Source organism: Pongo pygmaeus, chromosome 12, assembly GCF_028885625.2.
Source record: "Pongo pygmaeus isolate AG05252 chromosome 12, NHGRI_mPonPyg2-v2.0_pri, whole genome shotgun sequence".
In the NCBI taxonomy this organism is placed as follows: Eukaryota; Metazoa; Chordata; class Mammalia; order Primates; family Hominidae; genus Pongo; species Pongo pygmaeus.
Window position 1 is genome coordinate 124,033,688 of NC_072385.2, and position 67,057 is coordinate 124,100,744.

Below are 67,057 nucleotides of genomic sequence, written 5' to 3' on the forward strand. Positions count from 1 at the left end.
TCCCCCTCTGGGCCTCAGTTTCTCCATCTGGCCCATGTGGTGCAGTGCGACCGGCCCCTGCTCTGAAGGCGGGCAGCCCTGTGCCCCTGCTGTGGGTCTCTGGGAAGATTGCTCGGGCCTCAAGCTTCCTCAGGGCAGACACGAGGGGCCCACCTGTCACTGTTGTGTTGGGGACAGGTGTGCAGGAGGGGATGTCTGGGAGGCCGTGCCACGCTGCAGGGAGCAGAGAAGTGGCTGAGGTGGTGGTTGTGGGCAGTAATCAGGGGGCAGAGGTCAGAGTCTCTTGTGGGAGGGGTGTGGCCCACGGACACCATCCTGTTGGCCACCAGAGTAAGTGGGTCACTGAACCTCAGCCCTCATGATGAATGACATTCAGGGAAAGCTGGGAGCACTGGCATGGTGTGGGGCTGGGGCTTCTGAGGCCTGCAGGCCTCGGGCACACCGAAGGCTCTGGTCCCACACCTGGCCCTGCTCAGGGGCGCAAGGCCCCGTGCCTGCCCTCCAGTGTGGCCCTTTAAACCCAGAGCAAGGAGAGGGAATGGGGTGGGAGCCTGCCAGCGACATGTGACTCATGTAAACTTCAGGGGCCTGGAATCATCTGGAGGCCAGAGCTGGAAGTAGGGGAAAGGTCGCAGCATCGCACCAGCTGTGCGGCTGTGGCCAAGGCCAGTGGGAGAAAGGTGGCTGGTGGCCAGCTGGGCCAGACACCCATAGGCCAGCCCTGGCCTGGCCGCCAGCCACCTGGGCCGGCTACACAGACCTGCGGACAGGCCTGGTCGGCTTCTGGTCTCCATGGCAGGTGCAGGCCAGCGTGGGGAGGGAGGGCCGTGGAAAGAGGAGGCCCCATGGTGGTGCCTCCCTCTTCCTGCTTGGAAAGGCTCCTCCAGGCCCCAGCCCTTGCTGTCTCAACAGGAGGGCATTCTGGGGCCATGCCAGGGTGCAATGGCTGGGGGGGAGGAGTTGGCTCGACAGGGGTCTGGTGGCTGTGGGGCCTCCCCATGGGGGCCCTGCTAACCATCCAGCCCTCCTCACCCATGGGCAGGGGCTCATAGAGGAGAGAGGCAGAGGCAGGAAGGAGAGCAGCGGACTGTGCTCGTCCCTCAGCTAGGCCTGTCCCCTCTAGGCTGCGGCTGGGACCGCACAGCCCCCACCGAGCGCAGGTGCCGGGCGCTCCGCCAGGCTTCTAGGTTGTTTCCAGATTGCTGCTGAGTTTGTTTCAACAGCAGATGCGGAAGCCCGGCTCCTGCCACCGCATCCCAGTGCCCTTCCAAAGCCGCCTGCTGCGGACAGAAGCAGTTTCATACACAGAGGATTCCAGAACAACCAGAGGCGAGCCCTGGACAGGGAGAGCAGGAGGGGCTGTGGGCGTGGGCTTGGCTGGCAGTCCGTAGGTGTTCACCAGGGCAAGGGTGAGGGGGGCACTCTTGCCGGGGAGCTGTGCAGGCAGAGGTGGGCAAGGGCAGAGCTGTGTCCACAGGGACCCACTGGGAGCTGCCGTCTCACACAGAGACAGGGTCCTGCCAACTCTGGATACAGGCAGACTGGAACTGAGGAAGCCAGGAGAAGCAGACAGAGACAGCCGTTTTCAGGTAGAGAGAGATCCAGGTCATCTTTTCATGAAAAAACCCAGCTTCATTGAGATATAATTCATATACAATGAACTGCACCTACTTAAAGTATACCATTTGGTAGGTTTTCACGTCTACACTCCTGAAACTCCTCACATCAGATACTGAACATCTCCATCATCACCCTCAAAGGGTTCTTCGAGCCCCATTTTTTACTCCCTCTCTCCCGCCCCGCCCCCATCCCAGGCAGCCTCCCATCTTTCTGTCGCCATAGATCAGTTTGCATTTTCTGGAGTTGTAGATGAATGGGTCACGTGGAATGTGTTCTTTTGGTCCGGCTTCTTGAGTTCCGCAGTTATTTTGAGATTCGTGTCTCTGTGTGGTCGTGGTTTGTTCCTCTCTTGCTGAGTGGTATCCATTGTATTCTTCAGCTCCTGAGGGAGGCTTGAAAACCAAAAGCCACAATCACATCAACACCCAGCAGCCTGGAAGCCCCGGGAGTGGCAGATCGGGGTTGGAGCTCCTTCGAAGGCTTAATCCCGAGAACTGTTGTTTTTTCGCCGTCTGGTGGTTTCCTGGAGAACCCTACTTGCAAGCCCACCCTCATTTGACCTGCCTGGGAGCTCCTCCAGTAAGAAAAGCCTTTTTCTCAAGGGGATTTGTCAAAAATGATGTGGAAGACATTGCCTAATTTCATGGCTGAGGAGGCACATGGCCGTTGGAGCAGACACTGGGCTCACCAAAAGGCTTAGGAGGAAAAACGGCAGTGAAAAGTGCAGAGGTGCGTTCAGAGGCTCCAATGTGTTCCCGGGCTCCTAAGAGGCCATACATGTTCCCAGGCACCCGGGAGGCTGTGCCCATTCCTGGGCTGCGGAAGTGCTCAGGAAGGACCTGGGGCAGCTGAGATCTCACCTCTGGGTGACCTTGAGGCTCTGAGCAGCAGGAAGTGCAGGCTAGGGCAGAGAGGCCACTGGTCTGGCTGAGTGTTGAAGGTACCCCCATCACCCCACAGAGCCCTTGGCAAGGACTGGGAAGCTTTGGCGTCGAAGGCCATCTCTGTCCAGTCATTAACCACCCACCGCACTGCCAAGTGGAGTTTGTAGGGTCCACACACAACACAGAAAGCAGACTCCAGAATTAGTCCAGAGAAGTCACTAACCAAACAAAACTGCAGCCACAAAACCTGGGTAAAGGGAGAATCTGATTTCCACAGTAGCCACATTATGTTACCTAAAATGTCCAGTTATTAACAAAAACTTACCAGACATGCAAATAAACAAAAAATTATGGCCCATGTACAGGGGAGAAATTAACAGAAACTTCCTGAAATATCCCAGACTGGATTTATTAGACAGAGACGTTAAATCTGTTGTTTAAAATATGCTAAATAAACTAAAGGAAAGAATGTCGAAAGAATTAAAATATGAGGACGATGATCTCACTGCATAGCACCTCTGCTTCTGCAGGCCAGAGCCACCCCACCCTCCAAAAGTTGCCTGTAAACAGCTACCAGATTAGAAATCGGGCTGAGGAGGCACTAGGAGCCCCCTCACGTCCAAGGGAACTGGAATGAAAGTAGCAGTCAGCCTGGCCTCCGAGGAGGCGGTGGCTTCAGGCAGAGGGGCAGTCCTCGGGCACTGTTGAGCTGGGCACACCCTGCTTTGAGGATGGATCCAAAAGAACAAAAATGACAAAAAGCCGGGCGCAGTGGCTCACATTTGTAATCCCAGCCACTCAGAAGGCCGAGGCAGGAGGATTGCTTGAGGCTAAGAGTTTGAGAACAGCCTGAACAACGTAGTGAGAACCTGTCTCTCCAAAATAATAATAAGAAGAAGAAGAAGAAGAAGAAGAAGAAGCTAGGCTTGACCCTGTAGTCCTAGCTACTTGGGAGGTAGAGGCGGGAGATCTCCTGAGCTCAGGAGTTCATCAAGGCTGCTGTGAGCTATGGCCACGCCACTGTACTCCAGCCTGGGTGACAGAGCGAAAAAAAAAAAAGTGCGGGGAGTTGGGTATTGGGTATGGGATGGAAACTGGAAAGGGCACAGCCTTTGTACACCGTGCAGGGCTCTGGGGACAGTCGAGAGATTGCCACTCTGTCTGCTGCTGTGACGAGTCACTGCCCACAGCCCTGGGGATGATGATCCTGCCTGGTCAGCCCTGCCCTGTCTGCCTGAAGGTGCCGGAGCAGCCTGAGGGCGGGGTTCTCCTCTTCTTTGGTCTCTCCCTCAGGGGATGCTTCCAGAGGGGCTACTGGTCTCAGGAGCAGCCTGGCAGCCTGGCAGCCTCACCCTCAGCCTGCATGGCCCGCAGGACATTTGCTTTCTCTTATCAAGACCAGCCCTGTGAACAGAGCCAAGTGCTTCGTGTGGGCGCCTGGCAACTGAGCCACCCTGCTGGCTGCCACGCTCTCCCTGTGCTCCGTCTGCAGTGACAGGGGAGGGACTCCACCAACCCACACAGGCCCGACGGTGAGAGGTGACAACCTGCTAACAGCCCTCGCTCGCTCGGCGCCCACTCTGGCCGCTCGAGCAGCCCTTCAGCCCGCCGCTGAGCTATGAGGGCCCCTCTCTGGGGCTGGCCGAGGCCGGAGCCGGCTCCCTCTGCTCGCGGGGAAGTGTGAAAAGAGAGGCGCGGGCGGGATCCAGGGGTGCGCGCAGCGCTCGTGGGCCGGCGCGGGTTCCGGGTGGACGCGGGCCCCGGCACTCGGCGTGGCCAGCCGGCGCCTGTTGGGCTTGATTGGAGGCTGGGTCCAGTGCGTGGACTGCCGTTCCCTCTTCACGCGGTCGTTGGCCACGATGGCGGGTCTCTGTCTTTCTCGCTTCCCCTCTTTTCCTCTTGGTTGTCGGGGACGAGCTCCCTCTGGGCTGCCGGAGTGCCTGGGCTAGGTGCCGCAAAGTCCCCGGGGAGTGCCAGTGAGAGGTGAAGCGGGCTGGGCTGCTGGGACCGGTGGGGACTTGGAGAACTTTTCTGTCTAGCTAAAGGATTGTAAACACACCAATCAGCGCTCTGTGTCTAGCTAAAGGTTTGTAAATGCACCAATCAGCACTCTGTCAAAACGGACCAATCAGCTCTCTGTAAAATGGACGGATCAGCTCTCCGTAAAATGGACCAATCAGCTCTCCGTAAAATGGACCAATCAGCTCTCTGTAAAATGGACCAATCAGCAAGATGCGGGTGGAGCCAAATAAGGGAATAAAAGCAGGCCATCAGCAGCCCACAGGGGCAACCCGCTGGGGTCCTCTTCCCCACTGGGGTCCTCTTCCACACTGGGGCAGCTTTGTTCTTTTGCTCTTTGCAATAAGTCTTGCTGCTGCTCACTCTTTGGGTCTGCATTGCCTTTATGAACTGTAACACTGACCATGGAGGTCTGCAGCTTCACTCCTGAAGCCAGCAAGACCAGGAACCCACCGGGAGGAATGAACAACTCCAGACACGCCATCCTTCAGAGCTGTAACACTCACTGCGACGGTCTGCAGCTTCACTCCTGAAGTCAGTGAGACCACGAACCCACCAGAAGGAAGAAACTCCAGACACGTCTGAACATCTGAAGGAACAAACTCCGGACACATCATCTTTAAGAACTGTAACATTCACTGCGAGAGCCTGTGGCTTCATTCTTGAAGTCAGCGAGACCAAGAACCCACCAATTCTGGACACAACAGGACACAGACATGGGAGGGGAAGGCCAGAGGGAAACCTAGCTGGCTTGGGGTGGGAATTTGAATCCCTGAGCTCATCTTCTTCTTTCACCACTTTGTCCGGTGACATCAGGATCAACCAACCAACCAATGCCATTATATTTCTTAGTTTTCAAAAAAAGTTTGAAGTTCTCATCCACAGAATCACTTAGCTTCTTGCTTTTTACAAGTGGTTGATTAGGAGTATTCAATACAGATATTTTGTGTATCACTATGAACAGTTCACACCATGGACTAGTGGTGTTCTCTTTACTAATTGAAATGGTGTCATTAGCACCTTTAAATCTAATCCATTTAGAGAGCCAGTTCCGGAAACCTCAGAACCAGTTTGGAAAACTTCTGTTCTTCTGAAGCCATTTTTGGAGCCACATCTGTACTAGGTTCTCCAGGGAAACAGAACCAATATGTTTTATTTATTTACTATGGGGACTGGCTCATATGATTCTGGAGGCCTAGAAGTCCCTCTCAAGATCTGCTGTCAGCAAGCTGGAGAACCGGGAAAGCTGGTGGTGTCAGTCAGAGTCTGAAGGTCTGAGAACTGGGTGGGGAGTGGGATAGACTAAGGGGCCTTTAGTCTCTGGGTTGGTGTGGTCCCCACAGGTGAGCCTTTCGGGGAGAAGGGTGGAGAGGGGATCTGGAAGGGCCAATAGAAGATACTCAGCACTAGGAGACCTTTGGACTCAGACCAGAACTTACACCATTCATTCATTCAGTCGGTGAAAATGTATTGACCACTGTATCAACCAGGATTGCGACACGAAAACAGATGGCACACTCAAAAGAGGATAATTCAAGAAGGGCTTCTTTAAGGGACTATTTCCCAAGATGGGAATGGAGGGGAACCTACAGGGCTAGTGTCCTACCCTCCAGCAGGCAGCAGCTAATTCCTGAGGGGATAAGGACGTGGTTGCGAGGACATGGAGGGAAAGTTCTACAGAGGATGCACAGTGGGCTTCGGGAACACCCTGCTTGAGAGGCCTGTGAGAGGTGGGGAATCAATACCTGACCTCACTCTCCTTTCATCTCTCCCCAACCCACAGGGGTTGGTGTGGCCCCACAGGCAAACCTCCTGGGGAGAGGAGTGGAGAGAGGACCTGGAGGGCCAATAGAAGGTATGCACACAAGTATCTACAAGGTACCAGGCATTTTTTGAGCATTTGGGATTTGTCAGCAAACAAGTCAGACAAAAAACCTTGCTCTGGTGGAGGGAACATTCTAGCAAAGGAAGGCAAATGATAAGCAGTAAGTACAATAATCAAGTAAAATAGATACCAAGTTAGAGAGTGATAAATGCCATGGGAAAAAATACAGCAGGTGAAGGAGGATGGAGAGTAGGGGGTGGCGGGGAACAAAGAGCTGGAGCGGGTGGAGGGCCCACGCAGCACTTGTCCTTCACCCTGGAGGGGATCTGTTACATGCCTCAGATTGCTGGTCCCCTAGAAATGTTACTGAGGCAGCCTCTGCATTTTTGCAGGGATCGTTTTCTACCCTTTGACATTCGCGTAACCTCCTAACACTGTCTGGGGAAGATGCTGCCCCCTGCTCTCCAGGTCTTTCCTGCACTCTCAGCAATGGGATGGGCTGACTGATGCCCTGTGGGCTGGAAAGGTGACCACAGTTGCTGCAGACCAGACCCCCTCACATAGTGAATGCCGGGCTGAGGAATCCAGGAGAGCCCGAGGGGGGACACTGAAGGTGTATCGTTGGCCCTGCCAGCTGCAAGTGAACTGCTTCTGATGAATTTTAACAGGCAGAAGTATTTGCTCAGAATGGCAATCCTGACACTCAGCCTTCAACTCATCTTGTTAATAATACCATCAATATCCTATGAGGCTCATAAAACGAGTCTTTCTTCTTGGAAACATGACCAAGATTGGGCAAATGTCTCCAACATGACTTTCAGCAACAGAAAACTAAGAGTCAAAGGCGTTTTTTACCCGAATGCCCACATTTGCTCTCGACATCGCGTAACCTCAGCAGGCCTAACTCTGCAGGACCTTCAGCTATGGTGTAATTTGAGGTCAGTGGCTGGAGGACTGATCCTGTCTACATGATGAGTGAAGCAGAGAGCTACTGCAGGGTTCTGAGCAGAGTCCTAATTTATATTTTAGAAGAATCATCATGGCTCCTATATTAGGAATAAAACGAAGGGGCCCAGAGATGGAAACGATGAGTCCAGTTGGGTTACTGCAAAGATCCAGGCCGGAAATCCAGGCACAGTGGCACACACCTGAGTCCCAGACAATTCCACCTACTGGTCCTGCTCTGTGGCCTACTGGTCCAAGTCCAGCCCCGACTGATTTCTGGGCTTGTAATGTCTAAAAATGCTCCCTGCTGATGTTTTGCAAGTGACTGTGTTACTTGAAGCCAGTTCCTATGATAAGCTAGTCACTTTATCATTACAGAATCATTCACTGAGCATCGACTATGTAACCAGCATTGGGTTGGGTGCCAGAGATCCAAAGCTGACTAAGACACCAAAACCTGCTCTCCAGGAAACGAGAGGCTGCGAAGAGGGCCAGCAGGTGTCTGTCAGCACTTGGAGCCGTGAGACAGCAGGGAGTGGGTGCTGGGCTGAGGAATCAGAGGTAATGGCCCTGGGGAGGCCCGGGAAGAGACGAGTTTTGAGGCAAAGGTAAGTCCCGGGAAGCCAGGGAGTGAAGGAAACTCATGGTGTGAGGAAGGGCTCCCATGGAGAGGATGCGCCGGCTGGGTCGCCAGGCTTCCTGTGTGGAGCTGGACCCTGGAACCACTGAGTGAACGGGAACCCAGGCTGCAGGAGAGTCTCGACTTTGGCCCGAGGGTTACTGTGAAAAGCGCAGATGTCCCAGGAGCCCTATCAGGGAGTTTACCTCATTAATCTGATCATGTATCCATTAAAAATATATCCTAGTGTCTATCATATTTAGGCTCTGGATTACCCTGGAATATGTTCAGGATGCCTGTTTTAGAGATTCTGATGATTTAAATATTGGTAAATTTTTTAACTAAATATTTTCTGTTAGGCTTTTAAACACTAATACTACTAAGATTTTAGGTATGAAAGCATTTACCTTCAGCTTTAGTGGTTAAATTTTGGTACGAATTGGAAAATCATTCAGGGATCCCCGACTTAACAATTATGTGGATCATTTCAGGCATCAGTAAGGAAAAGTAAACATGAAGAAAACAACTTAAGCACACACATCAAGAAATAAGCAGAAAGTGCTAGCAATGAGATGCTTTTCAGCTCCCATGTTTTACTGAGCAATGCAAAGTCAAATTGAAAAACAGGAAATGACATATTACGAAATAGACATATAAAATTTAATCCCTTTGGTTTAAAATACATCTTCAATGATACAATTAAAAATAACACACAAGACAAAATCAATTTCATAAAAAATATAAAAGTTATATGACCCATATCCCATATCTTATCTTAGAAAACCAGCAATTTAGTTCCCATACTTCATTAGAATACTTTAACCTAAGACTGTAACTACCAGTCCATTTACACGAATGACCTAGTCTAGTTCCCTGAACCTAAAGATACCCGTGACTTTGTTATAAAATTACATATTTTAGCATTTTTATATACTTAAATGTGTACAAAATGTTCCCCTGCCACAGTAACGTATTTTTATGAATTCATGAATGTTTTCTAGAATTGTTAACATACAAGATAATCAAAGCACGAAGGCTCTGATGCGTGATAAAATAATCATTTCTCAAAACAGGAAGATGAGAACTGCATTTCGAGTTGTATCACTTGGTACGCAATACTTGCAATCTGTGTGCTGTAATTACAGTGTTTCTTCACTCTAAGTGCATCTGACTGATACTAGCATAACAAAAGACGTGATTGCAGTAGTGTTTTTCTTTTACTTCATTGGTTAAACAGTGCAGAAATCCAAATAACAACATTCTCAACAGGAAACAGAATCTCTGTCATTTGAAAAGGTTTTGCTATGCTACAGAATGACTGTGTTTGGAAAAACAGAAAAAGGTTTTTAGCGGGTTCCACTAAGCACAGTATTCTATCCGCTTGGTATACACGATCAACAATAACTTAACCTTTGTCTAGGGAAAGCCTTTAAGGTAGCTCTGACTGCATATCTTCACTATATGTACACAGACACCATATTTATATATTATATATTTATATAAGACATGTATGTACACATTTACAGACCTTCAAAAATATATTGCACTTATATACAATGCAGCTTTATCTTAACTGATTTCATACTGTAACCCATTAAAATTCTTCATGAGAAAGGCAGTTGATACGTCCAAGAAAGTTGCAAAGGAAGATTTCAGTAACATGCCCTGTTTAGTAAACATCTGGTGGAGAGTGAGAGGGTAAGGGAGAGAGGGCTCACCCCTGTACTCTTCAGGTGCGCTCCCGCTAACGTGAGGCAGTGGAGTTGTACTGAATTCAGGCAAGGGCACGAAATCCTTAAAGCCAAGCCTATCGCCTTTTCTGACTTCTGCTAGCGAGCAGGCCCACGACATTGTAGGCGCAAGGCAGATATCCCGATATTTTGATAAATAACGCAGCAGATGTCCTAAAGCTTCCCAGAGACTCTGTTAACTCTTGGAATAAAGTTTTCACTTTAAATCCTGTATATATCAGGAAATTCAAACATAACGGTATATGGATTTCTCTTTCATCTGAAAAACGCCAATGCAATAGATTAAATGCTACCACCAAGCCAGATGCAGCCCCGCCTCCCACCTGCAAGGAACCCCTTCCCTCGACATAGACCTGTGCTGGCGACATGGCTGACTGGGGTTACCTGCACTTGCCAAATCATAAGATCTAGAAACACCTGCACTGAACTCCTGGGGAGCTGTGGCCCGCGGGCCTTTAGATCTCAGTCAGGGTGAGCTTGTAAGACCCCCCGGCTTCTTCAATCTGCAGCTGGAAGGTGTCCTCATTGGAGTAATGCTTCACAATGTTGTCATCCATGTTCACCAGGATCCTGGATGGGGAGGGACAAGACAAACCAACTTCACTGCCACTTGGTTCTGGAGTCAGACCTAGATTTAACTGTTAGCTCTCCCACTTACTAGTTGCAGCATGTGAGGCAAATTATTCAAATCTCCTTAAGCCTCAACTTCCTCATCTATAAAATGGGGATAATAATAGTACCCATCTTATAGGATTGTTGAGAGAATTGAGTTAGGAGGCAATCAGGCGATATATTTATATCACAGCATTTGGAAGATGAAATATACTAGCTTATTTATGATTATTATTTCCAGCATGTATTTAATAGTAGTCACTTGGTAAATGGTACTTGGCTCATACCTGTGATCCCAGCACTTTGGGACACTGAGGCAGGAGAATCACTTGAGCCCAAGAGTTTGAGACCAGCCTGGATAATATAGCAAGATCCCATTTCCACAGAAAAATTTTAAAAACTAGCTGGACATGGTGGTACGTGCCTGTAGTCCCTGCTACTTGGGAAGCTGAGGTGAAAGGATGGCCTGAGCCCAGGAGTTCAAGGGTACAGTGAGCTCTGATTGCACCACTGTACTCCAGCCTGGGCAACAGAGTGAAACCATCTCTAAACGAATAAAGCAGAAGCACATCAATAACATTAACTTACATGATGTGAAGTCACAGCCCCCTGACAAATTACACACTCCAGCAAGTGAGCCTCAAAGTTTAAATGAACTATTATCAAACAAAAAATAAAGAATACAAAAACAAGAAAATAAACAAAAATAAATTAACTACTATTAAGTCCAACTCTTTCCACTAGAACCATCTAGAAATTTCCCATTAGAATTTAAAACTAAGCCAAAAAATTCTTATGCTAGCCACTGCTTATCCATGCCAAACATCATAGACAGACAAAAAAGAACTAAAAATACTAATTTCTGGACAAAGCAGCAACATGATATAACTTGGAAATAGGATCCTGGGCAGGAGGGTAGAGCAGGGCACGGGCTGCAGAGGCAGGAAATACCAACCACGGCCCCGAAAAGCCTCTTGAACTCTGAGCCTCAGCCGCCTGTCTATAAACTACGAACAAGTCCTGAGACCAGCTCAGAAAGAAGACGTGAAGACCAAGCGCAGCACCGTGGGACGTGCCCAACCCAGTGCCTGGCTCCAACGGGTTCGACACATGGAGGTGCTGCCCTGGCCATCCTCAGTGGCACTGGCCACACACCCTGGAGTGTGGAGCCATGGCACTGCTGCCAGGCATGTGGAGGGCAAAGAAGGTAACTTGGAGAAACAATACACAAAGATCTCCTCAAGGCAGATCAATTTTATCTAAGTAATTTCATATATAATTTAGAAAAGCCACATTCCAGCACCCAGGTTTCTTTGGCTGCTTCTGGACTGGGCACGATGCACACGTGTCACACTGGCACAGGGTGTGTGTCACTGGCACAAGGGGGTGTCACTAGCGTGCACGGTGTGGTACACTGGTGCTGGGGGGTGTCAACAGCACTGGGGGGTGCGTGACACTAGCACTGCGGGGGGCATCAGCACTTTCCGAGGTACACAGGAAGCAGTGGCTGCTTACCCCTTTTTACACTTCTTGAATATTTTCCCAATCTTGTCATGGGGAACATCATATTTGTCTGAGATCTAAAAGAGGAAAGAAAAATAATTATAAAACCCTGTATCAGGGCTTTAGAAACCAAACAACAAATATATATATATACACACACGCATAGTCACTCAACTTTTTGTTTTTCAAAAACGCAGACACAAAGACATGGAAAAGCCCCAGCTCGTGTGCTGGGGGCCTTCACCTCTCCTCAGCCCAGCTGCCCATCACCGTAATGAGCTTCTGGGGAGCTGTGGCTGTCTTCCTTTCGGGACATAGAAGCTATTTTTAATATTTTTAAAGAGAATGGGTGAATTGCTCCAAGGACAAACAGCTGATTCACTCTAGATCAAACGTTATACTTGTCATCCAGACCATCCTCAGGTTGGCATCACCAGCTTCACCTCAAGCCACAGAGCAAAGCTCAAGGTGGCGCTGAGAAACGGAGCCTCAGGTGGCAAACCTGCAGATCCTGCCAACCTTCCAAACACGTGTTTCAGACCAGACCCCAGCTCCGAGTTCTCACCACACAAACCCTTTTTCTTTCTGTACGAGTGGATGATAATACTTTGTGTTCTGACATGTAAGACCTGTCATGAGTTCCTTGTGAGTCATGAACAGTTATGTTGGCCCAGTAATTCTGCATCCTCTTCACTCTCCTCTTTCCCTGTAATCAGAATTTGCATTTTTTTTTTTTTTTTAGACGGAGTCTTGCTATGCCAGGCTGGAGTGCAGTGGTGGGATCTCAGCTCACTACAACCTCCACCTCCCTGATTCAATTGATTCTCCTACCTCAGCCTCCTGAGTAGCTGGGATTACAGGCGCCTGCCACCAAGCCTGGCCAATTTTTGTATTTTTAGTAGAGACAGGGTTTCTCCATGTTGGCCAGGCTGGTCTCGAACTCCTGACCTCAGGTGATCCTCCTGCCTCTGCCTTCCAAAGTGCTGGGACTGCAGGTGTGAGCCACCACGCCCGGCCAGTTTGCATGATTCTTCAGACATGATGAAGGGTCATCAAAAGGCAAGAAAAGAGAAACCCAGGGGACATCCCAGGAGGCAGGAAGCGACAGTGGGAATGGCGCTGCCTGTGCTGTGGGCAGGCAGGGATGCACTGAGTGACACCCGTGGACTTGGGGCGCCTGGCTGAGAGACCGCAGAGCAGCTCCCCAAACCCACGCCCCATCTCCCTGCTTTATTAATCTTCATTGCACTCATCAGTACCTGAAAAATGACCTCAACTTCTTTGCTTATTTTGGTGTCTGTGTCTTCCTAACTAGAAAATAAACTCCATTCGGCACTGTGTCACTGACGCTCGTAACTCCAGTGCCCGCCACAGTGCCTGGCATGAAGCCAGCCCTTTATCAAGATGTGTTAAATGAATTCAACACACTACAGTCATCAGAGGGAGCTGGGGGAGATGCTTTTAGCCCAATTATGGACACACTTTGAGCTTAAAGATCTCTACGGTCTCTAGGAGACAGGCTGGTAAATATCTGCACTCAGTGCTGATGACATGCGTTTTTCCAGAGCACAGCTGGAACGGGAAATTAACACAGCAGCCTTGCATGTCTCTCCTCTCTTACTGATATCCCCACAGGGAGCATGGGGTCAGTTTATTCCAGCCTCATGCTGGGATCCTTGTAAGATGGACTTACGGCCATCACTGGTTACATGTCTACTTTCTCTGCAATAGGCTGTAGTGAGGTCTTGATACAAGTTCAGTAATTTCCTAGGATTGGGAGTTTTAAAGGTAGACTGAGGAGCCACTGTTCTTATGTATGAAGTTTTTAAGATTGTACTTGATTAAAAATCACTTTTGTTAGCTTCTAAGTGGCTTGCTAAATGGCAATCTCCTTTTAACCACATATATAAAAATTAAACTATTTCATAGGCCATCACAGATGCATTCACTTCAGTGGAACAGGTATGACTGAGTGACTATGTGAGTTAAGACCCCTGGGTGAGGATAAAATGTGGGACGCACGACGACTCGAGAAAGGTGTCAGGGATTCCAGAAGGTCTGACAAAGGATTTGGATCATCTGATAAAGTGTTTCAATGAAATCCTATGTACTTGTCATTTCATTTTGTACAAGGGATTAGAGAGTTGATCCTACTTACGGCTTCCATCAAGCCCTTCAAAGATGGGGTTTTGAGCATTAGGGCATCAAAGACTTCTTCTGACTCCTTTCGAACGTAGAGCAGCACTAATCAATTCCCAACCAGGAATAAGGAAGGGAAAAGAGAGAAAAAAAGGATACAGTTCACATGAACAAAAGAGGAAAACAGACCACGGTACCAGCTAAAATGAAAACCACATTCACATCAAGGATGACAAGCATCGGCCAATATCAGTTCTGTCTTAAGGAACACAGGTTTCAACTTCTCTGAACTTTGCTCTAAGTCCTAGCTCAAGCTAGATGTCAGTCTGATGGAAGAATTCCCAAGCAAGTGAAACTGGAAAAAATGTGCTTGAACCATTTATGCTTTTGATAGATTCTGAACTCACTTCTGATTTAAAACTCCCACTAAGAAATGGAAACCAACACACCTCTCTTTGGTTCTTCTATCCGGGCCAGCTTGGCAGAAGGAGGGACAGCAAAGTCATCTTCTGTGCCGTACGGCCCCCTTTTCAAGACAGAGCTGCAGTGATCCAAAATATGCCATTAGTGATTCAACTTAACCAGCTGCATCAACATAAGGTGTTTTAGAGCCTGTCACGGAACTAGATTTAAAATGACTTTCATTCTTTATCTGGTCCAGCTTCCTTATTTGTGAATGAAAAATCAGGCTGAAGGAAGATCCTGACTCCAGGGCTCATGGATATTTACAGGCAGACATGGGACCACACTCAGGTTCCCTGCAGGTATCTGCACTCTCATTAGATAAAGCTGCCTTCTCGAAAATGAGGTGCTTTGGTTTTTTGTGTGTGTGTGTGTGAGACAGGGTCTCATTCTGTTGCTCAGGCTGGAGTGCAGTGGTGCAATCATGGATCACGGCTCACTGCAGCCTCAACCGCCCAGGCCCAGGCAATCCTTCCACCTCAGCCTCCCAAGTGGCGCACACCACCACACCCAACTAATTTTTTTATTTTTGTAGAGATGGGTTCTCCGTATGTTGCCCAGGATGTTCTCAAATTCCTGGGGTCAAGCGATCTTCCTACCTTGGCCTCCCAAAGTGCTGGAATTATCGGCGTGAGCCACCACACCTGGCTGTCGGGTGCTTCTTTTCAGGAAACACTCTATGGAGGAGGTAGGATCTGAGGTAACCTTGTACAGGCAGTGACAAAGGAGATGATGTTTCAAAACACTAAGGAAGTGTGAGCAGGAAAACGCAGGGCCAGCCTGGCTCAAATAGAATGGCCCACAGGAAGCCATATCTAGAAATTTTGGGAAGCTGACTCTACTGTGAGTGTCCTGATAGTTCAGCTCTAAGGAATTAAATTTTACATGGCAGAGAAGAGGGAATATTTGAAAGTTCTGTGAGACCGAGTGTGGTACCCAAAGTGTGCAGTCAAGACTGGAGGGGAACCCAGGACCTTCGAGCAGAAAAACCAGGGGAAGGAGGCTGGTATAATCCGAGCACAGGAGTCCACGGGTTTAAAATATGGTGGTGTCACGGAAGCCAAAAGGTAAGAACAGACGAAGGAGAGTCTGAGGAGAGAAAAACTCAGATCGAACGAACGCCTGGCTACCAGGGGCACCTGGCATGGAGGGTCCAGCAGGTGGTGTCACGGCAAGCAAGAGAAGAGGTAAATAACTGAAAGGGAAGGGAGGGAGTGCTGGATTTGGAGCAGAATGGCCACTTCAGGAGCAGGGGCTGAGCCTCCGAGACTCTGCCATCTCAGTTCCTAGCACACAGCAGCCGTCTAGTGAAAGTGCCTGCAGGACTCAAGCCTGAAACACTAAGAATCAAAGGGGCAGTGCAGGCCTCGCCTTCAAAGAGAGGCACGATGGGTAACGTGTGGGGCATGAATGTCCCCAGTATGACGGTTTAAGCCCTGTGAATGGATGGAAGATGAGGGAAGAGGGATGCTGACGAATGAACTTCCCATGGAAATCTTGGCTCTCTCCATCAGGATGCACCTTTCTGAGGGTAGATAACAGAAAGAGGGAGGCTGAGGCGGGAGGATTGCCTGAGACCAGGATCTCTACAATAATAATAATAATCATCATCATCATTAGATGGGTGTGGTGGCATGTGCCTGTAGTCCCACCTACTCAGGAGTCTGAGGCAGGAGGATCACTTGAGCCCAAAAGCTCAAGGCTGCAGTGAGCTGTGATTGCACCCCTGCACTCCTACATGGGCCTCAGAGCAAGACCCTGTCTCTAAAAGTAAAATGAAATAAAAACAAAAAGAATCTTTGCCTTGTTGAAAAAGTCCCAGAGCCATCAAGAAGGTTCTGATGGCCCAAAGAGGGGTAGTGTCAGCCCCCCTCCACTAGGCAGCATGAGTAGGGGGCTGCCCGGCACAGGAAGGCAGAGCCCAATTCTGGGACAACCTGAGCATCGAAGTAAATGACTAATGAATCACAGCTTATTGAATAAAACAGGAAACCATGAGTTCATACTGATAGCAATAAATGAATGAGTAAACTGAAAGTTTGATGGGGAATGAGATATTTACAAAGCTACAATGCACCTCCCCAGACAACACTTATTATAAAAGGAGCCACTTTGCAGTGGAGAAGCTGGCGGATACCAGCTTAATCATGTGACCAAAGAACACCACTAGTAACAGATAAACTGACATCAAGCGCCATCTGCTAGGACACACGGAGAACCCAGCCTGGCCTCTACGACATCCCTGCCAGGCCTGGAATCTAACCATGAGAGAGCAGCAGACACATGCCAACTGAGAAGAGTCTATAAAACAGCTGGTTGTAATCTTCAAAAATATTTGGTCAGAAAAGTTAAGGAGTGGCTTAGTTCTAGACTGAAGAAGATTAACAAACATGACAACCAACTACAATGTGTGATCCTGAACTGGATCCTTTTTTGCTATAAAGGACGTTATTGGTGCTCATGTAGCAATGTGAGTATTCTAATCTTGATTGTGACGCAGGAGGATGTCCTTGTTGGTGGGAAATAGATACCACGATATTCAGGAGTGATGGACCATCAGGTTGGCAACTTATCCTTGCTGGCTCAGGGAAAAATGAGTTCTTTGTACTGTACTTGCAGTTTTTCTACAAGTTTGAGATTGTTTCCATTATTAAAACAAAACAAAACAAAACATAAATCTTACCCTTCACCCTCCAATTCTTCAGAGGCAATGGGAAGGACCTAAGACCAAAGGAATAGATTGCTTTTCAAATGTATGCTCAAAATGTTTGACCATAAATGAATTATTCCTAAAATGGAAATAATTTTGAATTTGACCAATCTAATATAAAATCCTTTAGCCTTAGTTTTCAATAACAGATTCTTACAGATGTCTTGAACTCCTCTAACTCAGTGGTTGGGCCAAATCTGGTCTAAAGCCAGTTTATGTAAATAAAGTCTTTACTGAAACAAAGCCATGCTCATTCATTCACATGCTGCTTATGGCCACATGTGCACTAGTGCGGCGGGGCTGAGCAGCACAGTGGAGACCACGGGGTCCCAAAAGCTGAAAACCTTTACTGCCCAGTCCTTCACAAAAACAGTGTGCTAACCCCTGCTCACCTCCAGCTTCCCATTAGAAACTAAACGTACTGGCCACGGCCCCAAGAGCTCTGAGAAATCTTTAGTCCTTATAAATCTGTCCACAAAGTGCGTGAAAGACTGTCTTTTTGATATTTATTTGCACTCAGCATAAAACCATGCTTCATTCTACTGAAGTTCCTATCTCTTGTAAGCCTTTGCCACAAAACAGGCCGTGACTGTTTTTTAAAATTTAGCTTTAGTTGCCAAGACATGGCCATTGGTAACTACACGTGGCAAGGACGGCTCAGTAACTGGAACTGTGAGAAAAGCCTTTGGATGTTCTTATGTTATGAGAGCTCCTTAACCTAGGTATTCCCCCCGAGTTAAATTTAAAAAGATCACAGGCTCAAACTCCAAATTATGCTACTATTCTAGAATCTTTGAAATGAGCTAGGATATGTAGGTATGAAGAATGAACGAGTGAATGAATGAATACAAACAGAATAAAGCTGATGGGGTGCACTGCACCTTCAAATCAACGATGCTTACCATTTTTATTGCACGGGCATCATGTCACCCCAGCAGAATATTCCAAAGAGCTGACTAACTGGTCAAACCTCACTCAATTTTGGCTTCTATTTCCCATGAATAATGCCAAAGAATTGCCTTTTGCCATGCCTTCCTTCCTGGTAACCTCCCCTGGGATCCTGGTTACCTACATGAGTGCCCCGCTGCAGGCTGGCAAAGTGCACGTCAGGAATGAAGAGAACAGGCTGAGTATCGAGATCAATGAAGGGTTTGAAAACCGTGATATCCATTCGCTTGTGAGAGGGAAGCAGTGGCACTTTAACATCAGAAACTGAAAAGAAGAAAAAAAAATTAAAAAAGAGGAAGCCAAGGTCAAAGGACTACATACAGACTGGATGCAGGCCACGGAGTGCTCGCCTCTGCATAAGACACTCCAAGTGTAGCACTCTGTAAGATACGACAGGGCATGCTGCCTGCCTAAGAATCCCAGTTTATATGTAAAGGAATTTATTGTGTGTATTTCCACTAAAATCAACTGAATGTCTTATCAAATCAAAAGGGAAAAGGTATCTTCAAACACACACAGACACATATCCACAGAAGATCTGCGACAGAGGCAGAGCGTATTTAGTTTTCATTGGAAAGGCTAAAATTTATAATTGTGTAAACATAATTTGGAAGAAATTTCACCTCAGCTGTCCTCATTAAATAATTTACATTCCAACACTCATGGACCCATTGACTTCAGAACATATCAAGAAACTCGACAATGAGGTGAAGTGTAAGCATGCCCATCCAATTTTTAATTTAGTTAGTTAGAGACTCCATCTTCCCCAGTGATCTGGCCCTGAAGTACTCAGTAATGAGGTCTCCTAGTTAGTCAGCTGCTCTCTGAAGTGTCACTGGGAGTTTGCACTTTGATACCAGTAGGAGAATCCTGACTAAGGTGTTGCAGGGCAAATGTCTGCTGAGCCAGACAGACCATTCAAAAGAGCGTGCCAGAAGCCCATGTACTACAGATGGGACCCTACAGGCACAGAGCAGCACTTTCTTCATTTCAGATACAAGATTTTGTGAATATGAATACTGGTCACAATTAAGAAAAAAAAAGAAAACAAAGCTTTCCTGGTGAAATGTCCAAACAGAAGCCCTATAGATTCTGCAAATATTAAAATACTATACTTTAGATACAAAATATGATCCTACTTGGAGTTAAGACATCTTGAATTCTCAAGACCATTATTATCACTTTAAAAAATCTAGACAAGTCCCAATTTTAACAGTGATTCATGCAGAACGTGTTGTCATTTTTCAAGACTGGAAACAGGAGTCTGAACTAGAACTGACAGCCAAAAATGCTGAGGTCGGGAAAACCCGGGGATCTATCCTGTAGTCCCCAGGAAAACCCCCCGGCTGAGCTGGCATCTGCTGCTGATCTGAGGAAGAGGCAGTGCCACACTGCAGAACAGGAAGAACACCCACTATCTTCTGCGTGCAAACTCCAGCCACCATTCTCAACGGAAAAGGTCTGAAGCTTGCCAGGAACATTTCTACTTACAGGCACTCAACTGGGAGCTGGGGTCAGGACACTTGCCTTTTCTTTTGCTTTGCTTTCGTTCTTCATCCCTGATTTTCCGCTCAGCTCCCTGTAGGTTAAGAGAAGACAAGATATGATTCTGTTTTCCAATCTTCTTTAAAATATTTAACTCTTATCCTGACCAATGGAGGAAGAAACCTTTCTCCCTTCTCTGGACAGGAACTCCATTACTTACTATATTCATGAGGCTTATCATAGTAGTTTCTTCTAAAAAGATTAATCTTAAAATTATTTTTAATTCTATGAAATCACAGGGAACAACATTTATTTGAAAAACAAATAAAGCAAAATTCCGGCCAGGAGTGGTAGCTCATGCCTGTAATCTCAGCACTTTGGGAGGCCGAGGTGGGTGGATCATTTGAGGTCAGTTCGAGACCAGCCTGGCCAACATGGTGAAACCCCGTCTCTACTAAAAATACAAAAATTAGCCAGGCGTGGTAGCAGGTGCCTGTAGTCCCAGCTACTTGGGAGGCTGAGGCAGGAGAACTGCTTGAACCCCTGAGAGGTGGAGGTTTCAGTGAGCTGAGATCACACCACTGCACTCCAGCCTGGGTGACAAAGCGAAACTCTGTCTCAAAAAAAAAAGCAAAATTTCTCTTTATAATGGATGTGATCGTGTTAAATGAAAGCTGAGAAAATCTGTGAGTGTACCACATGCCTGCAAAGACACAAGGGTATTTTCCCTTTGTCCAGTAGGAAAATGAAAGAAAAAACCCAAGTTGGCCCTACTCTTGAGTATACTCTCCTATATGGCCAAGGTTATCACTGAAAGCTGTGACTCAGTCCAAGGGCCTAGCATCAACCATGTGGCAGATCTGACCAAGCAGAATTCACAAAGTGAAGATGGAACTAGAAATCTGCATCATTACTTAAAAGAGAAAAAGTGGGCTGGGCACTGGGCACGGTGGCTCACACTTGTAATCCCAGCACTTTGGGAGGCCAAGGTGGGTGGATCACTTGAAGCCAGGAGTTCACGACCAGCCTGGCCAACATGGGAAACCCTGTCTCCACTAAAAATACAAAAAATTTAGCCGGGCGTGGTGATGCATGCCTGTAATCCCAGCTACTCGGGAGGCTGAGGCAGGAGAATCAGTTGAACCCGGGAGGCGGAGATTGCAGTGAGCCGGGATCGCACCACTGTACTCCAGTCTGGGCGACAGAGTAAGACTCCCTCAAAGAAAAAAGAGAAAAAGTGTACTCAGAGTCCTAGAAAAAGACACTCATGTACTCTGTATATCAACTGCGCAAAGACCGATAGTACCATGCAGCTGAACCCACAACAACAATGTTCAAAAGAACCATATTAGTAACAAACACAACCCAAAATCAGGCACTGAAGCATATTTAAAAACACTACATTTAATCATTTTGCTTGACTTATTGGAATTAATTTCTGGATGGTACAGATTTCTTTACATAGTGCTCCAGTTAAGGATGAACTGGTAGCTTATTTTTCTGTTAAATAAATTTGCTGATAGCAAAAAGAGGCAATAAAAATCCCACTGATCTTAGCATTATTATATAATAAAGACCACATTTTAAAAACAGAATATAAAACCACCTTCTGCCTTTTCTAGAAGGTGATAGCATACTAACATAGTAAATATACAACCTGCTTATAAAAATTGCTATGTAACATTGACAAAACAGTCCCTCCTTGACACAGAAAAACAGGTAAATATCCCCAATCTCCTAGCCATTATAGTATGACCCAGTTGGTCTGGGTCTCTCTGTCCCTTCTAACAAGTCTAACCATAACTTCATTCTGATGATAAACACCACCCTCCTCCAAAAGGTGGAGGGTGCAGTCCTATTACAAAATAGGACTGTCCCTCCTTATTTATCTGTGTATCTATAAAGAATAAGGCACTTCTGCTTCTACATAACATGGAGTAACACAGATCAGATTTACCCTCCACCCTGAAACAACAACAAAAACCAGACGAAATGCAGAAACAAGAACGAGAAGGCCCTGACCAGCAGGCAACTAAAGAACAGTGATCCCTGGGAGACTGGAACCCGTGGCAGGTCCTCAAACCATGCTGGCTGCTGCCTTCAGAGTTCCCAGGCCATGGCATGGGAATTCTCGTGTATTCTCAATCCAGGTGCCCAGGGTTGAGGAGACAGAGCTGGAAGTCCACAGAGACCAAGGCAGCAGGAAAAAATACCAAAGAAGAAAGAGCTCCGAGATCTTCAGTGAGCCCCACTCCAGTACGTGGCCAGGTACCAACAGGTACACAGGTACCAGGAAGCTGCCCAAGGCTGGGGGTCAGGGTTGGGAACTGACATCCGAAAAGATTAGAGAAACAGTGCCCGAAACTCACACAGAGCCCGAAACAGTACCTGTTCCCACCATATGGGGTGGACTGGAAATCCTTGTCATGAGGATTATTACAAGGAAATAATATGACTGGAAAAACTTGTAATGAACAGGGCACTTGGTAGAATATTCAGAAAAATCCTGCTCAGGAGCACAGAATGACTAGCCTTACATTGAGCACAGCTCCAGATCTGCCTATCAAATCAACGAGCAAATGGTTTCCAAGCAACTTAACCAGATTTCAGGACAAAATTCAAGGAGATTCACAATAATACAAAAATGTCGAGCACCCAGGAAAGTGAAAATCACCAAAATGCCACACAAAGAGTAAACATCATCCAAAAAATCCAAAAAAGGCCTCAGGCTCATTCACTGTGCTCAGCCACTGCGCTTTGTGTACCTGATGCAAAAGCCAGGGTGACAGACCAGGCCTCTGACAGCAAACATACTTCCAGTTACCTAGCCCCTTCTAAAAATCTCAATAAAAGACAAGCTCCCTTAATAGGATGAAAAGAACTGCCCCCGTCCCCTGCCAAAAATAGGTCCAATATTTTTGAGTAGGAAAAACTCAAGATCTTGCTGTCTTAGTTCAATGGAACATCCACTCATCCACGGTTGCTCCCCAGTTCCGAGCCAGCACAAACTTTCCGTTCAAGACTCGACGCACCTTCCAGACTCTCCCTGCATCGAATCCAGCTCAGCCCCCTGGCTCTGCACTGGGCAAAAGTAAGCCTCTCTTCTCCAGATAAAAAAGAGCCACACCAGGGAAACCAGGTCATGCACAGATCCCTCTGGGCCCTGCACTTTCTCTTCTTGCCTCCTTGTGGCTGTAGAGAAGAATCCGCACCTCTCCTTCCCCATGCTTATTGAAGGGCCTTTGGGGAAGAGGGCTGTGAAGGCACAGCACTTTGTGATTCAGCCACTCGGACACAGCTAAAGAAGAGCTCCCGTGCAGGGGTGACTGCCTACACTTCCAGCAGCTGGGCTCAGAGGGTCCTGTGTGCACCTCCTTTACTTATCAGACATGCCCAACAAAACGTACTTATCAACCCTTCTAATCTTTCAGTTAAAACATAATTTTAAAAATCGCTACATAATGTGTCTTTGCAAGGCCAAAACAATAATTAAAAGCTATTTTAGGCCAGGCATGGTGGCTCACACCTGTAATCCCAGCACTTTGGGAAGCCAAGGTGGGCGGATCACATGAGGCCAGGAATTCAAGACCAGCCTGGCCAACCTGGTGAAACCCTATCTCTGTACAAAAATTAGCCAGGCGTGGTGGGTGTGCATCTGTAATCCTAGCTACTGGACAGGCTGAGGCACAAGAATCGTTTGAACCCGGGAGGCAGAGGCTGCAGTAAGCAGAGACTGCGCCACTGCACTCCAGCATGGGCAACAGCACCAGACTCTGTCTCAAAAAAAAAAAAAAAGCTGTTTTACATTTTGGGAAGCCAAGATGGGAGGATCACTTGAGGCCAGGAGTTCAAGACCAGCCTGGGCAACATGGCAGGACCCCATCTCCACAAAAAAATTTAAAAATTAGCTGGGTGTGATGGTATGTGCCTGTAGGCCCAACTACTCAGGAGACTGAGTTTGGGGGACCGCTTGAGCCCAGGAGGTTGAGGCTACAGTGAGCAGTGATTGCACCACTAAATTCCAGCCTGGATGACAGAGTGAGACCTCATCTCTGATAAAGGCTGGGCGCAGTGGCTCACAACTGTAATCCTAGCACTGTGGGAGGCTGAGGTGGGCAGATTACCTGAGCTCAGGAGTTGGAGACCAGCCTGAGCAACATGGTGAAACCCTGTCTCTACTAAAAATACAAAAAACTAGCTGGGCGTGGTGGTGTGCACCCGTAATCCCAACTACTGGGGAGGCTGAGGCACGAGAATTGCTTGAACCCAGGAGGCAGAGGTTGCAGTGAGCCGAGATTGCACCACTGCACTCCAGCCTGGGTGACAGAGCAAGACTCTGTCTCAAAAATAAATAAATAAATAAATTAATAAAAATAATTTTAAAAGTTATTCTGTATTAGCAGCTATATTCTCATTTTGACATTAAATATTAAAGAGACCCTGGTCTTTTTCCATGAGTGTGTCTCAAACACTTGTTCCAAGCATCCCTGCCGACCTTACCTTGTCACAGAAGACCTTGATCTGGCAGTAGGCCCGGTGCACAGGCTTGTTGCTGCGGTTGTTGTAACTATAGGTATCAATTTGAATGTTAAGAGGCAACCCCTTCACTCCCTTCTGGGAAGAGAAATCTGTGCTTAAGCAGTTCACAGAGATGAAAACCTGCAAAGGGAAGAGAAGGTTCCATAAGCAACAGGCACCAAGTCAAACCTAGCACAGCTCATGAAAATATTAACATCACTGAAATTACTCAAGTCTATTTTAAATGAGAAGCTCAGCATCTCATTTTTTAAAAAAGGGTTTTTAAAAAGAGGTGATCAGGGGTTTATTTTAAAACTGCTTTTGGTCATAGAAATAGCAGACCTTAAAGGGGAGGAAGTCAGCAGCTCTGAACCTCTGCTCATGTTCCCTTCCAGAATCCGTATTTAATATCAGCTACGACAGGGGAAGAGGCTGGTTAGCTTTCCTGATATCATTTTCCAAAGTTACCAGTAGCATAGCTCCCTCTGCAGCTGTTCTGTAACTTAGTAAAAAACTTCCTGGGAATCCACCTATATTTGCGTTGACACCACCTCTTAGGATAACCTGTAGTACTCTGTGTCCTCATATTTTAGAACTTATGACATCAGTGTTCCTCTAATCCACAATTTTTATAAGATTCCAATAAAGTTCTCTCTCAATCTTTGCCCATGCAGACTTAACAGTCCTCATTTCTTTCCAGTTTGTTCTTATTAATCTTTTGGTTATCAAATCACATTGGGCCCAGTCTTCAAGGGATGATTTGTAATTTACAATTATTTCCATACTCCTTTCTAGGTATGGAAATATCAGTGCAAGCGTCTTTTATTTAAACATAACTGGATTCTTTACATGCCCAGATTAAACCTAAGACAAAAGTGGTAACGTTTGTTAACAGGCTGAGAACTTAACGATCACTAAACACTCAGGAATGTGTTCCTCATTCAAGAAGTTCCGCACAGATGTGGTCAAAACTCCCTAGAATAACCCGGGAAGATGTTATGCTGGTGGGTGTATTTCCATGAGAGAAAAGAAGAATCCAATTCCTTAAGCAACAGTTCTACTATTCAATCATGAAATTACTTCAGAGAAACTGTCTAAACCAGACTTTGAGCTTCTCAACCCACAGTTTCAAAAGTCTGCTTTCCTATCAGTGCCCAAGCCACCACTTCCCACAGGAGCAATTTTTTTTTTTTTTCTTGAGACAGTCTAGCTCTGTCGCCCAGGCTGGAGTGTGGTGGTGTGATCTCAGCTCACTGCAACCTTTGCCTTCTGGATTCAAGCCATGCTCCCACCTCAGCCTTCCAACTAGCTGGCATCACAGGTGTGCACCACCACGCCCAGGTAATTTTTGTATTTTTTTTTTTTTAGAGACAGGGTTCCACTACGTTGCCCAGGCTGGTCTCGAACTCCTGAGCTCAAGTGATCCTACCATCTTGGCCTCCCAAAGTGCTGGGATTACAGGCAGGAGCTACCACACCCAGCCCACAAGAACAATATTTAAAGATGACTTCCAAGTGCAGTAGGTTAGCACCGGCTACACTCACTCCAGCTGCTAGCATGTGCCTGAGCGATGCACTAAGTCAGCGAGAACCCATCCAGGGGGATCCCCCACCTTCGAAATGGAAGGCAGAAGATGTCACACCCTTCTCTCCTCTCCTGGGCTCCAGTTATCTCCCAGCAAATTTTCTCAAAAGTTAAAATAAGCTGAGTCACATTATGAATATGACACCGGAAGCTGCTACTTAAGAGGAACTCAGTGTACAGCAAATAAACATGTGCCATTTCCCCACTATTTTTATCACTGTGGATTTTTAAAATGTTTTTGAGCTCCCTTTCAACTAGTTTTAGAATTTATTGCGGATGCATGTGCACCACATAGTGGACATTATTGGAATTACAGTTTTTAAAACTAAGACTGGCCCATTTCAGACCCAACCCGGTGAGCTGACAGGGGAAGATTCCTTCTAGCCCCTGGGTCAACAACCAAGAATGGGTCCACCACGAGCAGCACTGGGTGTCACTGGCTGAACTAGGGCAGATGGGGAGAAATTTAAGTTATAATGGGGTTGGGGGGCAGCTATAATAACTTTTTTTTTTTGAGATGGAGTTTTGCTCTTGTTGCCCAGGCTGGAGTGCAATGGCGCAATCTCGGCTCACTGCAACCCTGCAACCTCCGCCTCCTGGGTTGAAGTGATTCTCCTGCCCCAGCCTCCTGAGTAGCCGGGATTACAGGCTTGCACCACCACACCTGGCTAATTTTGTATTTTTAGTAGAGACAGGGTTTCACTATATTGGCCAGGCTGGTCTCGAACTCCTGACCTCATGATCCGCCCACCTCGGCCTCCCAAAGTGCTCAGATTACAGGTATGAGTCACCGCTCCCGGCCACATTTTTTTTTAAACACTTCAAGTACAATCTATAAATCCACAAATCAGAGGTAAGGAGAGTCTGTGGAATGCATTCAGGTTTAAAAAAAAAAAAAAAAGTCCATGCAAACAACTAAGCAAAATAACCAAACCACCATATATTTTTCAATTTACAACCAAATGGAAAATCCGAATTTTTTCTGTCATTCTAGGCCAAGTGGCTCAATTCCTAGTTCAAAAACAGCTGCCTGGGAAAGTTTGACTTTATCCTCACGATTCCAGGAAGTGATATTCCCTTTACAAGAAGATTTCACAGTAATCCAACCCAAAACCTAACCTCCCCTTGCTTCCCAGTTTCAAGTTTCTATTCAAAAAAGAAATGAGCAGGGACCAAATCCCAGGATCGGGGCAAACACGGAGCTTCGGCACAGCTTTGCCCATGCTAGTGTGCATTCGTGATGATTTGCAGTCTCTTACTGATATACATTTCTCTCTTATTCTAAAAAATCAATTCTTCCCAAACTTGGCAGTTTTCTAAATGTATTAAAGAAAGTTTACAATGGTCCTAATTCAGCATTAAAAAAAAAAAAATGCTACCTTGCCTAGATAAATACACAAACATCCCAGGAGAAAGTGACAGAGCTGTGAAACGTAAGCACTGCAGGCCAGGAACATGAGCGACAAGAACAGTGGGCCGAAGATGCCAAAGAGAAGATGGGGCCTGTGCTCACGATGCCCCTGCTCTTAGGAAAGGATCCCAGGTAAGAACACAGATGATCAAGGGGACATGCTGGTGTAGAGGGGACATGCGTGCTGGGTTTAACCCTCAACCAAAGTCTACAAGGGGAGCCACGTGCCCAGCAGAAGCAGCTTAGGTCTGAACATCGAAGCATCTCAGCTGGCCCCTAACTTGCGCTGCGACCCAGTGCATGGGTCCTTACCTGTCAAAGGGCAGGGTGAGTTCGTGGATCTCTAGATGACTACATCTGGACTTCTATGATTATATACTTATATTGACAAAGGATGAATCCTATATCCATACTGTTTTTACTGGTGACAATAATTTTGTGTAATACATTTACCTATCAACTTTTTATAAGTCATATTAGTTTAAAAATAACAAGTAAGTTGCCAGTTAAAGTCATCACAATAACTACTTATGTAAAACTTAAGCATCTCATACGGCAATGGCTCTCAAAGTGTCATGCCAGGAGCATCAGCACGAGGGAACTTGTTGGAAATGAAGATCCTGGTGTCCACCCCAGACTCACTGAATCCGAAAACTCAGGGAGAGTGGAGGGGGAGGTTAACAAGCTCTCCAGCTAATTCTATGCACACTAAAGTTTCAGAATCCTGTTTGTACAACAGTGCCTCACAACTCTGACTGAATTAGAATCGCCTGGCAGGACTTTAAAACATACGGATGTCGGATGTCCTGGCTACACCCCAGAGATTCTGATTTCATTGTCCTGGAGTGGGTTCGAGATGCTGGGACTGTTTTCGTGGTTCTCCCTACCAAATTCGAGTAATTCGAGTGATTGGCCAAGATAGAAACCACTGCAGCAACGTGATTAGTCTTCTAGCTGCTTATACACTGATCCACAAAAGGTCTACCTTGGCTCCAAAACTCTGAGATTATTAAAGCAAGTTCCAATACATGGTTTCCTTTCCTTAAAGAGTTAAGATATTTTTATATGTATTTATATGTATGCCAGCAGGTTTTTAACATTAAACAAAATTTTTACAGAGGCACAGCCCTATCAAATAAGAATATTCATGTAATCAACAGAAAGATCTGGATTCAAGCCATTTTGTTCAACCCTGCTATTCAATAAGGTCATGCAAATCCTCAAATACTCAAGAGTTCTGAAGATATTAACCAGAAAAAAAACAATTACACACGCATTAAACTCTCCCGCTTATTTTTATTACTCATGTTATGTTTGATTTCATAGGGATTTGCATTTGTGGATGAACTTGTGTGTTCAGCTGAAGGCTGAAGTTGTAACTCTGAACCACAGGACAAAGCATGATGTGATGTCTTCCTCACTAAATGGCAATCTCCCTGAGATGACCCTGTCTTAATCATCTCTATGTCTCACGCCTGGCTCATAACATATGCTTATCACATGCTTTTAATAAAAGGAGGAAAATGCATACTGGGTAGTAAATAAGTATAGCTAAGAATAAGTACAATGTAGATACATAATGTATCTTTTCACACCCTTATCTAAATCAGAAGCGACTATTTTTCTGTAAAGGGCCCGACATTATTTTCACATCCGTAGGTCATATGCAACTACTCAACTCTGCAGTAATAATGTAAAAGCAGCCACGGATATGAGTGTGTTGGCGTTTCGATAAAACTTGATTTATATAAGCAGGCAGCTAGCTGGCCCGCGCCTCAGAGCTGTCGTCTGCTGACCACTGATCTAAACCATCCTCTAAGCTGCTTGGACATTAATTTATCCTTACATCATCACGATGGAGTAAATAGGGAGGAGGTGTATTTCCCTGTTTGTAATTGAGTATTTCCACTTTCTGCATAAGCGACTTCCTGGCAAGACATCCAGTGTGTGCTGTGCCCATGTGTCACTCGCCTGTGGAAACACACTGTCCCTATCAGCGCAGCCCACACTCGTGGAGGGGACCAGGCAAGTTCTGAGGGAGAAGTGCAGCTTCCGGGGAGCTTTATGGTTGGGGGGCGGCCTTCTTTAGTCTGCAACTAAACAGTTTTATTTAATGTTAAAAACCTGCTGGCATACACATATGGCGAGTGTAGAAACACAAGCCAGAGCTCTCCCTTGGGTCCAGTGGGAGCAACAAGATGGGCACACTTTGTTCCTCCGTTTTAACACTTCCCATGGATTCTACCTAATGGGCAGCCCCGAGTGAGCAAGACCACAGGGCTATTCACCCAAATCCAGGTAAAACCAGGCTCGGACTGTTCGTATCCTGCAGACGAATTATCAGTGTGGTTACAGAAAACACTCCACTATCTTTACAGAGGATGGGAAAGAGGTAAAAAGTAAGATGAATGAGGACACATCCAACTCCTCCTCTATAAAACATACGGGAATGCACGCACACTTATAAAGCCCCGTTTCAGAATCGGAGTAGGCTGAATGATTTACAACCTTCCTTCTCTAGAAAGATGGGAAGATCTCTGACATAAAACTTTAAGAACTCAAAAGATGACTTTTTCTGTTTTCATACTTCCTTCCCACTTATTTTGAGGGAAAACGTTTGTATTCAAATAATTAGAACATTAATCTCAAAAGATGAGCAACTAATATTCCCACCCAAATTATCTGAAGAGAAAAAACTAACCACAAACATAAACTGCTGAACAGGCCAAGGTGCTCTACAAGATTCCTTTTTAAATGTCTAGCCCATTTTTCTAAGGACAGTTCCTCATTCCTGACCAAGAATTTATGCACTTAGAATGTTTCAAAATATTTAATTTTTTTTTTTTTTGGTTTTCAAACCTCAGTTTGAAAATGAGAGGAAAACAAAATAAAATGATTTACATGATCAGAGGATTAACTGATACAGACTTTTATTCTAAATGCTCACAAGCACAGAAACCAACAAGAAATCAGATCTTGAATGAATTTATAATGATTCTTCCAGGAAGCACTGTGGCAGCCACATAAGTGCTGTTCACACTTGGCTGCTTCTGCCAAGTTAGTCCTCAAAGAGAAAACAAGGAGGAAAAAGACAAAAAAAAAAAAAAAAAAAAAAAAAAAACCCAGTGTGCTCAAGACAGAGATCACCATCAGAGGTTCATTTCACAGCAGGTATAGGGAAAGTAACTGAGAATCAATTTTATAAAATCCCCAAGACACCCACTCCTTTCGAGCTTTTATCAACACCACAAACCAAGACACAATTCCAGTAAAGCTTGCTAACTGTCTAAAGAGAGTAGTCAGGAATGTGAACTTTAACAAGTGAATTTAATTTGTGGAAAGAAATTACAGAAATATTTTTAAATCTCCTAATTCACGGAAAAGAATGCACGAACAAAGCACTTGGAGTTCATCAGTTAAAAGTTACAAAAACATTAAGTGGTGAAGTTAGGAGCTAAGAGATGAAAATGTTTAATACATATCAGGGTATTTTTCATGAACTAGCAAAAAGGCTGTTACTCTTTAAAAATTACCACAATGACAGTAATACTCATTCTGTATTATCATTCACCTATAAGAAAATAATCCAACATCCAAATATTAGTCTTAATTTTTTTTTTCCACTGAGAAATTTAGGTAGAATTTTACATGGTTTTGTAACATTGCTGCTATAATGCTGAAAATAATTTCCATAAGACTCTCATAATATAGTTTGCTCAAATGAGTAGAATAAAACAATTTCAAAATTTGAGCACTGGCCAGGCGGTGGCTCACGCCTGTAGGTGGGAGGACTGCTTGAGTCCAGGAGTTTGAGACCACCCTGGGCAACATAACGAGACCCTGTCTCTAAAAAAGAAAATAACATAAATTAGCTGGGCGTGGTGGTGTGCACCTGTAGTCCCAGCTACTTGGGAGGCCGAGGCAGGAGTATGGCTTGAGCCTAGGAGGTAGAGGCTGCAGTGAGCTGTGTCATGCCACTGCACTCCAGCCTGGGCAACAGAGTGAGACCCTGTCTTTAGAGCAAAAAAAAAAAAAAATTGAACATTTAGATCCATTAAGACTAATATGAAGCAACTTTATGACAGTTTGGATAATGTCTTCTTTTTTTTTTTTTTTTTTTGAGAGAGAGTCTCGCCCAGGCTGGAATGCAGTGGTGCGATCTCAGCTCACTGCAACCTCCACCTCCCGGGTTCAAGCAATTCTCGTGCCTCAGCCTCCCGAGTAGCTAGGATTACAGGCGCGCACCACTGCATCTGGCTAATTTTTGAATTTTTTTTTTTTGAGAGGGAGTTTCGCACTTGTTGCCTAGGCTGGAGTGCAATGGTGCGATCTCAGCTCACTGCAATCTCTGCCTTCCGGGTTGAAGTGATTCTCCTGCCTCAGCCTCCCATGTAGCTGGGATTACAGGTGCCCATCACCACACCTGGCTAATCTTTGTATTTTTAGTAGAGATGGGGCTTCACCATGTTGGCCAGGCTGGTCTCAAACTCCTGACCTCAGGTGATCCACCTGCCTCGGCCTCCCAAAGTGCTGGGATTACAGGCATGAGCCACCATGCCCGGCTGGTTTCCTTTTTAAAGACCTGATTTTCAAACCAAAATAGAGTAAGTTCATAAGACCAAGTGAGATGTCACAGGTGCTCATCGAGGCAGCATCATCTCAGTGCTTGGGAAAATGAAAGAGCCTAGCTAGGAAAAACCACTAATAGCCTTCAATGGTTCTCTGCAGTTTGAAGGCAGGAATCCAAATTCTCAAGGCTTTCCAAAATCCAGCTCCAAATGCCCATTCTCATTCACATCTCCTTTACAGGCACCTCCAAACTTTGGGGATCTTCATTTTCTCTGCCCCTGAATTTTAAAATACCCTTTCCTCCATCGTCTACTGACATACATTTCCCTTATGGAGGATACACCCTTTCTCATCCCCATCCCATCTGCCCAAAGGGAATCCCTCACGCTCTCAAGCTGTGTCCACCGCACTCTATGTACAGCTCCCTTTTACCACTTACCAAGTTGGACTAAGTAGCTTTTTCCTTCCCTCAAACTCCCTGTGAGGAGAGATGATATGGTTTGGCTGTATCCCCACCCAAATCTCATCTTGAATTGTAGCTCCCGTAACTCCCACGTGTTGAGGGAGGGACCCTGTGGGAGATAACTGAATCACGGGGGCGATTTCCCACATACTGTTCTCGTGGTAGTGAATAAGTCCCATGAGATCTGATGGTTTTATAAGGGGTTTCCCCTTTTGCTTGGCTCTCATTCTCTCTTGCCTGCCGCCATGTAGGATGTGGCTTTCACCTTCTGCCATCGTTGTGAGGCCTCCCCAGCCACATGGAACTCTGAGTCCATTAAAACTCTTTTTATTTATAAATTACCCAGTGTCGGGTATGTCTTTATCAGCAGCATGAAAATGGACTAATACATCAGACTATGAGATTATTTAGGGAAATGGCCACTTCTCTGTACTCTCATCGCCTCGGTCAAGGTCACCACATGGATCAAAGACAGGAAGGACGAGGCGAGAACCTTAACATTCACCTCTGTTTAACTCCTGTCCCTGTAACACTGCAGTCAGTAAGTTCCCTAGGTCCCTTGAAGGCAGGGATGTTGTTCATTTTAAAAATCTCTTCCAGCTGGACGTGGTGGCTCATGCCTGTTAATCCCAGCACTTTGGGAGGCCGAGGCGGGCGGATCACTTGAGGCCAGGAATTTGAGACCAGCCTGGCCAACATGGTGAAACCCCGTCTCTAACAAAAATATAAAAACTTAGCTGAGTGAGGTGGCACATGCCTGTAATCCCAGTTACTTGGGAGGCTGAGGCACGAGAATTGCTTCATCCCCGGAGGCGGAGGTTGCAGTGAGCTGAGATCATGCCACTGCACTCCAGCCTGAGTGACAGAGCAAGACTTTGTCTGAAAAAAAAAAAAATTTCTTCCAGTGTTTATTATTATCTATTATTAAATGGTACTGAATTAAATACTAGTAATGAGAGACAGAAAAACGATGGGCATACAAAATTTACATACTGTCTCCAAATCTTATTTCAACAAGTTTCAAATCCTCATAAAACTTTAAATACCTAACAGTGCCCCCACCAAATAAACACAAACAATAAAAAGAGCTAATATAAAGTTACAGAAATTAAACATTTTCTTCCAACCTCTAGTAGAGGACCCCCTAAACAATAAAATGGCTACAAATCAGGCAATGAAATGAAAAAGAGACAGACTGCTTAACATTAGGCGACTGCCAAATATTAGTGTCACTTCAGAATCTCAATCATGTATTCCTAAACATTTTCAGTAGCTTACCACAGTCTATGTGAAAAAGACAACATTCCTTAGCATTCAAGCTATCTATGTGACTCCAATCCACCTTTCCAGCCATACTTTGTACCACCTGTAACAGTATTTCCCAAATGTGAATACTATACATATCCTCTTTAAAAGGCAAAAGTTGCTTCACCCCTAAAAATATACCCAGATCTGAGTCTGAGAAATGCCACTCTATTCAAATGACTGCAAAATGTCTGATTGCCCAGCACCCCAAGACCTCATGTGGCCTTTATCTGGCCTCAACCCCAAACCTAAGCACTCACCCTGGCACTGATGTCTCCTGGCAGCATTTGACTCTGGTGACATACAGGATATGCTTCTGACTAAAAAGTCTCATCACTGACTTGAAAACACATTACACAGCCTCAAAGCACCTCCAACCCCAAGACCCTTGGTCCACAGACCCCACAGATTGGAGACAAGCTCCTTGCGAGGGCACCCCAGGGCCTTCCTCTGCAGTCCCCACCGCTCCTGGCTCAGAAGACATCAAAGGTCACAGCTCATTCTGGGTTCTGCATGCCAGCCTGGTTCCCACTATCCTTTAGGAACCCCCACCACCACCCCCGCTTCGAGGGTCACCTGAGAAGCGTGACGAATCTTCCTATTCCAAGTGAGGTTCCCTTCCTTCATGTCACCTGCATCCCTGCGCTTACTAGAGTGGAATCCTCCCACTGAGTTCTGAGTTTTGGGTCATGGATTACTCATCTTTCCATTCCAAGAGCATCTTGGCAGTGCCTGGCCAATAAGAAATACATGTTTCCTGGACAAATGACCCACTTTCCTAAACTCCAGCCAAATAAAACTACATGATGCTGTGGTATTTGTGCTACTTTTATACCATTCTTTGACCCTCAAAAACACCTATGAAATTGGTACTATTTTGGACCCATTTTATAGATGAGGAAACCAAGACTTAGAGGTTAGGTAACTTGTCCAAATCTACAAGTTATTTGTGTTTATTATTTTTTGTTTTTTTGTTTTTTGAGATGGAGTTTTTGTTCTTGTTGCCCAGGCTGGAATGCAATGATGCAATCTCGGCTCACTGCAACCTCCAACTCCAGGGTTCAAGCGATTTTCCTGCCTCAGTCTCCCAAGTAGCTGAGATTACAGGCACGCATCACCACACTCAGCTAATTTTTTTTTTTTGTATTTACTAGAGACGGAGTTTCACCACGTTGGTCAGGCTGGTCTTGAACTCCTGGCCTCAGGTGATCCACCTGTCTCGGCCTCCCAAAGCGCTGGGATTACAGGCAAGAGCCACCGCGCCCAGCCTGTGTTTATATCTTTCTTTTAAGCTGACTTGAACTCCTAGGTCATCTGGGCAGAATCCAAAATGCCAAGCAGTATTTTACACATACTGAACAGTAAATATTTGCTGAATACTTAAGTTGACTATTTATATCCCCTGAATTATTTCAGAAAAGATTATAGTATTTAGAGACTGCCTGAGATACACTGAGATATACAAGGTAAGTGCCAGGGAAGAGATAAACCCACCTCACAGGCTATGACCTGGTTTTCTATTGTGTGTATTCACTTTTAGTTTTCAACTGCTATCTCTAGTGACTATCTTTCTGTTACAGAAGCTGCAGGTACCTAACAATTTTTATTTGATAAATACAGGTTTATCCCTTCATGATGCATTTACAGATGTGGTAATGTCCGTGACTTCAGACTCCTCTGTGACTTAGGGCTGCAGAAGACAAGTCTGCAGCTGTTGCTTCTGCACTACACAGGCCTTAGAAGGTGAAAGCACCTCCTCAGACTAAGCTGTTCCGGCTGCCCCTTTTCCACTTACATTCACAACAGCGACTCTATGAGGGGAAAGATAAGGAAAAAGAAATAAGACCCAATCAAACATCTTTTGCAAAAATACTCTGCAGCTCCAGCAAAGACTTTGGGGATTCCCTCAGCTGAAAGTCCATTTCCCTGGAAATCTTAAGATCATGTTTTTACTCTCACTTACAATATGAACCAGAATACTGAGTGTAATCTCCTCTGAGGTCAGGCTTTATGCTTCAGTCACTTTCTTATTCCTCTGCAGTGCTTACATAGAGAAGTGCAACGAGCAATTCGCTCAATGAATGAGTGTATAGTTCGGGAAGCTGACTCCCTGCAACATGATTTACTAAGCCAGTTCTTCCACAGGGTAGCAACAGAGTGATCACCTTGCATAGAATTTCCTGGATGTTAGAAAACAGTCAAATTGGTCAATAATGAGAGAGAGAAAAAAAAAACTTTGAGGAAGTGTTTTGCTTTTGTGAATCAGAGGATGATCCACAGCAGGCTTCTGGAAGCACCAGCCCGTAGAGCTGAGAGTGCCTGCTGGCCCACATCACTATCGCCTGCTGTCATGTGTGTATTATCACGCCCAACTAAAAAGCTTCAAGTGAGTTCCAACTGCCTGGTAAATATATCAAGAAAATATCTGCTAGAAGGAAGAAAAGAAAAAAGTAATGTAGGTTGATTTAACTATGGAAGATGCTTCAGAAAGTTGGTCACCGAAAAAAGTTTTACATTCCCAAAATGCACTTATCCTCACTGCCTACCCTAAAAACATTCACCTTTCACGAGAATATCACACAGCGTGCAGTCTCTGGCTTTCAATATCTTTGAACTCAAGAGACAGTGTCAAGCTGCGATTGAGCCTCAGGCTTTGAAGATATAGATGGCAAAAGACACACAGTTAAACAGGTGACAAAGCCAAGGCCAGGACCCAAGTCTCCTGACTCCAACCTCAAGGCTCTTTTCTCAAAACCACACTGCGACAGTGACGGATAGAGAGCCAGAGAAGCACCTTGTGGAAAAATGGTTTGGTGAAGTAGACGAACTTAGAGAAAAGGGCGAACCCCAAACGGTTCTGAGCAGGTTGCTTTTTGGTCATGAGGCATGAAATTAAAGGTCTCTACATTTCGAACCAAATAGTTAGGCTGTTCCAAACTTCCTATTTGACTTCACATAAGTCATGAGTCTAGCTGGTGACGTGGCTCCATGAGAAAGCAGCAGCGGTCGTGGACACAGGCCCAGTTGCCTCTGGGAGTCCTTATCATTTTAACCCATCTTAGTATTTATTTAAATTCAACTTAGTCAAATGCCGACATAGTATCATTTCAGAAAGTAACCTATCTACTAAACTGAATGTAGAAACCCTAGGGAAATTTCTAATTTAATTCTCTAAATCAGTCAAAAAGATTGCTCTAAGACAGTTCATAGAAATCTAACAACCAAAATTAAAATGTGAGGTCCATAATGTAGTTTATTCTAACTCCGAATCCAACAGCACTAAAGAGAATGAAATCACCGTTTTCTAAGACATTTCTATACAGTTATAGAATTCAACTGAAGCCGGTAGAGTGGGAAATAGTTTAAACTAACAAATCAAAGTTGAATTAGCCAGGAACATTTTGCTAAGTATGATACGGCAGACACTTAATCACCATAGCATTCCTTCCCCAACCCAAAATAAACAAACAAACACTGATGACCTTCCTTCTATCTGGGGCTTGTGGTCCCCTGCTAGTCCTCCATGTGTGCGGGCTCCATTAATTCATGAGGCCCAAGAAGGTATTGGGGACTGAGTCACAGACTCAGAAGCAGAACCCAGTCCCACTGAGAGAACCCCAGCATGCCTGCTCTGATGGTGGGAGGAGACCAGCCTCTCCCAGGGCAGAATGCTACCCCCCAAGAAGTAAAAGACTTCCAGCGGCAGCCAGCATTTGTGTTATTTCTCAGACTATCCAATCACCATCAAGGGAAAAGAAAAAGAATTGGCAGGAGGCGGGCAGGGAGGACAGGGATGTGGGAATAGAGAGGCACTAACTTGAAATCTTCCCACATCTATGTGGGGCGTTTCCCTGAAGAAAAACAAGGACGAGTCAGCAGCCTGGCTGTTGCCTCAGCACTGCCTTCCCACACCGCCCACATGTGGGCTTGGTTTCTGTGGAGTGTAGGGAGCCAGGGAAAAAGTCACAGACAGAAAAAAGATAAAAAGACAGACAGAAAAAAAAACCACTCTGGAGGTACCTGCACACCGTTCTCCCCTGTGTCATGGTCCTGTAAGCAGGAGCTGGTGAACCTAAGGACACTTGGCATATACAGTGATTTGGCACCTGTTGTCCCAAATAAGTACAATGTTTGCTCTGAAATATGCAGAACTGGATGCAGGTGTGACACAAGGCACACAGCCCACATTCCATCCTCACCAGGCACGGAACAGGGCAGGCAAGCCCATGGGCCAGAAAGGAAGATCTGGCGGGCAGGCTGCCTTCCAATCAGAAGTTCTCTTTCATTTACAAGGAAAAGCTAAAAGCAAAATCCCTAAGTTAATGTAGGGAGTGCCCTGTATTTACTAAAGGATTGAGGGTCTTGTGTGCAGAAGAGCTCCACATAAAAGAAATCTGAACTCCAAGGCCCCATGCTGCCTTGAAATTGCTATGCTGGGTAAGTTCAGTTACTGCTAATAATGTCAGGTCACAGTCAAGCTCTCTGCTTTAGTTTCCAAGTAGCAAAACTGGTCGAAAAGACAGCTTGAGAAAGCTACCACTGATAGAATTTCCAGGAAGGACCTAGGAGAAGGAGGGTTAAGGTGACAAGCTCTCAAAAAAGAAAGTTCTATAGAGGAGTCAATTGTTTCTTGACAGTGACAGGGTGGAAGAAGGGGAAAAATTTGACCAAAAAAAAAAAGAAAAAGGAATTCAAGTGACAGCCCAGATGCAGGCTACACAGACATAGGTGCTTGAAACCCCTTTCACAAAACGCAAGTTTCACTACCAAACTAAAGCTTTCTTCAGCTGCCAAGTCCCTCCCTGGTCCAGAGACAGCCTCTGCTTGGCCTCTACCCTCCGGCCTGCGTGATGACAAATGTACGCTTCTGTTACCTGTGGATTCCAAGTTCTACCGTGGTTCGATGTACTTATTTTACATCTGCATGGAACATGTTTTCAAGCCAAAGTCCAACAGACTTAGCTTTAAAAAAAATAGAAGTTTCTAGGAGAAATCATCCTCACAATCACCCCCAGAACAGCAGCTTCGTCAAAGCAAAATGTCCAATTGCTAAACAAAGACTTTATTCTGTATCAGCTAATTAAAGGCATTCTCTACAAATTTCCAATCAAGGAAGTTTTCTTGTTATTTCCAATACTGGTCAAGCTACAACTCTAAAGACAATTCATTCCCTATAAAGGAACATGACTATCTCGATTCTGGTACAAAAACATTTCATTTTTTATTTTAATAGATATGTATTGTTAAACTGCATAAGAAAAAATCCCTGGGATCAAATGAATCTCAATTCAGACGCCTCCACAGCTATACCTTGAGTTTTCCTTGGGGTCTAAGGATAGAAATGCATGAATAATCCATCTCAGTCTAGTTAGCTTCGTGATCTGCCTAGACACTAAAAGCCTCCTCTCCTTCATTTTAAAAGTAACAGTACTTCCTGACATCTTTTTCTATTTAAGGCCAGGGAGTATGCCCTCTAGTTTTAAATCTCCTGTCTTCATTTAATTGCAATTCCAAGTAGGATGTTTGACTCACTTCTCTCCCCCCCTCCTTCCTCCCATCACACTGGAAATTTAAAGTTGTGAAACAAACCAAACCTGTCCCTGCCTAATGGAACCAAACGTGGCAACACCTTATTTTAATGGCACACTTGACGGGTGCTTCACTAGAATGGAATTCTTATAAATGCAAGCAATATGTTCAGTCCAAACAAACTAAAAATTACTCTCACAATGAATTCCAAATATTATGCTTAGACAAAACAACAAACTTATTAAACTCATAAACCTGCATCCCACAAGCAGAAAGACTTACATTCAGGTTACCAGGATGGTTACACCCCTCTTTTACAGAATGGACTCTACAAGCCTCAATAATCCCTCACCAAGAACTCCATCAGCTTTTGCTGAGACAAGGAGACAAAACAGAGAGATACCGATTTCCCATCCAAACACAGGCTCCCTCATGGAAAAGCTTCTTGGTACTTAGCTGGGCTCCAAATTCTACTTTAATCCTCCTTCCTTTGTAACATGAGCCTTTCCATGACATAAACCATTTGGCTCTGAAGGACAACCCTTCCAAAGGCCTCGGAGTTCCTTCTTATAGCTGATAGATTATAATTAAAAGCACAGCGTCCTCTGATCTGACAGGGTTTTCTTCCCCCAGGAACAAGGCGTTCCGATTTTATCCTGTCTCTGACTGCCCCTTCCCCTTCTCCACAGGCTGAGACACCACACTGAAGGGAAAAAATGGACGGGGACTGAACTGGGAAGAGACAAAAGTATGCTGAAATTGGCTCTGGCACACCCAGAGATAAGATCACGCCATCAAGAAAAAGACGCAGTTCCATCTCTCTGCGAGCAACCTGCTCACAAACTGGGACAAAGAGCTTCCTTCCGAAGGTTTGACAAAGACTTTCCAAAGCAACCAAGTTCCAAACACAGCTCTTCAGGAGAAATGCCCAAATCTCCAGAGTGTTTTAGCATGGAACACACAACACAGTAAAACCAAGTCAGACTCTACATCTATCTACTTCCCTGACGCCACTTACTCCAGCGGGAGCTTGGCGCGTGTCTGGCAGAAAGTTCTTGCTGTTACTATTTTTAAAATTAAACGTGTGAATGAAAGCTACAACATAATTCACCTTACAGTGTAAGGATTTAGATGTTACCACTGGAAAAACCTCTTATTTTATATTCCCAGGATTCATTACATCCTTTAAAAGTGTGCTTACTGGCCGGGCGTGGTGGCTCATGTCTGTAATCCCAGCACTTTGGGAGGCCGAGGCAGGTGGATCACGAGGTCAGGAGATCGAGACCATCCTGGCTAACACGGTGAAACCCCGTCTCTACTAAAAATACAAAAAAATTAGCCAGGCATGGTGGCGGGCGCCTGTAGTCCCAGCTACTCGGGAGGCTGAGGCAGGAGAATGGCGTGAAGCCGGGAGGCGGAGCTTGCAGTGAGTCAAGATAGCGCCACTGCAGTCCGGCCTGGGCAAAAGAGCAAGACTCCGTCTCAAAAAAAAAAAAAAGTGTGCTTACTATTCATGAAGGTCATACCTATGCACAGATGATCAGAGAAATCCTGCAATTTCCTTTGACCGCAGCTGTTTTCCCATCTGCCATACTGGGTAGCTGACTCTCTCAAAGGTGTGTCCCTACACCACCCCCAGACATCCCCTCCTTTAGCGCCTGCTGGCTCACAGGCCTCCCTCAGAGCTGGCTGGCCCAGTTTTCACTGGATTCCAATACAGCAGCTTTTTAGTTTATAATTTCTCCTCTGTGCTTAAATGTTACTCATCCAACTCAAATGTTATAATATAATCCAACATAAATTATTTCTTACTAGCAAAGGTGCTCTTATTTATATTAGTGAGTCCATAATGTTGCTCTATTAATAGTAATACCTACATTTTTAAGTAATCTTCCCTGTCAAGAATGTTTTCTATCCATTTCAAGGTCTAGAGTTTAGCTTCCTCAGAAGGCCTCATCTGGATGTCCAAGCACCAAGCACGTAATAGCATGGAGTACTCGGTGCTTTTTATGGGTGCCAGGCAGGCAGCCATGCCCCACCAACTATGGACACAGGTGAGGCACCTTAGCACAGCACCTAGCATATAACAGGCACTCAAAGAAGTTAATTCTCTCTCCCTAACTTCTTTTTCCTCTGTTTATTTTAGATCTTCAGGTGTCGAGAGGCCCTTGCTTCTTATCACTCAGCAAATCTCAATGCTGTTGTAGACTCTTAAGATTTACAACTCAGGCAAGAAATTACACTCTAGGCCAAGATGCGTAGCCCATTCAGTTCAGCCTATTCTAAACTCGCTTGGTTTGGAAAATACTGAAATTGTTGCAGAACAAATAGCCCCAATTTATAAACTGCATTCCCAAAGTTCATTTTTAAAGTGGGATAAAAACATTTTTCCTAAGAAAACATGATGTCATATTTAAGATCTCAGGCTGTCCCCACAAATGAGGACACTTACGCCACTATCTACCTGGCCTGTGGAACTAGTGGCAGGAGCCTAGATCCAGCCCACGCCTTGTCCACAGCAGGCTCTCGGATATGTGCTGGGCTCAGTTCTGAATTCCTGCAAAGCTGCACCGCTGGCTCCAGAGAAAATGTTGATCCAGCTAAGTCTGTGTGTATCTTTCTTCCACCTCGCTGTATGCACCCCTCCCCTCAGCTCTTAGGCCTCTCTTCTGCAGGAGACCAGTGCCCTCATCTTGTCCTGCAAATCCTAAACTTCAGCATCTTACCAAAGCTCCATCTTTTAATGCTTCAAAGGCAATTGCTTCTTCTCTCTGCAAAAATTACCTCAAGCAGCTAATCTCAGCTGTGCATCAGGAAGAAAACTGATTATTTCACAATGAAATGTGAATGCCTGATGGCCTTTAACCTGTCCAGAGACCTCTGACTCTTAACTACCCAAACAAATCTAATTTTGTGGGAGGACAATAAAAGGAATGAAATACATCTACACAGCAGACAAATCCCACTAAGGGCCTGTTTCTGAGACATTTCTGCTTTTCAAAAAGCAACCTCCTTCTCTTCCACCACTTTGAAAACGAACAAATTTTCACAAGTTCCAAAACTTCCAAAAGTTTCCATGACAATGGCAGACGTATGTTTATGGTGATGAATGGAGTGCACACAGGGCCAGTGTAAGATGGGTCCTAGCTTCGTCAGTGTTTTTCCCAAAGTGAAATGTAAGCTAAAGCATTCACGATTCAACCCAAAACATCCTCAAACTATCATCATTTCCAAACGGAGAAGCAGAAGCTACAGGTAAGATTCAGATGTTGACACTGGGCCAGATTTTCAGTTTTACTCATCCTGGCATGGCCAAAGAGTACATTAGAGATCACTAAAAGGGGAGGGGAGGAAATACCACATAGCTCCAATAAACCCTTATGTTTGTGAGGGAGAAAGAACTGGAAATCATATTAACAAATACCACATAAATATGTACAATTATTATGTGCCAAGTATAAATCTTAAAATTAAAAAAAGAAATCAACAAATGCATCCTAAATGAGAACAAGAGAGTGGGCAAAGAAAGTAGATATTTTCAGAAAATAGTAAAAAAAAAAACAAAAACCCAACTATACAGGATTCTGCATGTACACTTGTTCGTTCTTGCGGCCCTGAGGCATTAATTACTTTAAGAATAAAAACAGAAAACATCAAGTTGCCCAGGGAAAGTAAAAAACCTCGATACTTAATTAGAACACACACTTGAAGTTGCTGCCTGATATTAGCTTCAAAAGACAGCAGCCTCATTAAGAAATGGCACAACACCCTTCTGGCGGCAGGCAAAGGCTTAAAATCACCTCAGTGCTGGGGGTCTGAAAGGGGAAACGAAACTGAGTTTCCCTACATCAATTAGCAATGCTATTAAGGCTACTTAAGCCACTCCTCCAACAATATTTCTAACACAAATATGCTGCAGGCCTTCGGAATAAAACAAGCCATTATCCCTACCCGTCATCTTGGCTTTCATTACTCCCACCCCAAAGAGTGACACATCAAACAAACAGAGCGCCCTGCCCATGCGCTGGGCCTTTCGGCCAAGATCTCCAAGCCTCTGACAAGCGCTTATTAATCCTGACCACACCCAACGAAGAAGAGCTGGCCACTCTAACCTCGTGAGTCTCCTGGGGGATCAAGGGGCAAGGACTGAGCTAGTGAACTGAGGGACTAACCCAAGGTCATGGATAAGTTGGAAAAGGGAACTCAGGACTTATGGGCTCCTTATCACCTCCTCCACAATTTCTCAGTGAGGCCCCAATGGCAAACAGCAAGTAACACTCCAGTTTGCTTTAAGAATAAAAGCATCCTGGGGCACAAGGCCAATACTTTTTATGGGCTGTTCGTAATAGCCAGTGGACTGAGTCCTATTATGATATTTAATTTCAAAACAACTGTAACAACAATTATATAAAATGGAAAGTTTATCTATTTATTGCTTAGCCAAGCAACAAACTCTGGACTATGCAGCCACCTGACAATTGTAGGTGACCGAGGTGGTTGGCAGGAAAACCCTTCTAAAGCCACAATCACCTAAAGCTTCCTCACTGCCTGGTGGGCCCAATTGCCTAGAGTCTGCAGTCTGAAAGGCACATGTTTGTCTTGGACATGATGACAACGATAAGAAAGAAAAGCAATTATAATACAAGCAGAACATGGCTCTCAAGACCCAGTCACATGATTTTCAAAAGCATTCTGGGGTGGGATAAAATGAAACCCTAATAGTCAGCACCTAATACAGTGTCTTATTCTAAAAGTTACTAAAATTCTTAATGAATAAACAAAAGAAAAAGTAAAAAACAGAGACTGAAAAAGGACAAGAAGATGAACGTCACTTCTTTCTGCCAGGTCTCTGAGAGAATGCTATACCTAATATTGTAAGGAAAACTAAAGATCAGTCTTCTGCTAACAACTGTCTGAAAAATCACCTATGTTTCTATGGAGTTTTTTTTTCTTTTTTGGGGTGGGGACAGGGTCTCACTCTGTTGCCTAGGCTGGAGTGCAGTGGCGTGATCTCAGCTGACTGTAACCCCCGTCTCCCGGGTTCAAGCGATTCTCCTGCCTCAACCTCCAGAGTAGCTGGGATTAGAGGCGTGCGCCACCATGCCTGGCTACTTTTTGTAGTTTTAGTAGAGACAGGGTTTCACCATGTTGGCCAGGCTGGTCTCAAACTTCTGGCCTCAAGTGATCCACCCGCCGCAGCCTCCCAAAGTGCTGGGATTACAAGTGTGAGCCACCACTTCTGCCCTCTATTCAGTTTCTTGAGCTCCCAGTTTTTAAAGTAATCCAAAGAAAGAAAGAAATACAGGAACTCTAATAACTGAGTGAAGAGGAGGATCACACTCACAGGGAAGAAGGCAGGGGAAAGGCAGAAACGACTTCAAGAATATGCTGAATTTTTCTTAAAGGGCACAAAAATTCCCATTAGAGTCGCCCAGATGGAGTAACTCTAGCCAATTAGAGTGACTCCATCTGAACTGGAGGCAATTCTTCAATGGGAAAAGCCCAAGACAGAAGAATCTTAACACGGAGTCATATTTATAAGGTGATGATATGAAACAGAGTACTACTAATAATCACTTATATTTAAGAGTCTTTCTCTAAGCCACTCCAACAGTTTGATGGGCATTGTTTCATTACTCCTTACACCTCCATGAATAGAGGGAGGAGACAGATATTACCTCCACTGTGCAAATGAGGAAATGAGGCAAAGCAAATGAGGAGTCAGACTTAAGGCCGAACAGGCAGGAGTGGCAGAGTGCAACTTAATCTCAATGTTTCACACATTGGACTCCGTGCAAAGGATGGCAACAAAAATGATCTGTTTTGGAGGAGGGGAGAATAGAAAGGGGAGAGGATAGTTTCATAACACCTGAGAATGAAAACACATAAAACTGTGGAAAAAAACAATCAGTTGTCAAATCATTAAACTCCTCCCATTTCTCAAATGGCTGGACATAAGGCGCCCAGACCTCACCACCCACCTTTGCTTCATCGTTGATGTCCCACGTGAAGGAAATGGCGTTATACGCAATCTCCTCGATGTTACTGATAGTGTTGAAGCTTTCTTTATAGTCAGCTATAGGAAGCGGTGGAAGAGAAAATGAAAACTCATGAGTTTTAGTTTCAACATGGGATCCCAGAAGTTCAAAATAAGATCTAGTTTTTAACATTATCACCTCTGGACAACTTAAATTAACATTTTGTTCGATTAGAAGAAGTTCAAAATAAGAAGAAAAAGAATCACAGAGTTTTTGTAATAGAGGCAAGCTTAGACATATTTAATTCAATCTCATTATGTCACAATTAGGAAATTTAGGTCTAAAAAGTTTAAATAACAGTCCCAAGGTCACAAAACTACTCTGTAGAACCAAGATTAGAACTGAGTTCTCATTCTCCTGAAAAGGCAACAAGAGCATTACAAAAGGTAAAGAAAAAAAGTAACACTAATATTAAACAGCCATCTGTGATACAGACAATGGTTTTACATGAAAATTACATACATGGCAAGAATAGAGGTCTGTGTAACGCTACTTCAGTAAACACAAATTTGCACAGGTTTGCCACTACAGCTCACAGATAGGCTAGTTACACAGTTTAGCACATGACTAGGGAAGACTGTTAGGCAACTGCACAGCAGCAGTATCTTTCTTTTACTTGTTTTTTTCTCTACCTCCATCATCTCCAAATAATAATCAGAATCTTTTAAAGGAGATATTACCCCTTAAAGCAACTGCAGACTGAACAGTGAGGACATTCTCAGGTTAGCCAGCTACATGGCCTCTGGCCCTAGTGTCCTGTGGAAAGCCACGCCATGGCACATGTCCCACTACTGCATGGGAGGAATGGTGAGAGCACTGGTTCCAGGAGGCCGAGGACAGTGTTTGGAACACATCAGTAGCTGGCATAAAAATTCAAATGCTTTCGGCAGGAAGCTGATCACTGCCAAAAATAATTGGATTTAGAAAACTGGATGGCTGCACCTCTGGGAATAAAAGCCAGCTCTTGAGCTGCTTACCTATGTCAATGCATCTTTGTTTAGCAGTGTGCTGCCGGGAGTGCCAGTACTTCCAATGCCTTAACTGATCTTCTCTGCTTTTGTCTTCAGCAAAAACCACCATGATCACACTCTGTGAAAGAGAATGCGTTACAACATAAAGACATTAAAGGGTGAGTATGTTTTGGAAAACATATTTAGTACTATATTTTACAGTGAAGGCTTAAAGCTGCAATTTCAGGTGGTCATTCAGAGCTGCTTCAGACCTGGAAATGTTAGGCTCTGACTAGCTTTCCTAGAGAACAAGACTAAGAGCAGAACTTACTCGAACTTTGCTGATGGGATGATGGATTCCTTCATTGCTGCTCACCTCCTTCAAGGTGATGGGATAGAACTGGCCTTTGTTCAGGTATGTCATGGTACTGTCTCCCGGCTTCTGTCGAAGTGATTTTGAAGCTTCTAGTGTATACTCAAAGTTGTTCCTAAAGGACAAAAAAAGTCACAGGTCTCTAAATCTACTCTCGTGGAAGCTTGCTATACATCATATTATAAATAGCATTTGCTATCTTTTTCACTTAAAGAAAATCTGAAACAAAAGTACTCAGCAGCTAAAAATTCTCAAGTCTCTCAGATGTGGAAGTACAAACTGCCGATTACAAATTCTATGATGTGATGGATGTCAGTCATCGGACATCCTGAGTTTGAGGGCTCAAGATATTAAAGATACTGACAGGTGGAAAGGACTTTGGAAGGAACTTCTCACAAGACATGCTGCCAATCTGATATTTATCCAGCAGAGGTTTCAGACAGGTGGCTGGTGTTCCTCTGACTAAATTTCTTTTGGCCTATATAGCACTTTTTTGTTGTTTCTACTTGTAATTTAAATGTCTTTAATAGGCAGGCACTCCACAATTCTCGACATTACCTATTACCTAACACTACCCTCATATATGCCCCTAAAGTTATTTAAGAACCTTCCTAGGCCACGGCTCAGCAGATTACACCTATTTTTGTAACTAAAGTTTTATTAGCACATAGCCACATCATTTGTTTACATATTACCTATGGCTGCTTTTGCACAACGGCAGACCGGGGTAGTTGCAAAAACATACAGAGGTTGTATGGCCCACAAAGCCTGAAATATTTACTCTCTGAGTCTTTACAGAAAAAGTTAGCTGACCCCTATCCTAAACCCTAAAGGTATTTCCGTTTGGGACTCCTGCATCTTGAGGCAGATCTATAAGGGAAGTCTCAATTCCCATAAAATCTTAGACACTTTTAAAACTGTAAAATATAACACATGTAAAAAACATATAAGACAAAATATGAGTTCCTAATTAACTTGGAAAATATTCATATTCCCAGAGTGAGATACAATTTTGTGAGGTCAAAAGAAAGTTGTCAGCTCAGAAAAAAGTTGACTTCATTTATTTTATCATTAGTGAGGCTGATTTAAAAAAAAAAAGCTTTTATCACTTGATATTACTCCTAAATTCTCACCTAATTATATATTTTTGGCAACAGAAAAGACCTCAGAGACCTAATTTAATCCCCTCATCTCTCCTATTAGATACCATCACATAAAGAATCCAAAAGAAAGAAAAAGCACCAACACCAAGAATTAAGGAAACTTGAAACATAGTTCAAAGAGTTCAAAATTAAAAGCACTGAAGCAGACGTCCTCTACCCAAGACTGTACCACAGTAAAAGTAGTAAGATAAGGGGAAAGCCTGCTAAAGCCACCTTTGATTTATCGTTAACAAGAAAGAAATAAGTTACAAAAGCTGCAAATTAAAAGTCAAATTAAAAGACATCTATTACCCAGAAACACTGTCAAAAACATAGTCCTCTGAATTCATGCCAGGCATCCGCAGACTGAGATCCGAGGGGAAGAAAACCTGAAATATCAATGTGATAAGCCACAACTATTTAACTGGTTATCATGGTTATTAAAGACCAAGCTCTGGTACCGCATAAAAGTATGTGGCTTACAGCAACCCACTATCCTTTCCATATTTATTTTTGAGTAAAAATTTTGATTCTACAAATACTTAAAAAATTAAAACAGAGAAAATATCCACTTTTATATGCCACTCAAGTAAATGACAACAAGCTGTGTAGGTACTCCCACTAAGTGCTTCTGACTCACGACCCCCTTTTCTGTCTTTCACACACATCCCAACTCTGTTCAAACACTAGGATCTGCAACCAAAATTTCATGACTTTTAAAAGTCACGCTATCATTACAGCAAGTTAAGATACAGCATCAAGTTCACACCACAGCTGAAGAGATGTGGCGCATTTTCTCAGGAAAGGCTAAGATTCTGCCCCTAACTCCATACGCAGAGATGGATGCTCTTTACCCCACCAAGTTACTGAGTGTGGTTTCTAACACCTTTAGTCCCTAACTTTTAGCTGAGTGAGGTATTCATCAGCATAAACCCCCCAGAACTATTTGGAATTAATTTGTAAACCTCACACAATGCATTTGTGCTCTCCCCGACTATATTACCAACCAAGAAACACCAAGCAAAGACATAATAACTTATTTTATATGAGCTCCAGGGAGCTTGTTTGGCGCTGGGAGAAGTGCTGAAAACAGACTATGAGAATCTACCTGTGGTCAACAGAAGATTATGTATGGGGTTCTTTTTCCCCAGCAAATCCCTTAGCTGAAATCATAATTGTTAACTCAGCTGCTGGTAAGATTAGCCTTGCACCCTTGATAATAACTTCTGGTTGTATAGGCTTAGTTTACAAATTATACCCATGGGCCTTTTCTCTTAAAAAAAAAAAATCTTTTATTCCTAATCCGTTCATTTCAGGCTGAGTTTCACGCTTACATAACAAGGAAAAGGCGGAACCCAATACTTATACAAACACACAGGCGTCTTAGGACGATGTTTTTGTTTCCTTACCTCCTGAACCCCTTCCTTGAAGGTCTCTGAGAAGGTCGAGTCTGGAGTTCGCCTTTGAGCATTTGGGGCTTGAGCACCAGAGCTGAACTGGTCAGTACTGAGATTCCGATCGAAAACCACCACCCGCTCAGTGGGCTCAGGATGATACACTGCTGGGGGGATTCCCACAGTGAAGCCATGCGGCTGGGTTTCTGTCTTGATGGAGTGGGTAGGCATCGTTGCTATGGAGACAGTGACTGTAGTATCTGGAGCTGTCAGATGGCCTCTCTTATCAATGCCCAGCTGGTTGCCATGGGGAAGCACAATGTTAAACGGCACATTTTTCAGCACTTGCACTCTGTTTTCCCCAGCAGAGATGAGGGGCTGCTCTGTCACAATTGGTATGCTGTTTCTTTAAGAAAAGAAAACTGCTTTCAAACGCGATGCTGATGTAGTTCTTTGACAATTTTTATTTTCCTAACAGCACTGGGCTGTTGGGTCCTGTGCAATAACAATACACTTGACAGAATAAACAGAAAACATCAAAACTACCCATTACTAGAGAAAGGGAAAAAGGCTTTCTGGTTATCAGTCAAATAAAATCCAAACATATGAAGTACAATTTCATTTGAAATACTAAGGACTCAGAGCTCTCCTCTAACAAGCTTTACTTTCCATAATCCTAAAAACAATTACTATGTTTTACTAGAAACCTGAAGCTATGTGATCTGATCAACTGGGGTTACAGCATAGATGCCAGCGTCAAATTGCCTGGGTTCAAGTTCTGTGTCACCTGAGCAAGTTACTTCATCTCTTAGTAACTGAATCCTCATCTGTAAAATGGGGACAATAATGGCATCCATTCTCATCAGGTTGAGATGAGATGATACACTAAAAGGTGTATAATAATGCCTGACACACAGTCTTCAAGAAGTATGAGCTGTTATTACTTGGTCACCACTTTTCCTACCACCTATGCTATTTGGCTTTCTCCTTTTTTATTTTTTATTTTTTTGAGACAGTCTTGCCCTTACGGCCCAGGCTGGTGTGCAATGGTGTGATCTCGGCTCACTGCAACCTCTGCCACCCGGGTTCAAGCAATTCTCCCGCCTCAGCCTCCCGAGTAGCTGGGATTACAGGCGTGTGCCACCACACTCGGCTAATTTTTGTATTTTTAGTAGAGACTGGATTTTACCATGTTGGCCAGGCTGGTCTCGAACTCCTGACCTCAGGTGATCCACCCGCCTCAGCCTCCCAAAGCGCTGGGATTACAGGCGTGAGCCACTGCGCTGGGCCTGGCTTTCTCTTTCACCCCAGAAAACCTATTGTTACATTGTATCAGTAGACACATCTGCTTTTTATAAAATTAAAATTTGGTATGATAAATAATTTGAGCAATACAAGATGATTTCCAGTGGGTAAAATGAAAGAATTTTCAAAGCCCCCAGAAATCATATAGACTGAAGCTTTAAGAAACAGGCAAATTGAGAATTCTGTACATTTCAAGATCAATAAAACTGTTTGAACCCTGAACCATAAATTCACTCCCAGGAATTTATCCTAAAACGGAAAAAGTCTAGAAAGTTGTTCCTTAAGGCTTCATAATAGTGAAAACTAGATATAGCAGCAATTATAAGGATATTTACAGTTTGCTTCAGAATGTTCCAGCAAAAATAAATAAAATAAAAACATGAATTAATCTCAAAGCTGAAGAAGAGGGAAGAACAGATCAAACAAGAGGAATTGTGTTGATAACTGTTGAGGCTGGTCATGGATATATGTGGGCTTATACTGTTTCTCTATTTTTATTATGTTTGAAAATGCCCATAATGAAAAGTAAAAGATAAAAGCCACAAGTCCTCTTCCAAAGGATAATTATGAAGATTAAAACACAGAGAAAATGTTTATGAAACAAACTAAGCAGAAGAAAGTATACTACCAAATCCTATCTGTGAACACAACTACGGCTACATAAAATTTGCATACACATCAAAACAATGAATAAAGCAATCATCAGGGTAATGGGATACTGGGTGATGATCATTCTTCCTTTAAATATGTTTTATTCCTTGACTGATCATAAAACACAAGACAATTTAAAAGGTGTCTTTTTAAAGTTTTTCACGGCTAGCCAAATGTTAACTAAATTTTCTGAAAGTTTTAATCTAAAATATTTCACAAATAATTTCAACACGAATTTGAATACAATTTAACTTGCTTTATTCAATTTTACTCAGGCAGTTGTTCAAGAGTCATTGGTGCTTAATTTTTTTAATGGACCACTGCCACATCCTTCTAAAGAAAACCTCAAAAACAAATAAGCAAATACTGAAGTTATTACTAAAACTATCCCTTTGGAGGAGGAGAAAGTTAGTGGTTTCATCCTAGAAAAGGCAACTACTACACCCGAAGAAAAAAGGAACTTTTCAGAGCAACAGAGGCAAATCCGTGATGAAATCTGAATTTAGATAGTAAGAGTCCAACTTACCTATCTCTTTTACTAGTGGTTGTTCATTTAAACAAACTCCCATTTTGCTGTTACAGAAACGTGGCATTTCCCCCTGCACTCTTTATGCTGTTATGCACTGAATGTTACCTTTTGCTGTGATCTGGCTCGGGGTGCTCCACCTCTGGCTTTGCTGTTGATGACCTTCTCTCTCTTGGAACCTGATATTAGCACACATGAAAAGAATTTAGCTCTTATCCAGTGAAGTGCAGTTTACCCAAAGATACAGCCTTTTATTTTTCAGTAAATTCAATCATTCATTTATCTACTGGTTGATAAATCACCCATCTGGTTGATATGTAAAAAGCAACTGTTATTGAGTTGTCAAATAAACTCAGAGCATGATAAATTTATTTTGTCATGGAGTTTGGGTCTCATCTCTTAAAAAAAATACCTCCGCTGGCCAAAGGTGGTGGCTCATGTCTGTAATCCCAGCCACTTCGGGAGGCCAAGGCGGGAGGACTGTTTGAGCCCAGGAGTTCGAGACCAGCCTGGGCAATATAGTGAAACTCATTTCTACAAAAAAATTTTAAAAATTAGCCAGACGTGGTAGCATGTGCCTGTAGTCTCAGCTACACAAGAGAGACTGCGGTGAGAAGATCGCTTCAGCCCGGAGGCAGAGGTTACAGTGAGCAGAGATTGCGCCACTGCACTCCGGCCTGGGCGATAGAGCAAGACCCCTCCTGACTCAAAAAAAAAAGAAAAAAAGAAATACCTCTGCCCTGGTTTTACTTGTTTATCTACACAAAATTAGAGAAGAAGCTACTGAAAACACAACGGAGCTCTTCCAACTTTCTCAGTGCTCTTTCCTACCACCCTCCATTCAGATCAAATGCAAAAGCAGAAGGAACAGCCATGTTAACCGTTCATTTCTTCCAAGATCCAAATGAGGGCTTCATATGATCACTGTCTTTAGATACGCTGGGATTCATATGTCCATCACCCAAAGGACAAGTCTAACTCAGTGTTCTATTCCTTTTTTGGTTCTTTTCTTTGCAAGGGAAGTGAAAAGTAGGCAAACGTTAGTGAGTGTCCTGTAGAAATAACTCGACTGAGATTTAACCCCATTGCGCACTCCAAAATGGCTAAGGTGCTTAAAAATGGCTTTCAGCGTGAAAATTCTATTCCTGCATCCTTGTTTTCACCATTAAAGACAAAACACTGCTGGCCAGGTGCAGTGGCTCACGCCTGTAATCCCAGCACTTTGGGAGGCCGACGCAGGTGGATCACAAGGTCAAGAGATCGAGACCATCCCTGGCCAACATGGTAAAATCCCGTCTCTACTAAAAACACAAAAAATTAGCCAGGCGTGGTGACACACGCCTGTAGTCCCAGCTACTCGGGAGGCTGAGGCAGCAGAATTGCTTGAACCCAGGAGGCAGAGGTTGCAGTGAGTTGAGACTGCGCCACTGCACTCCAGCCTGGGCGACAGAGCGAGACTCTGTATCAAAAAAAAAAAAAAAAAAAAAAAATACTGCTTCATATATTGACAATATGCTTTTCAAGCTTTATCAAAATTATTATGTAATAATGACTGATGCTTATACAGCCAAAGACCTGAAACAAATAATTCAGTTTATTTGAAAAAGAAAATAGGCCAGGCACAGTGGCTCACGTCTGTAATCCTAATACTTTGGGAGGCTAAGGCAGGAAGATTACCTGAGGCCAGGAATTTGAGACCAGCCTGGGCAACATAGTGAAACTCCATCTCTACAAAAAATTTTAAAATTAGCCAGGCATGACCTGTAATCCTAGTTACTCAGGAAGCTGAGGCAGGAGAATCAGTCAACCCCAGGAGGTTGAGGTTGCAGTGAGCTATGATTGCACCACCACACTCCAGCATGGGCAAGAGTGAGACTCTGCCTCTATTAAAAAAAAAAAAAAAGAAGAAGAAGAAGAAGAAGAAGAAAATAAATTTACACCTATCACAAGAAGTCTGACAAGTAAGTACCACTAAAATTGTCACCCTTCATGGACAGACATGAGGAATTATATGCTTATGAGACACAGGAGTAGTATACCTAGTATTATTACACGGGTCTTTCTGGCACGAAACTTGTACCAACAAGTTTCTCCCATTCTCAAAAGTTTCAGTTAAAAATATGTAACTTTGTAATTAATGTTTTAGGAACTTAATTTATAGTAAGTCAATAAAACAAGCTATAAGAACAGATATATAATAATTTCCACTTCAAAGGAACTCTTCATGGCTATGTTTCCCTGGTAAGGGTTTCTTCTAGCATCATTAGTTATTACACAAGTTTCTGCTCATATTCAAAGAAAAAAGAGCTTACCTCAATTCCTCAGCCCCAACTTAGACACATGGCCTCATACTAGGAAATAATCACCCCATTTTTTTTTTTTGAGATAGGGTCTGTCTCTGTCACCCAGGCTGGAGTGTAGTGATATGGCATGATCTCAGCTCACTGCAGCCTCCAACTCCCAGGCTTAAGTGATCCTCCCACCTCAGCCTCCTAAGTAGCTGAAACTATAGGCATGTGTACTAACCGGCTAATTTCTGTATTTATTTATTTATTTATTTATTTATTTATTTATTTTTGGTAGAGAAGGGGTCTCGTCATGTTGCTCAGGCTAATCACCCTAATTTTAATAATAAAACTATCTCCTAGGCTTCTTTCACCTCTGTATTTCTTATATTAAGGAAAGAATACAGTGCCAGAATGTAGCCAATGGCTAGCAACTGGCGATTCTAGGTAAAGGTATTCAGGAATTAATTATCCTCTTATTTTAAGTTTTATGTAGGTTTGAAAGTTTTTAAAACAAAAAGATAGCAAAAATAAACTTTAAAAAATATAAACTACATTCATGAGAAGATACTGTCATTAAGAAGCTTCTGGTAATCAAACAGATCCTGTTTTTATACAGGTACTGATGACAACACAATGATTACACAAGTTAGTCACACAGAGTGACAATGAGACAAAGGCCCCGTGGCAAAGCTGTGCTTCAACTCAGTCTGCTGTTTTAAGTAGCACCCTAAAGACGTAGCCACCCCCAAATGTGTGTTCCTGGTCAGAAGGAAGAATGGAGAGGTGAATCCAGAAGGAGAGCGGTACGCATGCTGCATTAGAAAGACAGTGGCCTCGGCCATGACCCAGACTAGGGCCCCAGATGCACACATCCTAGCTGTGACCTCTGAGTGAGAAGTCGCACACAGGCTGGTAACATGTCTAGCATAATAGTGGCAGCTAGTGTTATCAGGACAATGATAATGAGACAAATCAGTAGTGTCATTTACAGATAATGAAAATCATGTAAAATTCCATGCAGAGTATAGATTATATTTAATTAAGACTACTCCAAATCTCTAGAAACAGGCAACAAAACATATCCTGGTCTTGGAACTGGACAGTCCTAGACTACAGAATATGATTTCAAAGGCTCTGTAGTATCATTTAGGGAAAGGAAATAATCCTGACTACCCAGGAATAAAGGTGAAAGGTAAATGAGCCCTGCCCACTTTCCATGGCACTAAGAACCACCTTCAGTGAGATGCTCAAACCCAAGAAGGCACATCTAGCATCTTCTTTTATGGTAGCTTCACCTTCTGGATAGAGCCACAGCAGCTGACCGCTTTGCATGTTTTAAAAACAACCCTTTGATTCTACAATCACAGATTTTTAGCTTTGAACCACAGTAAGTCAAAGTACTCATTAAACTATTTATAGTCACTACAGAAGCAACTTGCATGGCATTCTACCAGCAAATGACTGTTTTATATGCTGCTGAATCAAGTGCATTGGAGACTGCTGTTAAGGGTTTTAAAGGCAGGCAAACCCACCTTGTAGTAGTCATACAGCAGGCCCAGTGCAGCGGCGCTGTCTTCATCTCCATTGATGCTCATCATCGCTTTGGTCGCTGCAGTGAGAGGGTTTTCCAGGAAGGATTTCCAGGCCTCATCCTCACTAGTGTAGGACCGCCGCTGTGGATAAAGTGCTTCATTCTGAAGAACCAACACTGGCCGTTTGCTTCAGAGAAATTAAAAAAAAACAAAACACATACTTTTCTACTGCAAGGCATCATAAGCTACCAATTCCTTGACATTCCCATAAAATAGCCTATTGTTTCATCAATGACCCTAGGAAGTCAAATTAAGACAAGACCAGAAGACAAACCACATAGGTGCAGACCAATGGGTCCCACAGTAAGACGTAAAGTATCTAGGCAGCCAGCGAACTGGCAGTTCACCTACACGTGGAACCCAGGGTATACTTTTTGGCAAAAAAGTGAAACAAAACCATCCCCGAGAAAATGCCAGGTTATTCAAATACTTTCCATAAACAAACACAAGGACACAGTAAGGAAAAGAGAATATTTGTTCTCTTCCAACACACAATCAGGACTGTCCCCTCTTGAGAAGAGCATGTGCCGTTCATCACACTGCTACATGTTATTCCCTCTTTCTACCGTGGCCGCCATGCCTTAAAAATTCCTACCTGAACACAGTGGGGAGGGGAGAAGCAGCAGAAAGAAAAAGGGATACTTCACGCAATCCTCCGGGGTATATGAGAAAGCCAGAATATTCTACTGATTACCAGCAGATTGAGCATGGAATGTGGCCAAAGGGGACTGTAAATCAATAAAGAGGCATAATTTTCTGGCATGGGAGTTAACTGTTTATCTTAGAGATAAACACTTAAGAATATCCAACAACAAATGAAGCCACTGAACAAAAAGATTTTAAAAAAAAATAGGTGGGAAAATCTGGCTTTTAAAAAAATCTTTGCTAGTTTTCCACACTGCACAAGAACTGTTTCATTTTAACACTGTAGTTTGGTGGGAAAAATCCAAAAAAAATCAGTGGCGATCTTAGTGAAACCTTATAGAAGATTTAATTTAAAAGATTAAAGCAAACATTACTAATTCCAAAAACTTGAAATGTAAACAGTCTCAACAACTGTTCGGTTGGTACTATTTAATAAGTCAATAAAGAGAAAAAATGGAACGCTGACTCTAGCAAAACAAAGCAGTTTATTTTCAAGGAGAAAAATAAATTTTAAATGTTTGGAACTCCTCTGAATTATTACAATTCTAACAAGCAAATTGAAGGACCGGCTCTCATTGCAACACACAAATGAAATATGTAAATGGCCTAAAGGTGACCTACCTATTTTAAAAGTGAATGTAGAAAGACTGATTATCTTTTCAAGTAATCAACAAAGGTTAGGGTTTGGGAGTCACCCAGGGCCTTTAAGAACAGATACAGATTTAGAAAAAGGAGAACATCTTCAAAAAAGGGGAAAAAAATCCAACAGTGTATCCTCAGTCAAAATGAAGTGTTATTTGAAAGCCAATGTTTTTACTCACGTTTTGGCATAAATGTTACATTTGGTAAGAAGGTCTTGAGCTGGTATACTATTTTAACACAAAACAAACATAAAAGGCTGTTCAAAGCAAGCAGATCATTTGTCTAAAAATGGGGAAGATTGCTTACACAAATCTCAACTTTGAAGAAAATAAAGAAATATACAAAGTGCCATTCCCTGAGCCATCAGGACCAGAGTACAACAGCTACTGAACGGCTGGTGCCATGGACTGATTTACTGGTGTACTGCTAAGCTATAATTAATAGCGTAATAGCTACTTCCAGAAGACTATGACAGCACTTGGCTGTTCAATTCCCTTAATGCTAGTTTTCAACTTCCCTTCTTCTCCCACCCACATCCCAAATTTGTACAAGCAATAGAAAACAGAGAAATGGCTTTATGTTTGGAATCACCCTGAAGGTGTTTCATATTTCCAAAGCCTGCCTACGGCCAAAATGTTAGCTTTGGAAAATTTGTCTTATCTAAACTATACGTCAAGAAATAAACACAAAACCAGTTGCCTTTCTTAGTCTACTTCCTCATGACAGTCAGGAAGCAGGCTTCAGTCGTCGAAGGCTCATCATCACTTTCAGGTGAGCCTTAAACTCTGCGTCGGCGATCTCTCAGACTTCTGAAATATGTTTCAGGCAATAATTTAACTGCATATTCTACAACACAAGAGTAATCCATTTAAGATACTCCATACAAAATATCTATCTCATCCAGAAAAAGAACACAATGACAAAAACCGATCCTTCACAAATAACTAAGAAACTGGGAGGGGTACCTATCTGCCTTAAACTTACTGATCTGAAATATACTGACTGGCCTGGTGCGATTTCCCTTTTTTTTCTTTAGTAAGTTTTTAAAATTTTTAGAACAATTTTATATTTTCAGAAAAGCTGCAAAGAAAATATAGAAATCTCCCTCGCCCAGTTAATCCCCCATGCCTTATTACATTACCATCTTACATTTGTCGAAATACGCTTTTAAATCACAAACTCTAAAAAGCATATTAGCTTGTACAGTACTTTCTCGTTTAACACCCGGATTTCAAAGTTTTATCCTCTTGATTCTCTCCAGCACTAAAAACACGGTAATCTGTAATTACCATCAATGATGCAAATGGCAAAATAACTCCTACAGCCGTTTTCCCACTCATACCGCCAGCCAGTGAAAAGAAAACGCCCGGACATCGGGGCACTTCAACCTTTCCCTACATTTCTGTTTTGGAGGTTCCAGCAGGTCGCCGAGTGACGAGCCTGAGACCACAGATTACCTGGAGAAGTCCACCTGTCCCGACGCGGCGCGAGCCCCACCGGGCTCCCAAGGCCGACCGGGCAGGAGAGGGGGGCGGGGAGGCCCGGGGGCGTTGGCTGCGCCCCGACCTCGCGCCGCACCCGACCGCGCCGGAGACCCGGACCCCAAGGTGCGCGCCCGAGGGGACCCAACCTGGCCGGGGAGGAGGGTGAACCCTCCGGTGTCGAGTTTCCCCGAGGACAGGGTATCTCCTCCCGAGGCTCCGACCGAACAAAGAGCCGGGCAGGGCTAAGGGGCAGAGGCCGTGACGACGTGGAGTGGACAGCGGCCCCCGGCCCGCGCCCCGCGCCCGGCTGCCCGCGCGGCCTCGGGTCTGCGCCCGGCTCGCTCGCTGCAGGTGCTGCCCCTCAGCGCGGCCCCCCCGCGGCGGCCGGACTCCTGCGCCTCACTCACTTGTCGTACTCCTGTGTCATCGCGCCCGCTCGCCGCTGCCGGGCCGCAGAACTGGACTTTCGGGTTGGGACAGTACACCCGATCCGGGGGGAGGAGGCGGCGGCGGCTGCGGGTCCGGAGCGGCGGCCCCGACGGGTTGGGTTTGCTTTTCTCGCTCTGAGCCGGCTCCGCGCTGGCTGCGCGCACTGGGCGCCGGGCTCGGCCGCTCATTGGCTGGCGATGCGCCGGCTGGGGGCGGGGCCTCGGGGGCCGGGAGGCCGGTCGCGCTTCCTGATTGGTCGGCGAAAGGGGCGCCGGGGCGGGGCTGACGGGGTCGAGCGGCGCGGGGCGGGGGGCGAGGGCCGCGCGTTCCGCGAGGTTGCGCCCGGGACTGCGCACCCGGGAGTGCGCGCCCGGCTCGCGGCCATACGCGCCTGCCCTGACTGGAGAGGGAGCGCGGCGGCTGCGGCGCGCACCCGCTAACCTCCGCGCGCACCAAGAGCGCCCCCGTTCGCGCCCCGCCGCCGCCTCCGCCGCCCCCGCCGCCCCTGCCGCCCCCGCCGCCCCCGGCTATCCCCTCCGCGACGAGCCCCGGCCGTGAAGCCGCCTCCTTCTTCGCTCACTCAGGCCTCCGCGCCCCGTGCCCACATTGCCCGCTGTTCCGGCCCCAGCGCCCCGCGCTGCCACTGCGCTCGCCCAGCGGGGGCGCCTCTGCCGGTCCCCGCGCTCCCCGGTCGCGCGTCTCACCTCTCGGTTCTCGCAGGCTGTCACGCCAGAGTCCCGTGGCTTCCCCCGAGAGCCATCTCCGGAATGTCCTTTCTCCTGGCCCACCGCTGCCGCGCGCTTTTAGGATTTCTTGCCCTCGCGGCTCCCGCGGTCCCCTCGGCGGCAGTCCCTGGGGCTCCGCGATGTCCGTGCCCCGCAGCCTCCCGGGCGCCACTTCCCCGCGCGGCCGCCCCACGCTGCCCGTGCAGTCGCGCGCCCCGGGCCGGCCCCGGGCACCATTCCACCGCGACGGCCCCCACTTGTCCTTCCCGAGCTACCGTCTTTCCCAGGGTCTGCTCACTGAGTCCCCACATGCCCAGCGTCGGACCTGACCCTCGGACAGGCGCGGCCCCAGACGCCGGGGACAGGGCAGTCAACAGAACAGACGCAACTCCTCGCCTTCCTAGTTGGGGTAACGGGCAATACAAAAGTAAATGGTGTGGCTGGTTGGAAGGTAAAGCAGGCAGGCCCTGGGGAGGCGGGGAGGAGCGAGGCTTTCAGGCTTGAAGGAGATGAGGGGCCACGAAGGTGGGACTGTGCCTGAGGCAGGGACCCTGGTGTGTTCTGTGACCCTTGAGGGGACCCGGAGCCGGGAGCTGCGGTCAGAGATAGTGGGCACAGGGGAGCGGATTGAGCAGGGCCTTGCCGGCTTCCGTAAGGCCTGTGGCTTTTCCTCTGGGCTAGGTGGGGACGCATTGGAGGGGCTTGGAGCAGGATAGTGACAGGATCTCACATTTTAAAATAGTTCTCTGCTGCTGCGTGGTGGGGACCAGGTAGGAGGCCATTGCCATGATGCAGGCCGAGGGCAATAGAGTGAGGTGGTGGGAAGTGGCCGAATTCTGGATATGCTTTGAAGGTAGGACCAACAGGATTGTCTGAAAATTGGATATGGGGTGTGAGAGAAAGAGAGAATCAAGGATGACCACAGGGTTTCCAGCTGGGCAACTGGAGGAATGATTTGCCATCCCCTGGGATACGGAAGACCTGGGGCATAGAAGATTTGGGGGAGAACAAGAGTCCGTTTTGGACGCGCTAAGCTGAAGATGTATGGGAGATCCAAATCCATGAATCAGGTGAGCTTCTGGGTGCGAGGCTGGAGTGCAGGGGAGAAGTCTGGGCTGAAGCTCACATCTGGGCGCCGCCCACGTCTAGAGACCATTTAAAGCCACGAGAAGGCAGGAAGGAAAGAGGATGAGACCCGTGCTGGATCCAGGAGCCTCTGACACAGAAAGGCTGGGAAGAAGAGCCAGTGGAGGAGACAGAAGACGGAGACACCGAGGTCGGAAGCAATGGAAGCGTGGAAGCCAAGGGAAGGAGGTGAAGTGAGGAGAAGCATGAGGTCACAGGGCCCTCCTGCAGCCATTAGCCTCCTCTGTGCCCTGGTGCAAGGCCTTCAGGGACCCGAATCGGCAGCCTCACTTGAGACCGCCCTTCGCAGTTTCTGTCCTCTGACCCCGGGCCCAGCACTGGATCCATGCAGCCTGTTGTTTGTTCTTCTCACTAGTTTCCTGTTTAAATCAATTATTATTTTTTCTTTCTTTCTTTTTTTTTTTTTTTTTTTTTTTGAGGCGGATCTCCCTCTGTTGCCCAAGCTGGAGTGCAGTGCCGTGATCTCAGCTCACTGCAACCTCTGCCTCCTGGGTTCGAGCGATTCTCCTGCCTCAGCCTCCCAAGTAGCTGGGATCATAGGCGCCCGCCACCACGCTCGGCTAATTTTTGTATTTTTAGTAGAGATGGGGTTTCACTAAGTTAGCCAGGCAGGTCTCAAACTCCTGACCTCAGGCGATCTGCCCGCCTCGGCCTCTCAAAGTGCTGGGATTACAGGCATGAGCTACCGCGCCCTGCCAAATCAATTATATTTTCTAAGCAAGCTAATTTAAGAAAAATGCTAGTCAATAACAGCATAGGTGGTCCCAAATAGGGTACAAGTCATCAGGGTGGTGCCAAAGTGACTGACTTGGGAACAGTGTCCCTCTACCTGCCTTTCTTCTTTTTCCTCTGATCCGGCTCCACACTGCCACTGGAGTGACCTTTATAAAACACAGATTTCTTGTCACTCAGTTATACTCACCATAAAGTCCATGCTCCTGAGCTCAGCCTCCCCTTGGCGATCCAGCACTTCCCTTACTGCTCACTCCCAAGCACTGTCCCCCCATTCCCTGCTCCTCCCCTCCATGCTTGGCCCACTCCACTCAACTTCCAGACTGGCTCATTTCCTCCAGGTGGCCTTCCAACCCTGTAGGCTGGACAGGGTGTCCTGTGGGATCCACAGCGCCTTCTGCTTTGCCCATCACCATGTTTGTCATATGGGCTTTCCTGTTTGTGTCTGTCTCCACCAAGTGTGAGCTTTTCCAGAGAGGGCAGGGATTGTACCACCTTCATTTTTATGTTCCTGGTGCCTGGTGTATACATAGAAAATATCCAGCAAATGTCTACTGAATGGATCCAGTCCTCTGCAGGCATGCATTCTGCCCTCAGTCTCTTCCCTTCTGTAGTGTAGCTGGGGCTCTTTTAAATGACCCCCCCGTTGCAGAAGATGAAAGCCCTTGAGCCTAATACATGGTAGGCACAAAATAAATAGGGGATGAATGAAGAAATATCAAATCATAAAGCCAAAAACAAGAACAGGAAGAGCCTGAGGTTATTAGACCATAGCTGTAGTAATTAAAAACATTGGGTCTATTTTGTCAATTTGAATATGGGATTGTTTAGTTTGTCTCTAATAGCTCTCTAAAACAGAAATGAAAATCTCTATCTATGACCTGTTGCCATGAACCCTGTTTGTTTCATTTTATTTTATCTGAGACAGGGTCTCGCTGTGTTACTTAGGCTGTAGTGCGGTGGCACCATCACAGCTCACTGCAGCCTTGACTTCCCAGGCTCGTCATTCTCCCACCTCAGCCTCCTGAGTAGCTGGGGCTACACGTGCACGCCACCACACCTGGCTTGTGTGTGTGTGTGTGTGTGTGTGTGTGTGTGTATGTATGTTTTGTAGAGACAGGGTCTCACCATATTGCCCAGGCTGGTCTTGAACTCCTGGGCTCAAACGATCCTCCCACCTCAGCCTCCCAAAGTGCTGGGATTACAGGTGTGAGCCACCACGCCTGGCCTACCCTCTTCATTTTTAAGTTCTTTACTATTTGTTTAAATTATAAAAGTAATATATGCACATAGTTTTTGAGGAAAAAAAGCCGGGCGTGGTGGCTCACGCCTGTAATCCCAGAGCTTTGGGAGGTCGATGCAGGCGGATCACCTGAGGTCAGGGGTTTGAGACCAGCCTGGCCAACATGGTGAAACCCCATCTCTAACAAAAATACAAAAATTAGCCAGGCATGGTGGTGGGCACCTGTATTCCCAGCTACTCGGGAGGCTGAGGCAGGAGAATTGCTTGAACCCAGGAGGTGGAGGTTGCAGTGAGCCAAGATCGCGCCACTGCACTCCAGCCTGGGCGACAGAACAAGACTCCATCTCAAAAAGAAAAAAAGATAGAAAAGGATTAGGAACGGGACAAAGAAAGGGAGAAAGGAAGAAATTGAAGCTCTGCAGAAGGATACAGAATGCAGTCCCTGGCCTCCTCCATCCCCAGCCCCTCGTCCTCGAGATAACCGCTGTGAACAATTTGTGTTTATCTTTCCAGATATCTTCTATCTGTACAAGCACTCACATGGTTTATTTTCTTAGACAAATGGGATTCGGACTGCACAATCTTCCACAGCTTGCTTATTTTTCCTTTCTATGGTTTAAACATTTTCCACATCAGCACATAGAAATCTAGTTCACTTTAAAAAATGGCTGTATAGTATTTCTTTGAATGGCTATATGATAACTTGAATGTATTGGTGAGCAATTAGGGTTTTTTCCCTAGCTTTTCTTAATTACAAACATTCACAGTAACACATTCCTTTAACTACATTTTTGCACACTTGATCAGGTATTGCCACAGGATAAATCCCTAGAATCGGAGTTACTGAGAAAAGGGAATGTACAGCTGCCATTTGGTTTTTTGTTTGTTTTTTTATTTGAGATGGAGTTTGGCTCTTGTTGCCCAGGCTGGAATGCAGTGGTGCAATCTCTGCTCACTGCAACCTCCACGTCCTGGGTTCAAGTGATTCTCAGGCCTCAGCCTCCAGAGTAGCTGGGATTACAGGTACCTGCCACCACACCCGGCTAATTTTTGTATTATTAGTAGAGATGGGGTTTTGCCATGTTAGCCAGGCTGGTCTCGCACTCCTGACCTCAGGTGATCCACCCATCTCGGCCTCCCAAAGTGCTGGGATTACAGGCATGAGCCACTGCCACCGCACCTGGCCTGCAGCTGCCATTTTCCTGGCTCTTGCCAGATTGTTTTCCAAAAGGCTGCTCTTATTTAGATTGCTACCACAGAATATCAGACTGCCTACTGTGCCGCACCCTAGAAAACCATGGGCACCACTGAAGTTTGCTTGGCTAGTCTATTAGATGAAAAATGGGATCTCATTGTTTTGATTTGCTTTTTTTTTTTTTTTAAGTTATGAGTGAGGTTTTTCATCTTTTTATTTGTTTGGCAATAATCTTTTTAAGCTCAAAGATAGTGTTTTTTCAAAGAAAGAGGATCTTTGAAGGTACCTTCCCAAGCCATGAGTTTCAGAGTAGAGAACTAATTTGGGACCCCCGCTCCCATTGGAGACCATATGGTACAGTACTAACAGGCTCATGGGTGCATTGAGTGGGGTTGGGAGGTGGATAGTAGATTTAGAGTTACAAGACCTGGGTTCTAGTCCAGGTTCTTCTGTTGACCAGCAGGGTGGTCTCAGTGGAGTCACTGCCCCCCGTCACAGAGTTCTCTGAGCACATCCTGAATCTCAGGCGCCTGCCATTGCCTGTGCTTTTCCTCTCTCCCTTGCCACCCAAGTTACATCTTTAGTGGCCAACTTCAAATGCCAGCTCTTCTAGGAACCCTTCCCATCCCAGTAGGAGGACTCCCCAAGCACCTCCGCTGTCCTTCGTGAAGCCACTCATCGCAAGTGGCTCTGCTTTTACTTGACTCAGTTCCGCACAATTCCGAGGGAGGAACTGAGGCAGATACAGATTCACATGCCAGGGCTGCCTCTGATTTTTATCTTTAGTCTACTTCGCTGCCAGTCCTGGCTTTTCTTATCTGTAAAACATGGAAAATACATCAAGAGACGTGGAGTTAACTATGAATAAAGTACTTAAAGACTCACACAATGCCTGGCAGACAGACGCTGGCAGATGGCATTCATCTTCTTTAAAGACTAGGCGGCAGGAACCCCGTCCAATTCCTCCACATCCTTGTTGGTTGGACATGTTACCTAATCCATCTGTGGGATTCCCCACATTCAGGGACTTCAGCCCTGATGAAACAGCCCATATTGAAGGGACATCTCTGGGGGCTGAAAGATGATGGCAGAGCCTTCACCCTGACATCCAAGCACCTGTCCCCCCCGTTCACCAGAACCCGGGGTCTCAAGGTCGTGCCAGTGCGAGATGAAAGTCTTTCCACTCTGAGAAACTGGTGTGGGAGGCAGGGAGTGTAAAATCACCCTCACCACCAGCTCTGTGACAAAGTTTCTTACCCTCTGAGCGTCACTTTCCTGAGCTGTGGGATATGGGATAATCATTCCTGTCACCAAAGGTTGTGTTTGTTTTGGTTTAAGAAAAGTATCTCAGACAATGCCAGGCACATTTCAGAAACTCGATCAATATTAAACTTTCCACCTCCCAATTTTCCCTCACTGTAGCATAAGCTGCTTAAGGGACAAAAACTATATCTCATATTTTTAAAACGTCCTCATCATCTGGCATAGAGACAAGCATACGGTAGATGATCAACAATTACTGTTGTTATTCGGGATGATAATGGCATGTACCTTCTTTTGGCAGAATTCAGTGCTCAATGTGATCACATACCTGAGCTCATTTGATTCTTAAAACAACCCTTTGAAGTAGGCAGGGTTCTACCCATCTTGTAGATGGAGAAACAAAGTCCAGAGAGATCAAATAATGTATGTAAGTCTCATGGTCAATACGTTTGGGACTAGAACCCAGATATCTTGTTTCCAAACCCCGTATTTTCCTTCTAGTGGTGGTACTGCCAATGGGTGGGTGTTTCTGCATGAGATTTTGGGTTCAGCCCACAGCACTCATTACAGAGCACCTGGACACATGTGGCAGCCATGGCAGGTGCTAGTGACAGTGTCTGGCTTGGAAGATGGCATTTGATTACTCCCTAAGTTGATTCTCAAACTTAGAGAACACACTGACTGTGCGGATTAGCTCTCGGTTGTTTGGTATCCACAGGCTCTGTTTTCCTGTGTCTTCTGCGACACTGTCTTGAGCGTGCTTGCTTATGAAGGTTTGATACCTGTCCCCACCATACCTGCCTGCCACTGCCAGGATGACTGGAGTCTCAGGTGAGTCTTGTCAAATACTTGGGACTTGACCCAGACCCAGTCGCCAAGAGGCCAGCAGCCAGCTCTCCCTATTTCAGAATGTAGGCAGAAGAAGCTATGTCATGTTGGGTGTCACCCACTTGTTGGCAGCGAGAAGAACCTAGGTCTCTCACATTCTTTTCCCGTGGCTTCACTGTAGATCGATCATTCCAAGGAAGGCTCAATACTTGCAACACAGTTACCAAAAAGCCCTGGGCTCAAGCACCCTGGCCTTAACCTCCAGTGAACCTCTCTTGCCTCTGACTGACACTGAGCGGGGCGGAGTCATTAGGCTCAATGCCATTGCAAGCAAACACCCCAGACAGGGGAGCTAAGAGGCCGTGGTGAGGCTTGCTGGCTCACAGGTGCATATTTCACTCTTTGAAGAAAGGGTTATTAATGATCAAACATCTCTATTATAAAATAATGTCCACTTAAAATTGTTGGAGCTGCTGGGTGTGGTGGCTCACGCCTATAATCCCAGCACTTAGGGAGGCCAAGGCAGGTGGATCACCCGAGGTCAGGAGTTCAAGACCATCCAGCCTGATCAACATGGTGAAAACCCCATCTCTACTAAAAATACAAAAATTAGCCGGGCATGGTGGTCCATGCCTGTAATCCCAGCTGCTTGGGAGGCTGAAGCAGAAGAATCACTTGAACCTGAGAAGCGGAGGTTGCAGTGAGCGGAGATCGCGCCATTGCACTCCAGCCCGGGCGACAAGAGTGAAACTCCATCTTAAAAAAAAATAAAAAAATTGTTGGAGCATCTAACCACATTTTAGTACAAGAGAGATTTATCTTTGCTTTATAGGTAGGGAAAAAGCAAAGAGGGATTAAATCATCCAACCAAAATTGACATTTTATTAACTGTGTTTTTACAGTAATCCTTCCCCAGCTGTCAGCTCCCTTACTTGAAGTCTGAGCCTTTTGCAAGCCACATTGATATGTCTTTTCTAAACCATGATACTACTGATTTCAATATCTGTACTTTTGAGTTGATTCCCACAGTATTAATATAGTCACTGATTTTAACATTAATTTTAATTTAAAGGTTTTGTTTTAATCTGCTGTGACTAAATCTGGAATCACTATAGCTGTAAATAAGTAGATTTATCTAGTATGTTAAATGAACAAATGTAAAATGTTCAATACAGCACAGGAGCTTTCAAATAAGTGGGCATCACTGTTGGTGATGATTAGAAAAAGGTAGAGGTTGAAAAAAGGTAAAGGGAAAAATCAGGAGAATTTTTTTTTTCCCGAGATGGAGTCTAGCTCTGTCGCCCAGGCTAGAGTACAGTGGCACGATCTTGGCTCACTACAACCTCGCCTCCTGGGTTCAAGCAATTCTCCTGCCTCAGCCTCCCAAGTAGTTGGAATTACAGGTGCCTGCCACCACGCCCAGCTAATTTTTGTATTTTTAGTACAGACGGGGTTTCACTGTGTTGGCCAGGCTTGTCTTGAACTCCTGACCTCAGGTGATCCGCCGGCCTTGACCTCCCAAAGTTGCTGGGATTACAAGCGTGAACCACCGTGCCTGGCCAAAT

General features: G+C 45.1%; 1 protein-coding gene across 2 annotated transcripts; it reads right to left on the reverse strand.

Moving 5' to 3' along the window:
• Positions 1 to 8,550: 8,550 nt before the first annotated feature.
• On the reverse strand, positions 8,551 to 58,523 carry GRHL1 (grainyhead like transcription factor 1). 2 transcript variants are annotated; one of them, XM_054474416.2, is made up of 16 exons: positions 58,339 to 58,523; positions 55,101 to 55,287; positions 51,389 to 51,459; positions 48,814 to 49,204; positions 47,717 to 47,793; positions 46,221 to 46,377; positions 45,917 to 46,028; positions 44,883 to 44,977; positions 24,023 to 24,181; positions 19,565 to 19,616; positions 18,162 to 18,301; positions 17,063 to 17,100; positions 14,367 to 14,458; positions 13,937 to 14,022; positions 11,791 to 11,855; positions 8,551 to 10,233 (listed from the first exon to the last, which is right to left on the reverse strand). In XM_054474416.2, the coding sequence occupies exons 1-16, from the start codon at positions 58,356 to 58,358 to the stop codon at positions 10,119 to 10,121; spliced, it is 1,857 nt and encodes a 618-aa protein (XP_054330391.1). In that variant the 5' UTR covers positions 58,359 to 58,523; the 3' UTR covers positions 8,551 to 10,118. The 2 variants fall into 2 exon arrangements, with proteins under 2 accessions (XP_054330391.1, XP_063505046.1); XM_063648976.1 differs by having other exon boundaries at positions 19,529 to 19,616; positions 58,339 to 58,499.
• Between the last annotated feature and the right edge of the window lie 8,534 nt (positions 58,524 to 67,057).

Bases quoted from the DNA above. Each gene is read 5' to 3' on its own strand.
- GRHL1 (XM_063648976.1), bottom strand. From the start codon at position 58,358: ATGACACAGGAGTACGACAA. The intron at 51,460-55,100 runs GTGGGTTTGCCT...TGCTAATATCAG, and splicing joins TGCTGTATGACTACTACAAG to GTTCCAAGAGAGAGAAGGTC. The intron at 46,029-46,220 runs GTAAGTTCTGCT...TCTCTTTCACAG, and splicing joins ATCCCATCAGCAAAGTTCGA to AGTGTGATCATGGTGGTTTT.